This window comes from Salvia splendens, chromosome 16, assembly GCF_004379255.2.
Source record: "Salvia splendens isolate huo1 chromosome 16, SspV2, whole genome shotgun sequence".
NCBI classification, from domain to species: domain Eukaryota; kingdom Viridiplantae; phylum Streptophyta; class Magnoliopsida; order Lamiales; family Lamiaceae; genus Salvia; species Salvia splendens.
Window position 1 is genome coordinate 8,554,448 of NC_056047.1, and position 72,089 is coordinate 8,626,536.

At 39.0% G+C, this 72,089-nt stretch overlaps 5 protein-coding genes across 9 annotated transcripts; 3 read left to right on the forward strand and 2 right to left on the reverse strand.

The window, feature by feature from the left end:
- Positions 1-10,963: 10,963 nt before the first annotated feature.
- Positions 10,964-11,449, reverse strand: LOC121770139 (B3 domain-containing protein Os03g0212300-like). Its single transcript, XM_042166931.1, has one exon. The coding sequence runs from the start codon at positions 11,447-11,449 to the stop codon at positions 10,964-10,966; it is 486 nt and encodes a 161-aa protein (XP_042022865.1).
- A 10,970-nt stretch (positions 11,450-22,419) lies between these two features.
- Positions 22,420-26,494, forward strand: LOC121772103 (potassium transporter 6-like). Of its 3 annotated transcripts, XM_042169079.1 has the most exons (9): positions 22,421-22,617; positions 22,711-22,786; positions 22,908-23,394; positions 23,471-23,524; positions 24,295-24,555; positions 24,629-24,681; positions 24,783-24,900; positions 24,991-25,245; positions 25,331-26,494. In XM_042169079.1, the coding sequence occupies exons 2-9, from the start codon at positions 22,748-22,750 to the stop codon at positions 26,383-26,385; spliced, it is 2,322 nt and encodes a 773-aa protein (XP_042025013.1). In that variant the 5' UTR covers positions 22,421-22,617; positions 22,711-22,747; the 3' UTR covers positions 26,386-26,494. The 3 variants fall into 3 exon arrangements, with proteins under 3 accessions (XP_042025014.1, XP_042025013.1, XP_042025012.1); XM_042169080.1 differs by having other exon boundaries at positions 22,420-22,786; positions 22,908-23,352; XM_042169078.1 differs by having other exon boundaries at positions 22,421-22,786.
- Positions 26,495-28,244: 1,750 nt separating this feature from the next.
- LOC121771814 (AP-1 complex subunit gamma-2-like) lies at positions 28,245-37,181 on the forward strand. Of its 3 annotated transcripts, XM_042168705.1 has the most exons (19): positions 28,245-28,406; positions 28,487-28,656; positions 29,467-29,769; positions 29,945-30,086; positions 30,524-30,697; positions 30,815-30,994; positions 31,438-31,592; positions 31,906-31,996; positions 32,305-32,468; positions 32,854-32,908; positions 34,308-34,430; positions 34,520-34,615; positions 34,917-35,044; positions 35,326-35,430; positions 35,518-35,771; positions 35,966-36,211; positions 36,287-36,468; positions 36,556-36,660; positions 36,758-37,181. In XM_042168705.1, the coding sequence occupies exons 2-19, from the start codon at positions 28,625-28,627 to the stop codon at positions 36,851-36,853; spliced, it is 2,631 nt and encodes an 876-aa protein (XP_042024639.1). In that variant the 5' UTR covers positions 28,245-28,406; positions 28,487-28,624; the 3' UTR covers positions 36,854-37,181. The 3 variants fall into 3 exon arrangements, with proteins under 3 accessions (XP_042024639.1, XP_042024637.1, XP_042024640.1); XM_042168703.1 differs by having other exon boundaries at positions 28,245-28,656; XM_042168706.1 differs by having other exon boundaries at positions 28,245-28,656; positions 36,293-36,468.
- Positions 37,182-39,034: 1,853 nt separating this feature from the next.
- On the reverse strand, positions 39,035-41,016 carry LOC121769880 (RING-H2 finger protein ATL47-like). Its single transcript, XM_042166643.1, has one exon. The coding sequence runs from the start codon at positions 40,802-40,804 to the stop codon at positions 39,836-39,838; it is 969 nt and encodes a 322-aa protein (XP_042022577.1). The 5' UTR covers positions 40,805-41,016; the 3' UTR covers positions 39,035-39,835.
- Positions 41,017-62,829: 21,813 nt separating this feature from the next.
- Positions 62,830-64,252, forward strand: LOC121770140. Its single transcript, XM_042166932.1, has 4 exons — positions 62,830-63,181; positions 63,301-63,385; positions 63,479-63,653; positions 63,713-64,252. The coding sequence occupies exons 1-4, from the start codon at positions 62,830-62,832 to the stop codon at positions 64,250-64,252; spliced, it is 1,152 nt and encodes a 383-aa protein (XP_042022866.1).
- The last annotated feature ends 7,837 nt before the right edge of the window (positions 64,253-72,089 follow it).

Consider the following 72,089-nt stretch of genomic DNA (forward strand, 5'->3'; position numbering starts at 1 on the left):
CAGGTAGTAAACCACAACAGGAGTAAAAGAGAGTACGAAAGGCTATACGAAGACACAAGAGCAGAAAGAAGAATTTTTTCATTCATAAGAAAAAATTTTTTCTACACAAGGGCTTCAAGGCCGTTTTACAAGAAGGAAGAAACTAAACTAAGAGAAGGGAGACGAAATCATACTCCGCCAGCTTCGTCTCCGCCTTCTCGGTGAGGTTCAGCTTCCTTCTCCTTGTCTGCTTCAGCTTCAGCCTCGGCCTCCCTGCTCTCCCCAGCCTGCTCGGCGCCACCGTAGCCGATCTGCTGCGCCTCCTGCTCGGCCTGCTCATCGCTGGTCTGCCGCTCATGCTGCTCGGTCTCACCCTCTCCATGGAAAATGGGAGCGGGTGAAACTGACCCTATGGAGGCAAAGATAGCCTCCATGTTCTCATCGCGGTCAGCTCGGCAACTACGAACTTGGTCTGCAGAAAGCAGGACCGAGGACGAAGCAAGCTCCTCAAGCACCGGCAGACTCTGAAGCTGAGCTGCTATCTCTCGGCCGTACAGCGGCAGGATGACTTCGGGACCCTGCTCGGCTTTATCGGTCATCAGTTTCAGCAGATCACCGACAAAGGCCGAAAATTGGTTGCTCAGAAAGAGTTTCTCCGCGAAAGCACGGAGAGCCTCTCCTTGGGCAACCACGGCGGCAGCATCCCTCCGTTTCGTCTGCTCTCGCTGGATGACGAGCTGGTTTTTGGCAAACTGAGCTTCATCCTGGGCCGAAATCCTAGCAGCTCTGGCTTTCTCAAAGTTTGCCTCAGCCTGCTCGGCCCGGTGACAAGCAGCCGCCAACTTCCTCTGCATCTCAGCATAGTCGTTGGACGCTTTGGAGAGTTCGACGGCGACGAGCTTGGAGAGCATATCGTTCCTCTGAAAATGGAAAAAGCAAAAAGTCAACAGAGGGGCTACAAAAAATACAGAGAAAAAAAGCAAGGCCAGAAAATCAAGAAGAAAGTTCACCTCGGCGAAGTCCGTGGGCCATAAAAATGGCTCACAGATATGTTCCGAAGGAGGCGCCAAGACCATGTCTTTCTCTGGCGCTCTCGGGGGCTTCTGGGTCTTCCCCTTCCTACTTGCCGAAGTCGACTCCGGCTTCTTTGGATCCGAAGAGGTCTTTTGCCTCTTCGGATTCTTCTCGGCATCAGGCGCCGAGCTGGTAGCCTTCTCTTTCTCCGGCTCCTTAAGCTCGGAGGATTTCCGGCTAATCTTATTCAGCATGTACACTGCCAAAAAGCAAGAAAGCAAAGTTAGTTTTCGCCACAAAAGCAGTAAGGCACAAAAAAGAATTCCTCACCCTCGGTCTCTTCATCCGAAGACGAGGAGTCGAACACGAAGTCGCCCTTGACGAGCTCAGACTCCAGGTACTGCTTCCTAATCATAGGAATTTTATTGAGCTCGCCCTCGAGCTCGTCCAACGGTTCTAACCGAGGATGAGGAATCACGGACTTCGGCCCTCTCCAAGGAAAGCCCGGAGCCGCTGTCCTATTATAAAAAAAAAGAAGCGATGTTGCCACTTTGGCCACTTGGTTTTGCAGAAGGCCCTAAAAGGCTGTAAAGGGATCAAGTAAAACCAAGATCCTTTTCTCTTAAACTGGAAAAAATTAAGGATTGCCCTCAGAGACAGATCCTTGTCTAGCCTACGCAGTTCGGCAGCAAAGGCCGATAAGTGCCTCCAAGAGTTCGGAGTCACCTGACCTAAAGGGAGTTGAAAAAAATCTAGCAGCTCTACAAAGGCAGGGGGAAGAGGGAAACGAAGCCCGCATTCCAAGCCGGCTTCATAAACGGTGGCGTAACCCTCCGGCGGCGAGTCAGCCCTATGAAGGTCGTCGGGAATCGCAACCTTCCCCCCAGGAAAAAAATATTTTTCGTGTAAGGATATCACAGTATCCTTACTCAAGATGCTGTGAAAATACTCTACGGTCTTCTCCCCGGATTCCTTCCGGCTAGAAGACCCCTTATCCCCTTTCCTACCGCTACCTGACTCAGAAGAAGAAGAAGAAGACATGGTTCTTACTCTTTCAAAGTCTGAAGAAATTCTGAAGAAATTCTCGAAAGCGGAAGGAAATTTTTACGCAAAAGAGAGAGATTGCAGAAGAAGCAATAGCAAAAGTGTTCAACTGATGAAGAAAGGACGTATTTATCAGATTCGGAGAAGATTTCAAAATCATCGCACCGTTTCGAATCCCACCTTTTCAGGATTCAACGGCCGGATTTTACTGTCGCATTTAATGCAGTCACGCGCAAGGCACGTCCCCTGACGTCAGCCTCCCCCGTACCTTTATCCAGAATGCCGAAGTGACTCGCTTCGCCGAAGTGATTCACTTCGCTTTTCGGGGGGGGTAGTGATGGGGTACGTACTAAACAAGCCCAATAGCAGTGACGGCCCATCAGCCCAAAGCCCAAGGAAGAGTATCAGTTCGGCATTACCAAAGAGTTCGGCCCCAGCCTACAGCTCGGTAAAAGCCGACCAATCAAACTCCACTCTCAGATCGGCAAAAGCTACTCGGCAATAGTTCAGCAGTTCGGTCTCAGTATTCGACCGAACTGGAAGATAGTCAACTCATGCAGGATCACATGCAGGATAGTGGACCAAGCACAGAGATAGTGGACTCATGCAGGATCTCATGCAGGATAGTGGACCCATGCAGGATCTCCATGACCTCCACGACATTTACAACCATCATTAGTGGTGATGCAAGCCACGATCTTAGTTCAATGTATAAATAGAACTCAGATCAGATAAAGAAAGGTTAAGTTCTCTAGAGATCAAATATCAAATAGCAAGTCTGTATTGTAAGCTGTAGAAAACAGATCAAGCAATACAACTCTGCCCTCTTTTCTTCCCGTGGACGTAGATTTACCTCAGTAAATCGAACCACGTAAATCTCTGTATCGTGATCTGTATTTTCCTGCATTTATCACCATCAAAAATTCGCCAAACCATCACAATGCAAGAATTCATTTTCATTGTACCATCTATTGTGATCATGTAATTTCCCCTGTGAAACTGCTGCATCTAAGTGCTCTCTCTCTCTCTCTCAAGAAAAAATGTTGAAGAAGTTGTTAGCCTCTTCGTAGGCCCTAGACATAAATATTTTTTTTTTAAAAGGATAAAATATAAACATCAAGATACAGCCCACTCTGAAATTGATAGATGGGCTCACTTCATCAGAAACTACTACATCAATATCAAAAGATTGTTCCTTCGTTGGGTCTTAATAAAAGTCTCATCCAATTATTATTTGTGAAAGATCGCTGTTAACATCGAAGAAAATTTCTCTTTAGTTCTCAGAAGTAATCCGAATTGTATAATCTTATAAGAGTACAAAAAAATGAATCATACTTTGGTTCTGGGGTTTTCATGCTTGAAAACTTTTAAGATTCAAGTAAACTAGATTGCAAAGAAGCAAAGTTTATTGGAGTACTATAAGATAGGGATATTTGTATGTAAATTTCAAAGTTTTTGTCAAATTTTGGTGTTGTATATCAACTTTAAAATTCACCTATAAATTACCAAATCGTTAATTTGTATTGATTTTGCTACCTAAAATGTGACTTCGTTTTGATTAACGTTTGATAGTGTCACCTAATTAAATCAAGCAATGTTAATGGTAAAATCTGGATTGCTTGCAAAATCAAAACAAATCAATAGTTTCATAAATTATATATGTATATTAATGTTGGTATATAAACTAGAATTTGACAAAAGTCTATGAATAATTACCTCTATAAATACCAACATATAGTGAATAATTTATAATTACTTCCATAAATACCAGTATAGTGTATTTCATAACTAAAACTCCTGTTTTTTTATGGGAAATAGTATACAAAAATCTACATAAAATAATTGAAAAAACATTGTCTCCATATTTTAATTCTGATAAGTAGGGCTGCTATTTTTTGAAAAATAATAGGGACAAAAATGAACAGTCCAAATCATGGAATTCGAACCACATTTTTGGGGTGGGTCAATAGCCTTCCATCTGTGTACTGATTGCAGCAAATTGTCTGCATATAGAGCCATCAAAATTTCTAGCAATATCCATATATACGTGTGACGTTCTAGTCAAAGAAAGAAGTAGTTCAATTTTACAGTATAATACTCCCGTTGTCCCAGTTTAAATGATTGATTTCTTTTTTGCCATTGTTTTACGAATATGATAATAAATAGTTAAAGTGGAGAGAAAATAAAGTAGGAGAGAATAATATAGAAGAGAGTCGTATCTACATTATTCAATAATTTACTTTACTTCCTCAACAGTCTAACTATTTATTACTCCCTCTATCCCCAAAGAATATGTAATTTGGGTTCGGTATGAGTTTTAATGCAAAATTGAGAAAGTAAGATAGAGATAGAGAGAAAAAGTAATTAAAGTATTGTTAGTAGAGAATGAGTCACACCTAATTAGAGTGAAAAGAGTTTTCAAAATTGGAAAGTGTATATTCTCGTATGACAGACTAAAAAGGAAATAGTGCATATTTTTGTGTGTCGGATGGAGTATCATTTTCCCAAACACGTGCCGAAAAGTAGGCAATCACTTTAGATGAGACGGATGGAGTATTATTTATATCCTATCATATACATATTTTAATATTATTAAACCAATTAAATAAAATACAAGATATACTGTACAATATTTACACGATAGTATTTAATCAAAATTTTCAACCTTATAACATTTTATTTAATCAAAATTTTCAACGAGTCGAATATCCACTTTTTGTGTCATTGGACAACGACAGTCAAGCTTAATTTCAATGGGGAGAAGAGTCAGGTAGCACTCAAAAATTAGGTCTTGAAAATAAATGAGGGCACATTAAAATTATAGGCCCCCACCCAAATATTTGGAACTATGATGTTCTCGAACTAACTCAATATTCAAAACACCATTTTAATCTATTAATCTAATTCTACTTTTCTAACTAGTTTACAGTATATAATACTCTATTTTTTTTCTTTCTAAGTAGCCTAGGTAGAAACCATTAACCATCTTTTTAGTCGTAAAATTTGATTAAATGGCCAGATATAACTTGATTTTCTTGCTAGAAATTCTTACAACAATAATGTATAATATGATAGTCGGTAATAGGTTTTAAAGATATAATTAAACACATACAAAATTAAGACTTGGCTGCAATATCTAAAGAAGCAAGTCCAATCATAACGTTGCACAATAATTTTTGTAAATAGAATAGATTTGTGGGGATATCATAAGCTAATGTATTTATTATGGTCAATTTCCACCAACCTTTTGCTGCACTGGGCCACTTAATTAATTATTAATGGATAAATAATGTTTCCACGCTTTTTTATGTATTTCATCCCAATAATAGATCATATGAGTCCAAAACTTAGGGGGTGGCAAATCGTGCAGATTGGGTCGTTATCGGGTCAACCTGATAACGACCCAACCCAATAAGGCCTAACCTGAATCCGACATGTTAAGAAAACTCTAAACCCAAACACGAACCCAACTTGCTACCTTTAAACCCGAACACAACCCGCATCCGACACGAACCTGTTAACGACACGATATAATTCGGGTTGACACGACACGATAACGACCCGAAGATGATATTACACGATTATAACCTAATATTACACGATTAAATCTAATATTACACGATCAAACCTTATTTTTAACCTAATTTGCACGATTAAAATTTGTTTTATATGATTTACACCTGATTTACAATAAATTTAAAAATTAAAGTAAAATATATTTTTTAATAATAATAAAAATAATAATATTATTTCTTAATGTGTTATATGTATCCAACCCGCATCCAACCCAAACCCAACCCGGAATTATCGGGTTCTTAACGGGTCAACCTGATAAGGACACGAACCCAATAAGACTTGATCCAAATCCAATAATTTCGTGCGGATTCGTGTCGGATTATCGTGTCGTGTCAAAAATTGTCAGTCCTACCAAAACTGAAACGGCTGCCGTATTGTTCTCTATTTTAGGATTTTATTGTGGACCAATAAATTATTTGATTTTTTTAGCAGAAATGGATGTTTCACCTAATTATTGATATGTGTTTTTAAGGGTTCTTTGCAATCAAACCGTTTTCTTTTTCAACCTAGCTTGTTATTCTTTAGTTTCAATAGATTAGGAATGAGTTGTTTTCTTATAATTGTACGTAAGCAATTAGGAAGTTGTTTTCAATTATATTAATGAGGAATAAGTTGTTTTCTCTTGTACGTAAAAAGTTAAGTCTGATGTTTATTTTTGGCATTTAATTGACTAATGGAGTACTTGAAATTTTAGTGTCAATAGTAAATTATGTTAATTTGAAATTTTACCAGTAGCATTTGGAAAAATATTAAATGTATATATAGTTTTACTGAAACGAAAAATTATGAATGTACGTGCGCAAGTAGAAATTAGAGATCATTTGAAGTACTTTTTACTATTTCAAAGTTTTTTTAGACGAAAATACCCTCAATACCTTAAAGTGTATATATTTTTAATAAATTTATTATATACTCATATTTTTTTATAAATATCTTTACAATATATTTTTGACAAATTTTCTAAATATAATTTGACCTTAAATATTATCACTTAATTTTGTGACATGCAAGTAAAATTGCTTCTTCAATTTTTTATATGAATTTTTTTTTAAAATTGAATAAAGAACTTTTCTTTAATAATAAAAAAATTAAATAAAGATCTTTTCTTGCATGTCACAAAATTAAATGATAATATTGAAGGTCAAATTATATTTAGAAAATTTGTCAAAAATATATTTTAAAGATATTTATAAAAAAAATATGAGTATATGATAAATTTATTAAAGATATACACTCTTTAAGGTATTGAGGGTATTTTTGTCCAAAAAACTTGAAAATAGTAAAAAGTACTTCAAATGATATTAACTCATAGTTGGTGGACCTTAAATAATATTTTCAAAGTTAACGGACCTAAAATGATACTTTGGTAAAGTTCGTGGAAAAAAAAAATGTTCCCTCTATATTTTATTAGTTTCTAATCGTCAGAAGACTTCTACCAACTGCCCTAAAAATTAATTTACTAATATCTCATGCAATAAACTAGTATATCTCGTAGAACTGAACTACTACATGAAAACAACTTAAAAAGAATATTATATGTAAGATACTTTCTTTTCGAATTTCATCTTATTATTATATTGCTTAGTTTGTCTTTTGCTACAATTTTATCTGCAAGTCACGTTGAAATTAATCAGATTTATAATTAGCATGGGAAAAAATCGTATCAATTCATATGGCTTCCCACGCAAATGATATAGAATCAGTGGACCATGAGTCATCCAAAATCCACGTCACTTCTTTATATTATTCCAACATTACTGTTTACCACATTTCTTATTTAAGATACTTAGTTCATAGGTGTAATGTTTTTATTTTATTTATTTCATTTTCTTTTACTATTTTATTATTTCAATTAAGTTACATCCTCAATAACTAATATGTGGATTGTATTATTTAATAGTATAGCGTCTTAATCTCTCCCATGATTTTCTAAACCAGTTTCGCATCCTGTGTTATTGCTGGAGTTCAATGAGAACAATATTTTTCATTTATAACTTTTTGATTGTCGTGGTAGTTCAAAATAAAACCTCACAATAAAAGTTAAAGCTCGTGTTAAGCTTAATTTATTTACGGCCTCTTATATTTATAATTCATTTTCACGATTATTACCTTAGATAATTTAAATATATGTAGAATATTTGATTAAAAAATTATTAATAAAAACAAAAAATATTAATTTCCTGGTATTGTCTTGAACTCATGTTACTCTACCCTTTCTCTATTCCTATCTCTATTATCTCCACCCAATCTTGACTCAATCCGTATCAGAAAAGCTAAAAGTAAGATTTATACTACTTCATGTTATATCCTACTCCCTATAAAATCTTTTGTAGGCGTATTAATTATTCTATTATTACATATATGTTTTATAAATTCTTGTATAAAATATAACATAATATGCACAGATCTAAAAGATTATAATGATTTGTTTTTCCAAAAAAAAATATGTACTTGAAGGATAAACCCTGAAATATGATATATATCTCGCAAACATAAGTTTGTGAATATGAAAAGTGAATTAGCTTCTTCCATTGTTATAGACGATAAATTTTTTTTGAAAGGAAATTCAAAGGGACCACGATTTTTTCCAGAATTTTAAAAAGGACAACTCCATGTATTGGACTATTGGACCATGGTAAACGACATTATGCATTAAAAAAACAAATTCAGCAGAAAAATACACACATATGTTAAAAAAACCAGGACTATTAGGCCTCGCTTGATTGGCCAGATAGGATGAGATAAGCACTCCTATCTCTGACTTGTCTATGGTTTGATTGCCCTGATAGTGTTGCACAACGACCCGGGATACAACCACCAACCCGGGCCGCATTAAGATACCAACACAGTTTTTAGGGGTATGCGTATCAGGCTTATCGGCTCCGATACGCCTTATGCCGTCTTTCCCGATTGTAAGATTGCCTAAAAGACCCCGCAAATTGCCGATTGTATGTGGTGTTGTGGCAATATAGGCTATACAAAGTGTTGTTCGAATTGAAGTTCAGCGGCGGCGATTTGTGGTGAGGCTCGAATTCCGGCGGCTATTTGGTATCAATTTCGATTCAATTGTTCATTAATTGCATAATTGTCTCTTTAATCCAAACATTGAAGTTGTGTGTATGTTATTAGCGATTGCGCAGCGTACTTTTTCGATATCATAGCCGGCGGTCAATGGATAATGGAGGGGATTTCCGTGAGGTATGTGAATTCATAGCACACCATTGTTTACGCATTTGATTAGATCTGAATGTAAATTTTTCCATCTTTTCTGTGATATGGATTGAACTCTATACAAATTGGTAATATTTTGGTGTCTGAATGTCTATGTTTTCAAAGTTTACGTTGTTGTTGTGATTGAAGTTAGTGCAAGGCATAAGGTTTCAATTTTATAATAGGCAAAAACGATTGCCTTCGCTGTGTAAGTTTACTAGGAATCTTAAATCTCGAATTGAAGTTTGCATTGTCTGTTATGGACGGCTTGATCAGGTTTCAAGTACACAAAATGACATGACGACCGTGTTGATTTTGCTTGAAGAGGTTATACGCAACTATCAAATTAACCTGCTGCTCATCTCTTTGATGATATCATTGATTTGCCCTAAAAACCGCAAGCGTAAACGTTGGGATCGTCTAAATCAGTCAGTGGTTCTAGATTCTATTCCGGCTCATGTCCGTCAGCTGGATAGACTAGTTCGTGTAACAGATAGGGCATGCGTAGATAATTTACGGATGGATAGGAACACCTTTGGGCGTCTATGTCGCATTCTCCGGGACCGGGTAGGCTTAATTGATCAAAGACTAGTCAGTGTGGAAGAACAAGTAGCCATGTTCCTTTGTGTGTTAGCACACCACAAGAAATCTCGCATCGTTGGGCATAATTTCATGCGTTCGTCTCAGACTGTGTCAAAGTATATACACATTGTACTCCGTTGTATTCTCACACTACATAGTATTTTTTTGGTGAAGCCCACCCCCATAGATGAAACTTGCTCTGACCGTAGGTGGAAATGGTTCAAGGTACATATATATTGTAATACTTCCTTAAGTCTTCGATATAATGCTTGATTGTTGCTGTTGTCTATATACAGGGTTGTCTGGGTGCTTTAGATGGTACTTATATCAATGTGCGTGTTCCCATTGCTGATGCTCCCCGATACCGTAATCGAAAAGGCCACATCACCACCAACACATTGGCCGTGTGTGACCCCAAGCTCAGATTCATTTATCTACTACCCGGATGGGAGGGCTCTGCGGGTGACTCTCGGATTTTAAGAGATGCCGTCAGCAGACCATTAGGCCTCAAAGTTCCTAAAGTTAAGTTTCATATAGTTGGTTCAGTTAATATCACTTGAATTCGTAGCAAGTTTTCTGATAAAACATGGTATCCAATTACAGGTTGCTACTACCTATGTGACAATGGATACCCCAACGCTGAAGGTTTCTTGACTCCTTATAAAGCAGTTCGTTACCATCTTAAGGAATGGGGCGTCGGTCGGCAAGCTCCCCAGAATCCGGCAGAGCTTTTTAACCTCAGACATTCTAAGGCGAGGAACGCCATCGAACGATCGTTTGCCGTGTTGAAAATGAGATGGGGTATCCTCCGATCTGCAAGCTTTTATCCGATAGACGTTCAAACCGGCCTAATAATCGCATGTTTTCTTCTTCACAATTACATAAGAAGTCAGATGGTGGTTGATCCTGTGGAGGCTGAGTTGGTAAACGAGGAAGAGTGTGATGACGAAAGTGATAATGAGCCTCCGTTGGTCTCTGATAATATCAGCAGTGTGGAACCCTCAGCAATATGGAATACAAAAAGGGATGATCTTGCAAGGGCAATGTGGGCCGAAAGAAATAATGGATAGGTAGTGGTTCTGAAATTGATTCTTGAGTTCTGCCTTCCTTAAACCAGAGCGTAATTTGGATACATTGTTCTGTGTATTGCTCGTTTTCTTGTACGCATTCTTAACAATTTTCGATTGTGTTGTAACCTGACATTTTTCCACAGAAGGGAGACATCAAATTTTTATTACGCCTTCGTGCAATATTGTTGTTCGTTTGGAGACATCATTTTGTATTAGTATTTGTTGCATCAATTTTCATACAAGCGAGAACAATTGTTAATAGAATTCGATGCATCAAATTTCACAGATGGGAGACATCAACTACATTTCATATTCGAAATAACCACATCAAATACATAGGAGCCAACATATCAACTTAACAACGGCTGTAATAACAACACTAACTGAAAATTTGGTGAACTTTAATCACCTGGACACAGCCGAAACACACATTGCACCCGCAAGAGTTCTACTACATACATAATACATTTTCACATCATTCCTAATACTTACGGTCGATCAAACCACACATAAAACTGGACGTCAATCCGATCAATGAGCTTGAAGTGGCAGCGCGTACCAACAACGATGTTGTTGGCAATTTTGAAACGCCGCCATCCACGTTTAACCCAAATCTTGGTGTCACTGTGGTCCAGAACAATGAACCACGAGTCTCCGTTCACGTTGAAGTAAACCGGATCTTGAAGTGATATCATCCGAATGTGGCGACGCCAAAACGCCATCGGAATCTCTAGAGAACGGGAAATGTTTGTGCTGTCCAAAGTTACAGTGAAAGTCGGGCAACCATCATCAGCTAAAACCCCGGGGTCCGGCACATACTCTTCCTCATCCGAGGAGTCGCCCCCATCCGTGTCCGAGGGCACATAGTCGTCGGACGTTTCCACGTCCGGAGCATCACTGTGTTCTGAGTCGCCGTATACACCTTCCTCTGCCACGTTAATGCATAGCAATGAATTAAATACAGACGCATCCATATATTAAACAAGATTAAAGTTTGTCTACAGGAATTAACCGTGTAAATCACTAAGTCGAGGACATCCCGTCCTCGGGTTATAGCGCTTCACATGGAATATGCCCGCATCTACCATAGTGAATGTAAGCACGTCATCGTGAATAATGTTGTTCGCGAGGCGAAATTCGGCCCAACCATTGTGGAAATGGCAACCACTCGCAATGTTCAGGAGTCTCACCGGCCAACTCCTTCCACCCGGCATGACTAGACGACAGTCAAACATGAGCCTTGATCCATGAAGAGATACAAATTCTGGTGGTATGCGCTGCAAATAAACGACCCCCTATTTCAGTACAACCAACTACGCTATAAAACAACCAAAAACATACGAAAAAAAGATGAAGTACTAACCAACTCATTTAGGCAGTGCTCTATCGAGATTTTCTTCATGAAGGAAGGGTGCCGAGAGTAATCCATAGTCGCAGGGAATGTTTGGTGAAATGTGGATGGGTGCTGTTGATATTGTAGTGGCCTATTTAATCACCCTCAACCACAATTGTAACTGTTGCACTACAGGGATTTAATAAGCCATCTCACTGCCGTGATTGCTACAACGCATGCTGTCAGTTGCCTATACAAAAAAGGTGGGTAGTATTTGGAATTATATGCACAGAGATTACTTATAGAATTGGAGAAGTGATTCATCACGGGTGGAAGTTTTAAAAGTTGTCATGTATTGTTCAAAGTGTATGTTTGTGGACTTATTAATATATCTACTACCTGCCAACATCAATTCTAAAGTTTAGCTATGTAAGAAAGACTATATTTATTGCTCAACCATAAATTGCTTCGGATGAAAAGGGTGCTCCCTTTGACAAATATTGTGTCATCGTCACTCATACACCAATTAACACAATGAGCTTCAAAATACCTCCACAAGCAATGTTCTTCTACAGGGGTAAGTGGACCCAAGAGATGGATGCCATGCTCCTTTCGACGCTAATCACTCTGAGGACCGGACGTGAGTGGGAAGATGGCAAGGTGCCGGACGCGGTGCTCCGCAATGTCCGTGATGTGATCAATCATCCTTTTGGATTGGATCTTACAACCGACGACATAGCAGTGCGTGTTAAATTATTGAAGGCTAGGTACGTGCGTTTCAAAAAATTGGTCAAGACTAACGGTGTCCAGTGGAATACTCAAGATCGAATTGTGTCCGCCTCGGATGCGACGTGGAAGTTTATATTCAAGGTTCGTAGTAGCTCATGTTTTTTTACTAAGTCCAGAAAATATATGCTTCTTAAAAGGAAATCATGAATGCGCATCATTTCTTTAAATGTAATGCACTCTGTTTGCGTAACTTTGCTTGCTAGAGGGATGCTTCGGCGGCGGCGTATTACTATCGTGATGAGCCAGATTTCAGCCTGCTTGCGAGTTTCTTTGGCGCGTACGACGTCAAAGTTGAAATCCCTGACGAGGTTATTACAATTTCAGACAACAGTGCGGAGGTCATAGTGCTATCTGACTCCGACATCCCGGCTGAGCCAACGCAAAACCGGCTAATTCATTCACCCGCGATCTCTGATGAAGTGACATCACCGATGCCGGTCTCTTCAACGTTTGTTCGGCGTAATCTCTTTGAAGTAGACATACCAAGCTTCCACGCGCGTCCCAGTTCTTCATTGCCTACTGTGTATAACAATGAGAAAAGGGTCAACTTCTCCTCATCAGATGGAGAGTCGTGCGCTTCTTGGAGTCCTTCCCCGAGGTAAGGTTATGGTGCCCTGGGGCGCCAACCATGCGTTACAACCTTTTGTTTTGAAGTTCAATGGAAATGACTAGTTTTGTGGTGGGAATGGTTCAACTGATGTAATATGAGGTCTTTTAGCTTATCTAATGTTTGGCTGTATATTGGGAAGCATCATGTGTGTCGACTGGAACCACTTAAACAGAACGCTAATAAGCAGACACTAACAAATAAGCTAACATTATCAAATAAGCTAACAGTATCAAATAAGCTTCCATCAAAAACTATGCATAACAAAGTGTCATGTTCAGGTAAAGACCTTAAATAACAACAATGCATACAAAAGCAGGGCCATAAACAAGAGTTCCCAAATGAGCCCCTACTGTTACCCCAAAAAAAACTACCAACTGCTGCACCATAAAAGCAAAAAAACATCACCAACCATTTCTTCACCGAGATCAGCCTTGCAACATGTTGTCAGTTTCCAATAGGTCGAACACAAACGCTGCACGAGCAGTTTCCGGCAACCCCCAAAACAGGTCAAGTAGCTCGGGTTCTTTGACCAGCTTCTTACTCACATAGAATTGTAGCTTAAGAGATAAGCCTGGTAGACCCTTCAGTTGGTCAAAGACCTCAGCCCGCTTGTTGCTTAGATCGAACTCGTATCCTATTCTCTTCGAAATCTCGGACAAACGATCATTAGTATCGCTGTGAATCTATCCCATGAGCGTTAGCACGCCGTCCATCTTGTCTTCGACCTTTCGCTTCTTCATCACCTTCTTAGTAAGTTTTTGTCCTGGACCGGACCTCGACCCAGATGCAGCACCCACGGCATGTGCTTCACGCACCCCGTCCCCCGAAACAGTCCCGACATCAACACCAGCACCAGATCCAGGCACTCCACCCTCTGTTACAGATTGGCTGTCGTCTAACATGTCTGGAAGGATCCCGTCCGGGATTGGCTCGTCAGGAAATAGCTCTGCAAACGTCATGTGGGGGGAAATGGCCTCATCGACTGGAACTTCATTTTGTTGGCCGTATATTGAACCCGCAGCAGCAGCCACGTCTATACCACGTTCACCATCGGCACGGTCCTGACCAAACACCTCCTTCCAGTCTTCGTATTGAGGCCACGATTTGTTCCTCATGTACTTCGCATGTCTGTCTTTCTGGGTACAAACATCCAGAGCAAACATATCAAGATTTATACACCCACTGATCACTCCAGCAGTAGGCTCGCATTGAAAAATAAAACATTTTTCAAACCCCAAACCAAATAGCACATTACAGACCTTGCTATATATATCAAGATTTATATACACAATGATCAATTCAATGTAATGAATCCTAAGCAGTAGGCACGCAGGGAAAAAAACCATTTTGCAAACCACAAATCAAATAGAACAATACAAACCTTGCAAAAAAGTGCCCACTGCTCATCATCGGCTTCGATTCGGTATGTACCATCCGAATTGAAGCCAATGCCGCTGTGGTTTAACATCATCTTTAGTGATCCATAATTCCTCTTCCAAGTAGTTATTTTGGAGTAGATGTGCGGGTGTGGGAGGATATCGGTATTTGGAAATTCACGCTTTATCGCCTCCCTCGCGCGTACCAGGTAACTAGAGCGAAACCCGTTGTCGGATTTCCATCCATTAGCTGCCAACTCCTTTAGAGTTGCCATTAGGATCTCTTCTTCACGGACCGACCATATGCGTCTAGACCTGTCAGCTTTTGAGTTCCTAGTCGGATAGAAATCGTTGCTACCTATTGAAAGAAACAACTGAATATCGATTTTTTGTGTATGCATACCATAGTAAACGATTACATGAATCAAAAACAATATTACCCTCTGGACTTCCTTCGTTCTCGCTAACGTCATGGTGTTGCGAGGCCATATCACTCAAAAACTACCAAGAGTCAGAAGTAACAATGCACTTTAAATCCTATACAATCGGACACCAAAACATCAAACACCAACATTGGAAAAAGTATAAACGACGATCAATTCATAAACGTAGATTATCACGATACGAGCGAATCAACCAACTCAAGGTGTACCAAGATTAAGAAGTAACAATGGGCGATAAATTCCAACTCAATTTAGTCCAAATGAACCCAGATAGTATACATTCAAAGCAATCACCTTGGTTAATCATTGGATTTGAAGAGGTTTTTGAAGGATTGCATACCTGTCGATACGAAAATTAGGGCGAATGACGATGGGAATTAAGTAGTTCGACAGATGTTGCTTGGAATCTGCAAAATCGTTCTTCACGACCGCGGTATTCGGCGAGGCGCGGGAACCATTTGGGCGAAATATTGAATACCCGCTATTTAGGGCAGCAAGGACAAAATGGGATATTCAGTAAATTTATGAGGACAAAACAGACTATATATCATCTTATCATACATTTTCGATTATCTAATCAAAGACAATAAAAGATTTCTTCAAAGCAACATCAGGGCTATCAAACATCGGTTTGTGATAAGCCCCATCTGACATATCATGCAAAACCATATAAAAAAACCATATCTCACCCCACCCTATGTGGCCAATCAAACGAGGCCTTATGATGATAGTGACCAAGAAGCAAAAAAGTGTCACATATTATTTCTTTTGTCCAATATTTCATTTCCATTACAGATAACACAAAATCGTCCCTTTAAATTCCATGATTACTACTAGGGGTGCTTAATCGGTTCTCCAATTCTCGGTTAACCGTAACCGAAACCGGAACCGACTTGTTAATTGAGGAACCGGGAACCGGTTCCGGTACCGATTCCTATTTTTTGAAAAATATCGGTTCCGGTTCTAACCGGAACCAACCGGTTCTTAACCGGGAACCGGATTGCATTTTAATTTCAATTTTATTTTATATTTTAAAATAATATTTTATACAGTGTGTGTATATGTATATATGTGGCTGTGTGTGTATATATGTTTTTGTGTGTGTTTATGCTGCTAACTGTTGTGTGAGTGTGTAAGTTGTGTGTGTGTTATAAGAGAGCATCCACAACGCGTGGCGTAACCGGGCCGCGTTCCGTGACGGAGGAACGAAACCGTGGAGAAACGCGTTACAGCCGGCCGTTCCGTCCCCAGCCCGTTCCCAACCCGTCCTGAGACCAGCCATGTAACACCCCGACTTTTTCTACCTTTTTATTGTGTTCTTGAAATGACCGTCGTTTGTGCACTTGAAAATTTTTCGACCTTGTTTCTTTTATCGAGATAAGTATTTCACTTTTAGGGCCAAACAATTATTCTTTCCTAGCCCAATTTGAAACCCAATTGTTACGAGCCCAAAATGATACCTACACGAAAGAATAGACCACGTATCAAATATACTTTCGACAACAAATCAAGACGAAAAGTTGGATAAGAACCGCGTCACATCAAGACGAAAAGTTGGATAAGAACCACATCGCATCAGGCACGTTTTCCAACGACGGCCGCATAAATTACTCGTCGCATCAAAACGAAAATACGTGAATTTTTGTCTTTTATGAAATTTTTTTCTATAAATACAACCTCCCTCCACTTCAAATCCTTTACTTCACTACCAAAGAATTGAGAAATCCGAGAGAGAGAAGAGAGAGGGGATGGAGGAACGATTTTCCGACCACCTACCTGTCGGGAATGGCGTCGGCGGCTGGGGGAGATCCTCGGCGACGGTGGCTGGGGCGGACCGCGACGGCGAGCCACCGCGCGTACAGCAGCAGTGGCGGTAGCGTGGTGGCGGCGTGAGCATAGCCGAGAAAGAGAAGAGAGAAAGAGAGGAAAAATGGAGAGGAGAAAGAGAGGGAGGGAGGAGCGCCGCCGGAGCGGCTGCGCTGGAGGGCGGCTGGTCGACGGGAATTTCGATTTGGGGGCGTTGACCACAGCGGCTAAGGCGGATCCGCGACGACGGCGGACCCGCAGCGGTGGCGGCGTTGCGTTTTGATCGAGGGAAGTGCAGCCTTACCTTCGACCGAGAGGAGAAAGAGAGGAGCACGGCGTGAAGGCTTTAAACGAACGTGGTAGGGCTTTCTAACTAAGTTTTTCGTGGGCTTTCTGTTAAAGTTACAGTTTTTACGAAAAGTATTTTACGTGGGCTTTCGAACTAAAGTGTTTTCAAGAGCTTTAGTTTTAATATTTTGATTCGAGCATCATTTTATGTGACGAAATTTCTTTTAACTGAGATTGCGAGTATTATTAATTTTATTCGATGTTGATGTGATTATGTGCTTAAAGTGAAATAATTAAGGTGAAAGTGATGTTATGTGATATATGTGTTGATTTATCGAGTGATTTGTGATTTGCTCGACTTGTTGATGTGATATGAGATGATGCTCGATCTTGACGGAACAAAAAAATGATTTATGTTTCAAAAACGTTTTGAGGAAAATAAAGTTGAAAAGATTATGTCAAGCCATATTTTTTTTGGAACTATGCCTATCTGACTGCAACGATGAATGGAATGGATTGATGGGAGACCGTGGGAGGTAACCACTTCCCCGGCACTTGAATGTTAAGATATGATGAATGATGAAAGGAATGATGAATGGACTGATGAATGAACAAGAGATAGTGAAATCGGGTTTGTCAGATACGCCATATGTTCCAGGAAAATAGATCGAGGAAAAGAAAAATGTTTAGTGTTCTCGGACTTTTCTCTCTGTGCAGGTTGAGCGGTGACGAGCGCGGTGGGTGTTGAGCATAAAAGTGAAGAAGATTGTAAATAAAATTTTCTGAATATATTATGTCTTCATACATAATAGTATTCTACTCTCGAATGCTTCCGCCAAGTGTTGTTGAGATAATTTTATCTCGAGTTGCTGATTGTTGAAAAGACACTCTGATTTTATTCGAGCTTTTCCCATTTGTTTGGAGCTAAAGTCGAGTTTGCACTCTGTGTGTCATACACTCTGATATATATATTTCTTTTAAGCTAATTGAGCCTTTCTTATGAACTGTTATCCTTAAATGCTATTCTTAATGTTTGTCCCTTGGTCACGATCGCATCGTTTGTAATACCCCTGGTGTGGGCGGGCGGGCGTGACAAGCCACCACGAGACGCGGCACGCGACGTCTCGCCACGCGCCGAGGCGACGTGGCGAGCTCCCAGGCCATGCGTGACGCCCACTCGCTGGCCCGCGAGTGGGTTTCGTCACTATGACGCAATAATTTATTTTTTTAAAAAAATCGAATTTAAATAATTTTTTTAAAACGGTAATGTTACCGTTTTTTTATAGCCATTTTTCAATTTTTTTTATTTCTTTACTCTATAAAATACTCATATTTCCTACTCATTTCACTCACAAATACACATCTATTCCTCTAAAATCCTCTCTATTTCCACCCCAATTTTCATCTCAAATCAACTATGTTTTTCTTCTCCCAACTTTAATCAAACTAATGGATCATTTTGAACAAATACGTCAAATAATGGAATAATCACTTGAAGAAGATCGACGACGGGAGACGGAGGAAGCTGCGACGCCCCAACGACGCTCCCGTACATACATCCATCGTAACCGGGAGGAAGCCGCCGCAAGGTTAGTACGCGACTACTTCTGCGATAACCCGGTTTGGGGAGATACGTACTTCCGTCGCCGTTTCCGCATGGGGAAACCGCTATTTCTCCACATCGCGAATACTTTGGAAGCCCGGGAAGAGTTCTTCCAGGAAGGGTTTGACGCGGTCGGCCGTCCCAGCCACACGACGCTACAGAAATGTACTGCAGCAATCCGTCAGCTTGCGACTGGACAAACGGCCGACATGTTCGACGAATACCTCCACATCGGAGACACCACTGGGCGAATGTGCTTGCTCAAATTCTGCAAAGGCGTCCGGGCAGCCTTCACCGACGAATTTCTCCGGAGGCCAAGCACGACCGATTGTCAGTTCCTGCTCGACCTTCACGAAACCGTGCACGGATTCCCCGTGATGCTCGACAGCGTCGATTGCATGCACTGGCAATGGAAGAATTGTCCGGTGGCATGGAGGGGGTCCTACACGAGCAGCCACAAAGGCACCCACCCAACCGTTATACTCGAGGCCATTGTCGACTACCGGCTTTGGATCTGGCACGCGTACTTCGGGGTCCCCGGGTCGAACAACGACGTAAACGTGCTCCACCAATCCGATCTCTTAACCGAAGTTTTTGGATGGTAAAGCGCCGGCCATCAACTTCGTCGCCAACAACCGGCTTTATAAAATAGGGTACTATCTCGCCGACGGCATCTACCCGAAGTGGCCTACCTTCTTGAAGACGTGCAGCAGGCCTGCGAACCCAAAGCAGGCTCTTTTTGCGCAGAAGCAGGAGGCTGCTCGCAAGGATGTGGAGAGGGCGTTCGGGGTTCTCCAAGCACGCTTCAACATCATCAAAGCCCCGGCTCGTACGTGGTTCATGGGGAGCATGGTCTACATCATGTATAAGTGCATTTACTTGCACAACATGATTGTCCAAGACGAAGGACCCGAGGCGGGAAATTGGTTCGACCCCGAATCCCCCAGAAGCTCAACCGCAAGTAGTCCGCCTCGAAGTGGAGTGCATCCGTCTATACAAGAACGGTTATCTATTCGTGCAAGGACACGCGACTCTAGCGCCCACACCCAACTCCAAGAGGATCTAATTGGGCACATTTGGGCAAACTTTAGCGGATGAAATTATTAAATTGTGTACTTTTATTTTTTAGGAAATTATTAAATGCATTGTAAGTTTATTTTATTTAATGCAGTGTGTTTTTTTAATTGAATTTGGTTGGAAATAAAAATAAAAATGAAATTGAATGAATAGTAATTTAAGGGACGGATAAGGAACGGAGGGTTGCAGGTTCTGTTCCTTAGTTAAGAAATGAAGTTAAAAAGTACAGTGGGGCCCACAAATAATAGTTTAAGGAACGGTATAGCAACAGCGTTGTGGATGGCCTAATTGGTTGGGTGCATGTTTTATGTTGCTTTTTTTGTTAAATGTTGTTGTGTGTGTGCATGTGTCGTGTGCATGTGTGATGTGCTGGGGGGGTGTTAATGTGTTGTTAAATAATGTTGCGTGTGGATGTGTTGCTTTTATATTTTGCAGATTTAAGTTGTTTCTTTTATATTCTTTCTGTTTGTTTTTTTTAGTATTAGATAGTTTATAATATTTTAGGAATTGTTTTTTGGTATTGAATGATATATATTTTCGTCTTGTCGATTTGTATTGTTGTGAGTTTTTTTGAATTTTAAGGTATTAAATGTATTAAAAATTTAGTTATTGGATGATAAATATTGAATCATTTAAATATTTATTCAAATAAATTCGGATTAAATATTACAAATCGGTTCCGGTTCCGGTTCCAAACCGGATCCGACCGGTTCTTAACCGGCCGGTTCTGGTTCCGGTTTTGATATTCATGAAATTTTAAAATCGGTTAATCGGTCAATCGGTCCGATTAGAACCGGAACCGGCCGAATCTACGTGAAGGGAAAAAATAGAAATTCAAGAAATGAAATTGTAGAGATATATTCAAATTTAAAGAAAACCACTAAGAAGGAAAATACAGCCGAAGTATACATAAAAATTATGAAATCTCACTATGATACATTGATAGTAATATTTAATTTCGGATAGGAGCAACATTAATATTCTTATATTTACATTTATTACACTTTTAAAAAGTGAGTGGATAAGCAGATAATAGTCGGTGTAGTAAAAAAATGTTACTCCGTAAAGTACATAAATATCTTCACATGTCTCTCTAAAATAAATAAGTACTAGTACTAATTAAATTTAAAAAATTGGCAATATAATTAATGACAGATAATTTATCGCTAATTGATGTTTTTATGGTGCATATAGAGTAAGAGACTTGGACGACAATATATCCAGCAGACGATTCTGTGACAATTAGTTTTGTGGTAACAACTAACAATTCAAAATCAGATCTAATTATGATTATAATTAGTTTCTTAATTGTTTGTTGGCTATTTATTCAATTTTATTTTTTAAACAATAGTTGGTCGGCTATTCAAAGGCATCCATCATATTTTATTGGCTTATACTAGCGGACAATTGCTGTTTATAACGATAGTAGTATTCGTTTATTGTTTCCTTTTCCATATGGAATATTTATTCAGAAATAATAATTGTAACAATAAACAAAATTAATCAGCAAAAAAGTTAAGAATAAAATACCTAATTTGTACGCGTTGTTAGTTAGGGCGGTGAAATCTTAAAAGCGTATTAATAATTTCGTGAGATTAGGATAATTTTTGCTACAAATTTACAATTTCGATCAATTAAGTTATTCAAATACAACAATAAATCCATCCTGATTCGTGTAGATATGTTCAATACGAGAATATATGCTAAACAAATCCAATCGTTTTCATATTGAGACAAGTTAATGTTAGTACATAAATAACACCAACAAATACTCGTCAACTACACATCTATTTACAAAACAATGGATTTGGAAACAATTTAGAAGAAAAAAATAATTCAAAATTACATGTATATATATTAAAAAAAAGCTCATTCCTATACCATGGTACCAACGCCAATGAATAAGGTGATATAACTAATTTTGAGAGTTTCAATAATAATAAAAAAATAAATTAGAGTACTTAGCAAACACCAAGATAAGGAACGATTTGGAATTTCATTTTCATCTCTCATGAGTCAAACACGTAGTGGAATATTAAAATCGAGTTTAATATTTTGATGTAATCTCACTTATCTGCGTATAATTGCACACGTTTACACGTCTCTCTCTCACTCTCTAAAAGTTATATATAAAAGTTAAATAGCATCTGTCTTAGCCACAATAAGATAGATAAAACTTTAGGAGCTTCCCATTAATTACATAATACTACTAATCATATACTCATTTTCAAACATAAATTTTACTAATCAAACTATCTTTTTTTTAATTAATAAGGTTTTAAATGCATCGAAAGAGCTCCTATGAGTTTTATTTATAACAAATTTTAGTTGTTAAAATATATTTTCCTCACTAGAATATTTATAAGTAATTTCAAACTCGATTTAAACGAAAGTTACTATATACTAGGATTAGATAATTTCAAGCTTAATCTCTATTTATGAGTTTATGTGTTATTGAAAATTGGGCTTATTAAACTTATAGAGTTGTAGGATAATTAAATTAAATTAAATTAAATTAAATTAAATTAAATTAAATTAAATTAAATTAAATTAAATTAAATTAAATTAAATTAAATTAAATTATCAACTAACTCCTTTTCGATGGAATAAATATAGCCAAAAACTCGATTACATCTCAGTCACAAACAAAATATTCCGAATAACCTCATCTTTGATTCCGATTGTCAATCTTTCTTTATCATTTTAAATTCTGCTGTCACACACTGCTTTGAGTTCTTAAAACAATCTTGCTTTTTCTTTTTTAATTTGTTGTTTCTTCTTTGGAGGTTGTTCAACAACCGCTTGTGGCACGTTTAGGTATATTCTGATAAATTACCAATCAATATGCATATGCCTACAAATATGTGTCATCTATTGCAATTTCTTTTGTTGAAATTCTTGAATTTTCAGTGGAAATGGTTTTCTTGAACCACTGAGAGCATTTCCGATGGATCTTGAAAGTGGGGTTTATCAGAATCAAGTAAAGGTGAGATTTTTTTCATCCTGGCCTTTTTTTTTCGAAGAATTTCATTACATATGCAATAAAGATACGATTATGAAAAAATTCAATATATATATGCATTAAAGCTATGAATTATTTGCTGCAGAAAGAATCTTGGAGGACGATTCTCATTCTTGCTTACCAGAGTTTGGGAGTTGTGTATGGGGATTTGAGCACTTCTCCTTTGTATGTTTACCAGAGCACTTTTGCTGAAGATATTAAGCATTCAAATACAAATGAGGAAATCTATGGGGTTTTGTCTCTTGTGTTTTGGACATTGACTCTTGTGCCTCTGCTGAAATATGTGTTTATTGTGTTGAGAGCCGATGACAATGGTGAAGGAGGCACATTCGCCTTGTATTCACTGCTTTGCAGGCATGCTAAGGTGAATTCACTGCCTAGCTTCCAGCAGGCTGATGAGGATTTGTCAGCTTACAAGAGGGATGTTGTGGGGCCCGCACCGACAAGCTTTGGGGCCGGACTAAAGGCCACTTTGGAGAGATACAGAGTGTTGCAGAGGTTCTTGCTTGTGTTGGCTCTGCTTGGAGCTTGTATGGTGATTGGGGATGGGATATTGAGTCCAGCAATTTCTGGTGTGTGTGTGTTGTTGCTGTTTTGTTGGAATTTGAGTTATTGATTGGTTAACTTTTTATGCCTTTTTCTCTGCAGTGTTTTCTGCTGTTTCTGGCCTTGAAATTGCCATGGCAAAAGAGCATCACAAATGTAAGAATTCTCAGTTTTATGGAATTGATTGGTTGTGCTAATAGATAACTTTGTTTCAATCCACTGTTTTGTGTCATAATTAGGAATTTTTAAAAAGTTGAAAGTGATTAGGACGAGATGCTGTCTGTATAGTGTCGCAACAGTTGAAATATTTAAAATTTGAAATGTTTAAAACCTCCAACTTTTCTCAAGCATATATTATAGTTTGAAAAGTTCATTTTGTACCGTCTGAATAGTATAAGTGTATAACATGTGCTTTTAGTTTAGAAATGATCGTTCGGGAGATTCTTGATCGTGCTTTCACTATCTTTGTTCCCCAACCCTACCTTGGGAGAAGTGTTTTACTGATATTTATGAATATGAATGTTACAAAGCTTTCTTTATTTGAGAGCAGAACCAAAGTGCTGCACGATGAGCTTTGCTCATGAAAGTGGGATGTCTTTTCATTGTTTGTTTCTCTTACAGTAATTTGTGTTGTAGGCGAACTGAGATATTTAGATGAATTTGCATCATGAAACTTGAAAGGTTGTTTATTTTTAATTTTTTATATCCTGCAATGACCTCACAGCTGCTTAGAAGGCTCCTTTCAGTGTCTAGTTTTAATTGTAGCCTAATTTGCCTCATTCCTGTACTTGTAGACAGCTTGATGATTATGGACCAAAATATTTCTGTTTTGTCTTTTGTTCTTTTTTTAATTGTGTTGTGGAGATGAGTTGTATTTATGCTTTTCGATGCATTCATGCTCTGCCTGAAATGCAATAATCTTGCAGATGTAGAAGTACCCGTTGCTTGTATCATACTGATAGCCTTGTTTGCCCTTCAACATTATGGCACCCACAGGGTTGGATTCTTATTTGCACCTGTGGTCGTGACATGGCTTCTGTGCATAAGTGTTATCGGGCTGTACAATATTTTCTATTGGAACCCTCATGTTTATCAAGCTCTGTCGCCGTATTATATTTATATATTTCTAAAGAAAACTCAGAGAGAAGGTTGGATGTCGTTGGGAGGAATTCTGCTTTGCATAACGGGTAAGCAGGAGCACCCGAGATAGTCTTTTCTCTTCTTTGCAGAATATGGTTGATATTGGGTCGAATTTTCCAGGTTCGGAAGCCATGTTTGCTGATCTCGGGCACTTCTCTCAGGTGTCGATTAAGGTATTGTTGAAGCGATTCTTGAAAGTATCTTCCCTAAATTTGTAGATAAAGCTGTCAAAGCTCGTTTTGACTAACACGTTTTTTCCCCTGTGTATTTACAGATAGCATTCACATCTTTTGTATATCCGTCACTAGTCCTCGCGTACATGGGGCAAGCTGCGTATCTTTCTCAACACCATGATATGCAGAATCATGTCGGGTTTTACGTCTCTGTACCTGGTAAGAATCTCTGACCGAATCTCATCTGACATGTATGAATGTTCATGACGCTGTTTCCACTCACACGGTGTACTTGTGTTATTGTTTTAGAGAAACTAAGATGGCCGGTTTTAGTGATAGCAATCCTCGCTGCAGTGGTCGGAAGCCAAGCAATTATCACCGGAACCTTTTCTATCATAAAGCAGTGCTCGGCCCTCGGCTGCTTTCCGAGGGTCAAGATAGTCCACACCTCATCAAAGTTCCACGGACAGATTTACATCCCCGAGATCAATTGGAGTTTGATGATCCTATGCCTGGCCGTCACTATTGGTTTTAGAGACACGAGACGTCTTGGTAATGCTTCAGGTAAGCTGTAACTCAATGTTAGTCTCATGTGAAACAGTCTTACTGCTCATGTTATCAAAATGTATTTATGTTTTTCTTTATCTAGGTCTAGCCGTTATCACGGTGATGCTGGTTACGACTTGCTTGATGTCTCTCGTTATCGTGTTATGTTGGCGTCGGAGCGTCCTGTTGGCAATTCTCTTCGTTGTATTTTTTGGGACAATCGAAGCCCTCTACTTCACAGCTTCTCTGGTGAAGTTTCTCGAAGGTGCCTGGGTGCCGATTGCTCTCTCGTTCTTCTTCATGCTAACGATGAGTATCTGGCACTATGGGACACTCAAGACGTACGAGTTCGACGTCCAGAATAAGGTTTCCGTCGACTGGCTTCTCAAGCTCGGCCCGAGCCTTGGCATTGTTCGTGTCCGTGGCATCGGCCTCATACACACAGAGCTGGTCTCCGGAATCCCAGCGATATTCTCACATTTCGTCACAAATCTCCCGGCCTTCCACCAAGTTCTCGTATTCCTTTGCGTCAAGTCTGTCCCCGTTCCCCACGTCAGACACGAGGAGCGGTTTCTTGTCGGGCATATTGGCCCTAGGGACCACCGGATTTACCGATGTGTAGTTCGTTATGGATACCGCGATGCCCATAAAGACGACCTAGAGTTCGAGAACGATCTCGTGTGCAGCATAGCCGAGTTTATAAGGACCGGGAAGGCCGCCCTAACGGACGAAGACACAGATTCTGCAAAGCATAGTGGCGAAATGGTCGTCGTCGGGTCACCCTCGACCCACCAAGGGATCCAGTTTTGCGAGGACGAAGGTGGCGGAGGGGATGGTGAAACGGCGGGCACATCAGAACTCAGAGAAATACAATCCCCTTCGGTGAGGAAACGAGTTCGGTTTGTCATCCCCGAGAGCCCAGCGATCGAGAGACAGGCCCGGGACGAGCTACGGGCCCTCGCGGAGGCTCGGGAAGGCGGGGTGGCCTACATTCTAGGGCACTCGTATGTAAGAGCAAAGCATGGATCAAGTTTGATGAAGAAGATGGTGATAAATCTAGGGTATGATTTTTTGAGAAGGAATTGTAGGGCTCCAACTTATGCATTGAGTGTGCCTCATGCTTCGACATTAGAAGTTGGGATGGTGTATCATATCTAATCTTGGTTGTAAATATTTTTTGTTGTTTCTATAAATGTGTTTTTGTAAATGGAATAAGGAATATATGCAAAGTTTACAGTATAATTATAATTGAGGGTAGATAAGATGACTTAAGGTTTTCATGTAAAGAAAAAGATGGCTTAAGGTTGGTTTTAAATTTTTAATACTAACAATCTACGGTTGTAAATTATTTATTCCTAATTTAAATTTATTTATCATTCGTTAATTACTGATACTTAATTTGGATTTAGTAATCTATAATCACATTATACAAAGATACTGTAATTACTAAATTCAAATAACAACAAATAACTAATTATATGATTTAATCTTATATAGGAGTAATATACACTGAATTATATTGGAATCAATTCATGAGTGTTTTTTTTTATAGTCTCTATATAAGACCATCCATAATAGCGCCCAGCCGAGCGCCGGCGCTGGACGGTCTATTGCAGCCGCCCAGCGGACGAATGGAGAGAGAAACCGCGCAGCGCTGGGCGGTTTCGTGGCGCTGGGCGATCCGCTCGGCGCTATTGCAGCGCCCGGATCGCCCAGCGCACCGCCTAGCGCGAAATTTAAATTTTTTTTTCCGAAACACTATATATACGGGCTTTGCTCGTCATTTTCATTCGCACCACTTGTTTTAACGAGTACTCTCTTTATCTTAATTTCTGTACAAGATCAACAACGGGAAATGGATCTCAACAACGAGCCTGAAGGGGGTATACAAGGACTTCACCTACTGGAACTGCTATCTTGTGCTGAACGAGTCCGAGAAGTTCCGAGTAGGTGTCGACTCTGACTGGCCGAAGAAGCAACAACTGAACTACACCGGCGATTTCAGCGGCAGCAGCGATGGTTCCCACGACCTCCCCGAGACGACGCAGGAGTTCCCCACGCCGCGTTCGGTCGGTGGCCGACCTCGCCCGATTGGGCGCAAGCGCGCTCAGCGGGAGGCGAGGGGGAACGCCGGGGCTTCCCAGGAGGTCCAGTCGGCATCCCCCCTTGGCCAATCCACCGAGGATCTCAAATTCTTCGCTCGCGCCCAAACGCGCGCTCAGTTGATCAAGACGATGGCCGAATGACGGGTGGCGACGGATCCCGTGGAGAAGAGCGTGCTTCAAACCTTGCTCATGAGCCTGCAGGACGAGTTGGAGGCGGCACGCAGGGAGACCGGTGGCGGCGGCGGCGGTGGTGGCGGCGGCGATGGTGGCGACAGCGACGGAGGCGGCGACGACGGAGACGAGAAGTGAATTGGCACTCCTTTTTATTATTGTATTTTTTTTAAATTAATGTATTTTTTTAGATTATTGTACTTTTTAAAATTTTAATAGTATTATTAAATTTTTCCCATATATGTCTCGTAAATTAAATTTCGTATATTGTGTGATTGTTAATTATTTCATTTTGTATATATTTGTTAATAGTGATGTGAATATTATGTGGCTAGACTATGGCTGGGCTATTGCTGGTCTATTTGCTTATTTTGATGATGTGGCAGGAGGATTTTTAGTGCTGATGATATGGTAGTGGCTAGACTATGGCTGAGCTATTGCTAGGCTATTCCTATTGTGGATGACCTAAGAAAAGCACTTAAAATGAATCGTTTTATAGCATACTTATATACAACAAAAACTTTTGCATACCATGATTTCATTGAAAATATTTGTTATTATTTGATATAATCTTAAATACTAATTATAATTTTGACGAAAAATGTAATTTCACTAGTAATTGAGGAGTAGTATTTTTCTTTTCTTTTAAAATAATACACTGAGATTGCCCACAGAGAAAAAATGAGGAATCATTTAAGAGGCCCAATCACATAGTCCATAGATGTGTTAACACTGTGGCACCCTACACCACACCGTATAGGAACATTCCTCCCGCGAAAGGAGAAACTTTTTTGCAGTGCGCAATTTCTAAATTTTGCTTCAATTCCATCTTCATAGGCTCAGATGAGTTTTCTCCATTGAATTCGATCGTTAATCGTTCGATTTCTCCGTTTCTTCCAATCGGTCAACCCCTAATTTTCGCCATTTCTCAGCTCGTTTGTCCAAAACTGAGTATCTCACCTTTTGTTCTTCACCTTCTACAGATCTCTCGGTCGGTTTTAATTTTGCTTTTTAGGATTTGTGATCTCATTCATTTGAGGATTCTGCTGGATCAGTTGAGTTTGGATATTGAGGAAAGTTTCTGTGATCATAGCTGGATCTGGTAGTGCTATCTTACAATCATGAATCCGTTTTCCTCCGGCACGCGAATGAGGTCAGCACTCTGTCGTCGTAGTGTTAGTTGGATTGTGTGTGGCGGTATTTGTTGATTTTTTGGAATCGAGATGAGTTTGGTTTGAATTATTTGATTTAGCTGCAGCCAGTTTGAGATTTGATGAGCACGAATGCTGACATTGTTAGTATGTTAGGTGATATGAATCATATGATGATCGTTTAATAAGATTGCATTTTTCTGTAAATGATGAGATAACCGATAGCAATAGGATATGGATTTAGCATTTAAGTTTCTTCGAACTGTGAGGCAGTCTGTTTAGTTATAGATTTGATTGATATTGAAGTTAAATTGGTGAGTTTAGGATTTCTTATTTGCTAAAAGAGAAACATTATGTTAAGAGAAAGCCAGTAGAGAAGGTAGCTCTGTTTGGAGTAAGTAGGGTCAGAGACGAGACAGACTTATGTGAACTTATCTTAGTCAAGCTATGATGTTTTTGATCTTGTGGAATTCGCAACACCTTGGTGTATGAAGCAGTGGTAAATGAAGCTGAAAAGGATTTTATTTTTTATATCTGTCTAGAAAGTTCACTGCCCCATTCTTCTTCTCGTATATGCAATCATGATTAGAGCCGAATGTGGAAACCCTTTAGACTGCGATAAGAAAAGTTCATCTTGGTGTTTATGAATCGACTTTACTCCTCCATCTCATCACTACATTCTGCAACATACATCATATCCTATTGTTAACTTTAGCTATCATGTTCTGCCCTTGCATTGATGCATATGAGTTGTTTCTTTATCATGATAATTGGTTAAGTCAGGATTATCAGTTAAGACTATTTTCTTGCAGGGACATGATTAGGGCCATACGTGCATGCAAGACTGCAGCTGAGGAACGAGCGGTTGTAAGAAAAGAATGTGCTGCAATTCGAGCTGCAATAAGTGAAAATGACCAAGATTATAGCCATCGCAATTTGGCAAAGCTCATGTTTATTCACATGCTTGGATACCCAACACATTTTGGTCAAATGGAGTGCCTGAAGTTAATTGCGACAGCAGGATTCCCGGAGAAGAGAATAGGATATCTTGGCCTTATGTTGCTTCTTGATGAAAGACAGGAAGTTCTGATGCTTGTCACCAACTCAATAAAACAGTAACAATCTAAACTTGATTTTGTTTATACATATGTCCGAGCACACAGGGTCATGCAGAACACAGGAAACACAAAGTTATTGATCCTGTCAAGTGTCATGTTATATTTGATGAATCTAAAGTTATTATTTATTTGCTTGCTATTGAAAATTAATTGCATATGAACCTGCATACAGAGATCTAAACCACACAAACCAGTATATTGTTGGACTAGCTCTTTGTGCCTTGGGAAACCTCGGCTCTGCAGAGATGGCCCGTGATCTTGCCCCAGATGTTGAAAGATTACTTCAATTTAGAGACCCTAATATAAGGAAAAAAGTAAGTTCTTTCTCTCAATGAAGTTGACTAGATAGCAAGTAAAACCATAACCTCTGTCGCGTACTCCATGTTTTGTATCCGGCATCAAAATGTCATGTCATTCGGATATGTTTTCACTTATTTTGTGCTATATTTTTGAAATATTGTTCATACTCCTCAAACTAATTATATCTCTTGGAACTGGCTGAGTTGTGACAACGAAGCCTTAGACATAAGATGTAAAATGTTTTCCTATCTATTGACGATTCTAGTATTTTTATCTTGTTTCTCCAGAAACTAAGACTAATGCACTATTCACTAGAAAAGTAGAAACCTATCAGAAAATTTTGTGGTTTTATCAGTTACGTGTTTACAAAACTTTGTTCCTCCAGAGTTGCTTTAAAACACAGACCTCGAGAATCAGATCTCATCATGACCCAAAAATCTATATAATGTAGGCAGCCTTATGCACAATAAGGATAATTAAGAAAGTACCAGACCTGGCAGAGAACTTCATAAAACCTGCAGCTGTCTTACTGAAGGAAAAGCATCATGGAGTCTTAATAACAGGAGTCCAGCTTTGCACAGATCTCTGCAGAGTCAGTGAAGAGGCTCTTGAATATTTTAAAAAGGTAACTTTCCAAAATTATCTCTGTGTTTCTTGAACACAGTTGCTAATAAGAACATATGAAGAAGTTTGCGCTTTCAAGAATTTGATCTTTTTCCTGTATTATTTCCTCTGGTTCTAGAAATCCATTGATGGCTTAGTCAAACTTCTAAGGGATCTTACGAACAGCCCATATGCACCTGAGTATGATATTTCTGGGATTACAGATCCTTTTCTTCACGTTCGATTGCTTAAGCTCTTGCGTGTTTTGGGAGAAGGAGATGCTGATGCTAGTGATAGCATGAATGATCTTCTTGCCCAGGTAATTAGGCATTTCTCATGCATCAACTTGCTTTCTTCTTAAGGTGGCATAATTCCTTCCTTTATTGGTAAGGATGTTCTGGCAACCATTTACTTTCTACTACATGTTGTTTGAAGCAACCACGCGACTCTAATAATTTTTCATGTTGGGCATACGTCTCCGTTTTTTGCGGCACATCCATATTGTTCAATATTTGATAACCAGTCTTGATAATTACAATTTTGATATATCCTTGTTCTCACACATGTCTCCCCTCTGGAAAATGAAATAGAGAAAATAAGGTAAAATAAGATATTAGTTTGTGTATAAACTTTGGGCTATTCATGTTGATCATAAAATGAAAATAACACTGTCTCTTGAATTCATTAATCACCGATAGACCAATATTACTATCAGGGTAACTGTATGTAACAGAGTTCATTTATTTTGCTTCCTTATTGCAGGTGGCAACCAAAACTGAGTCAAACAAAAATGCTGGGAATGCCATCCTCTATGAATGTGTTGCTGCTATCATGAGCATTGAAGATAATGGAGGGTTGAGAGTACTTGCTGTCAATATACTGGGAAGATTTTTGTCCAGCCGGGACAACAATATCAGGTTTGTTTATTAATTTTTTATCTTTACTTGCTGGGGATTCTTGAGCTTCAGTTAATAAAACAAATTTTGATTTTTTGATTCTTTAGTTCATTGAGATAGTAATGATTTCCCTGTGTTCCTTGCCGAAAGGAACTGGTCCACTTCAGTGTGATAATCAATAATTTTATTCCTTATGAATGAGACCCCATTCTTGTAGTATGCTTGACAATACAAGGCCAAAGATTCTCTAAGAAATCTGCCTTGTTCTATATTCAAGGTTTTGTCTTTTAAATTTTTATTTTTGTATATCTGATGAATTTAAGCCTTAATTCAGATATGTCGCATTGAATATGCTGATGAAAGCTATGGCATTAGATAGTCAAGCAGTGCAGAGGCATCGAGCCACAATTCTTGAATGTGTAAAGGTGTGTGATGGAATGCAGCTCTTTTGCTTGTATGGAGTATGCTAAAACTTGATAATTTTTTCCTTTGCTTTTGAAAATATTTCTTGACCATACTGGTTTCATTGATGGAAAATCTCTTTAGTTTTTTGTTAGTTCTCTATAATAATTAGTATCGTGGTTGGTTGCAGACAACTTTCTAGTTTCAGCCCAATGCACACTTGTTTTTGTTCTGTTTGTTTTCATTTTATCCAAGGATCTGCTGATACTTATTTTTGTAAGCACATAATGGATGTGCAATCTTAGGGACTCATGGACTTATTTGATGTCAGGATCCAGATGCTTCAATTCGTAAAAGAGCCCTTGAGCTTGTTTATCTTCTGGTAAATGAAAACAATGTGAAGCAGATGACGAAGGATCTTGTTGACTATCTTGAAGTTAGTGACCCTGAATTTAAGGGAGACCTCAGTGCAAAAATTTGCTCTATTGTGGAGAAGTAAGTTTAATAAGTTAAAGGGTTCCTAATCTCCATCCCTGTTCCAAGAATTTGAGTGATATGCATTGATGTTTGCTATGCTAGAATGTATGGTATAAGTGTGTGGAATTTCTTTAGCTTCTTGCAGTTCTTATTTTGTGAATTCATGGTTATGATTTCAAGTAGATTCATTTCTAATTGATAGATTTCATGTATCTAGAGAGAAATAATAACCTTTTGTCTTGGGCTTTGGGAATTTTTTGTGGGCTCATAGCACTGCAGCAGTGATTGGATTTATTGGACCACATTAGTATAATTCATTTAACATGGTTGTACTTGAATAGTAAAATATTATCTAGTTCAACGCAGTTATTCCTAGCTTTATATCATCTGTGTGGTGCTCCAGGTTTTCCCCTGAGAAAATATGGTACATTGATCAGATGATGAAGGTCCTATCAGAGGTATGCCTACTAATACTTTCTGGGGTTTCTCTTAATACTGGACTTGGCTATCAATTTGTTTTGGTAGTTAACAAAGATTCTTGTACTATTGTCAGTGTACTTACTGATAGTGCCTATCTTATGGATTCATGCAATGCTAGTATACATAAAGAAGAAATGTCATGTAGATCATCTTTTTTGTTATTCTTTGATATGGACTGGAGTAGCATCACCTTTTGCAAGATCTAGATAGCGAAAATTTGTAGTTAGGATGTGTGGTGCATCCTGCATTTAAGAACATAACTTCCTGTGTCTTGATGCAAACAGGATTGTGAAAAGTTATATAATTACAAATAGATCTAGTTGTAGTGAACTTACATTACTTTAAGAGTTAATACCTTGTGCTTATTGCTCCAAAATGTATACAACTGAACATTCATAGCTTCAGCACATGATAGAACTTTAGCTGGTATTGTAGGAGCTAAATTTCTACCACTCTTGGGATAAGACTATAAGATAAAACTGATCGATCATGAAGATTTGCTAACTCCACCAATCATGATATTACTTCTATCACTCAAAAACTTTCTACAATCTTATGGTTGTACTCTTTTAGTAGATCAGGTTTGGAATTCCCATGGGTTACTTTACCCAATTATATTTCCCAAAGTACAACCAATCACATTTGCATTTGGTGTTGCATTTTTCTTATTACTGCATCATATATGAGCTTTTCTCCAAACAACTTTTGCCCACAAACTCCCAAAACATAACCAATGGCGTTTAACAAAATACTGTTTGCAATTAATACTGTTGTATTTAGAATATCATCACTTAATCCCACATGCCACCATGTAGTGTTTTTTAAATATAAGTTACACCATAAGAGAATTGAATGGTCATGAAGATTTGCTAACTCCGCCAATTATGATATTACTTCCTATCACTCAAAAAATGTCTACAATCTCTTATGATTGCACTCTTATGGTTGATCAGTTTGGAACTCCCATGGGTTTCCTTACCCTATTATATTTCCCAAAGTACAACCAATCACATTTCCATTTGCTGTTGCTTTTTTCTTATTTCTGCATCATATTTGAGCTTTACTCCAAACAACTTTTCCCCACAAACTCCCAAATCATAACCAATGGCGTTTAACAAAATACTGTTTGCAATTAATACTATTGTATTTAGAATATCGTCACTTAATCCCACATGCCACCATGTCGTGTTTTTTAAAATATAAGCTACATCGTACAATTTCTACTAAAAATGCATGAGAGTAATGTCTGTCCTACGCCTATCCCATGAAGAGCTGTGGAAGTGTGCTTTGGTGTATAATATGTATTGTCACTTGTCATTAAAAAGGTTGCTGCGGACCTTTTCACTAATGATTGCACTGTTATGATATGGCGTGCAGGCTGGAAATTATGTGAAGGATGATGTGTGGCATGCCCTTATTGTTGTAATTACTAATGCTCCCAATCTCCATGGTTACACAGTAAGATCGCTGTACAAGGCTGTACAGACGACAACTGGACAGGTATGCCCTAGCTGAGGAAGGATATTGACTATAATAGGTTTCTACTGTACTTGTCCACTTGATTCTTAAAATTGTGCTATCACTCCCAGGAAACTCTTCTTCGTGTAGCTGTTTGGTGTGTTGGAGAATATGCAGACCTGCTGATTAGTAATGCTGGAATGCTTGATATAGAGGACCCAATAACTGTGAGTTCATGCCTTTCAATGCTTTCTTAAATTTGAATGGCAAATTTTACTGCTGGACCTATTAGATTCTAAGGGGCGCCTAGGTTTCTTTTGATGATAGTTTGCATTGAGCCTTACTCTTTAGATTAGGTACAAAGAGTCTGGGGTTTTTTATTCCTTCTTTCGTAATTCATTCACCCCCCACCCTCTCCCAAAGTTCTTTCCCTTTTTTGACACTAATGAAAATTTTTATTTCTCTAAACTTCATAGGGAATTAGGGATAAGTAAAAGGCTGCAATAATTTAACTCTTGTCTGGAACAGGTAACAGAGGCAGATGCTGTTAATGTTGTAGAAACTGCAATTGGACGTGATTCTTCCGATCTCACAACTCGAGCTATGTGTTTGGTTGCTTTGTTAAAACTATCAAGTCGTTTTCCTTCCTTATCAAAGTATGTTGCCATTATTCCACTGTAAAATATTGATATCTATCATGTTCAGGACCGCATGTTCCCACCTGTTGAGAACTTTTGCAATAATCATTGACTGCTAACACTAATGTCTCCCATAATGTGCTTGTTCTACTTCCCCTGTTTTTCCGGCTTGAATGCAAACAATGTTTATATTTGTCTGGACATATTGCTGTTAACACTCATATGTGATAGTATGTTTAGATACAATTATATCTACAATTTCCTTACTCGAGCAACGAACCATTCCTAATCTGTCACAGGAGGATAAGTGATATTATTCATTGTCATAAACGGAGCCTTGTGCTTGAACTGCAACAGAGAGCAATTGAGTTCAATTCTATTATTGGGAAGCATGAGAAAATCAGGTAAAGTTAGACTAATTTTGAGTATCTACATCCTCCACCTAGGTTCTTCAGTTACGTGGTTCTATGATGCTGCATGCATTTCTTCAGGTCTGCCTTGGTAGAAAGGATGCCAGTACTTGATGAGGCAACTTTCAGTGGGAGGAGAGCTGGCTCTGTGCCAAATGCAGTTTCAACTTCACAAGGAGCTCCACCGAAAATTCCTAATGGGGTTGCCAAACCTGCACCTCCTCTAGTCGATTTACTTGATCTTAGTTCTGATGATGTTCCAACCACTGTCTCTGCTGGTGGAGATTTTCTTCATGATCTACTTGGAGTTGATATGTCCCCAGCGCCTTCACAAGGTTGATTTGACTTAAGTTGCTGTTTGCTTGTATTAATGATTCAATTGAAATGCCGATGGTTCATATAAGTTGATTTGTATCTGCACTAGTTTGCTTTGTTAGAGTTTGTAGTGTAGGTGAGCAATTTTAATGTCACAACATTCCTTCACTAGTTCAGGGTAAACCTTATTTGTTCTTTGGTGTTGACATTTCAGAAACCAACCAGACAAAGAAAAGTGGTACAGATATGTTGCTGGACCTTCTGTCAATTGGAGATCCTCCAGCCCTAAGTAACTCATCTGCACTCGATATTTTGTCCACAAGTCAAGATAACCAAAGTGCAGGGGATCTTTTGGGGAAATCGCCCACACCCCAACCTTCAGTGAAAGCTTCCACCCCTGCTGGAAGCTCTTCAATGATGGATTTGTTGGATGGTTTTGGAGCCACCCCATCTGTACCTGGTAATATATCATCGTTTTATATCTGCATTGACTACTTACTACCTTCTTGATAGATTTCTCACACTGGTACTTTAGTTGCAGTAACCGACGCCCCAACCTATCCATCAATTGTTGCATTCGAGAGCAGCTCCCTGAAAGTAACCTTCAACTTCTCAAAGGATCCTAGCAGCCAACATACCACACTAATCGAGGCTCAGTTTACGAACAAGTCACCCAATATCTACTCAAATTTTGTATTCCAGGCGGCAGTTCCCAAGGTAATTTAAGGGCACCATCATCCTGACTCCTTTCTCGTGTCCTAACACCTGGGAGAACCTAAATAATGTTCTTGCATGTCCTTGCAGTTTCTTCAGTTGCACCTGGATCCTGCTAGCAGCAATACTCTTCCTGCGAGTGGTGATGGATCTATCACACAGACATTGCGTGTTTCAAACAGCCAACACGGCAAGGTATGTGTGCTCATATTGTTCCCTTTAAAATCATCAGATGCATAATTTTGACATGTATGTTTTCCCCCATTCTGAGCATGAATGCTTTGGCTTTCAGAAATCTCTCATCATGCGTATGAGAATAAATTACAAGGCGAACAACAAAGACGTTCTCGAGGAGGGTCAGATCAACAACTTCCCCCGTGGCTTGTGAGGCAACTGCCCGACACTTGATCTTATTACGCGTGTTAATTTTCACTGAAAAGAAGCATCCTTGTAATCGGCACAGCACCATTTGAACCGGGTGCCCTTCGAATGCATCTATTTACAATTACGCGTCACCTCTTCCCTGAGTGGGTTAGTTTTGTGTACATTGTTACAAGAAAAATGTGGTTAAAAAAGTTTTGTGCCAAAACTTATTTCTCCGCAACAGGTCTTGAAATCTGATTGTGTTGGCCGAATTTCCTATAGAACTGTCTGTATTCAATCCAAGAAACATTTTTGTAACTTAGACTTTTTAAAAAAGTTCTGATTTTGGAGCATTGTGTCTTTACCTATTTATTCAAAACTTCCGATTTGGGCTTCATTTGGTAAAATGATACTTTCTCTATTCCATTTCAAGTTATTGATACTTTTTTTAGATGTCCTATTGCAAGTGATTAATTTTTTTCTAGCTTAAAGCAATCGTTACTCTATTTTACTTTATTCTATCTTTTATTTTTATCGTCATATTTTATTGCATCACTGCCTGCATTATTAGTTTCTCTAATTTGAGTCGCTGACAACATATACGGAAAGTATGTATTGATAAAATAAAATACGAATAGGGCGCAACGAATGACACAAAATTGCTCAAAGCTAACGTATTGTACTCTCAAAAAATCACATGAACAATTTTATCGTTTTTCATGGCTTGAGCTGTGTTGCACATTGCCAGAGCATGTAATAGGACAACGCAAATATTTTATTTTATATATATGCGAACTTTTCTTTGTTTTTTCCAATGTCCATGTATTGGCTACTCGATTTTCAAGACAAAATATTCTCAAAATAACCTTTTGTATTAGTATTAATATTGGTAGCGCAGCACATGCACCTAGTGTCACACAGCATATAATCTAGGAGAAAAAAATGGAAATGGAACCAATAAATTTGATTAATTTAGATTGTAGTTGTTGAAAAAAATGGGGTACTCTTCATACAATTGACCTCTATAAAGACTATATTATTACATCCGTAGGATATCCCTTGTTTTCTGGCAATGCATTATTTAAGTAAGTTCTAGAATAACTTTTTCACGTAATTTCATCATTCAGATCTAGGATTACTAATTTGTTCTATGTGTAACTTCAGCAATATTTGTCACATCACATACATATAGACTATAGTGTAATATAATCAAAAGACAGAGAATTTGATATATAATGAATAGATGCGCACGTGGTGCTTAGAAATTTGTGGAGTGTGACAATTCATCACAACCTTAGAAATGCTACGATTGCAAAAGCTGCAACATAATTATGATTTACTTCTCTTAGTGAAATGTATACTTGTTCAATTTCACTTCATTCCCACCTTCATTCACGCATGTAAACCTCTCTCATTCTTCAGTTTCTCAAAATTATTCTTTTTAGGGTAAGATAGTCGATTTTGTCTAATTATCTGATTGTTTATTTAAAATTTTCTCGCCTTTAGCCAATTATTCATTTAGAACTCATTATTTCATTTTTTAGAATGCAATATCTCAAAAAAAAAACATCAATCGGAATATCGATGCAATAGCTAAGGTTACACATCGATTACCCAATTAGGATTTAATTTCGAATGTTGCATTGACATTCTGATCGCCTAAAATATTTTAGGGAAAATCTTATTCCTAAAAATGAAACAATGAGTATTACTATTTGTTACTGAAATGCTAAGATATTTTTAGTCAACTCTCAAACAATGAGATAAAATCAATTAATTACTCTTCTTTTTATTCAAGAAACCAATACAATTAATTTAGTCAAAACGCGATTCTAATAGCATGAAACACATCATATAATTTTTTCACTTAGTTTGAGAACAAGATTATTCAGCAAAACCAGCGATAAAAATGCCGCCATATTTTATTAAAATCTCTTTCGCTTTTTTTCTTAATTTTTTTGTTTGGGTAAAGGAAGCAGTGTAATACTTCTCGGCTTACAAAAAAACCTTCACCGTTAGATGTTATTTAAGGAACCTTTAATAAATCATGAATTTTGGTATATCCCATTTTCACCTTACTCGTACCAATTACAATCATTTGACGCGGCAAATCGAATCATATTTCGATTCCAACAAATTTCAACTTAATGATGATGTTTGGGACTTTATTAGTAAGCTCCAAATTTAATATTCAAATTTTGAGTACCAAAGCAATAAACTTTGAATAAAGACTCAATTTTTAATTAGCCAAAACAGAAGAATGAAGATCTTGGAAGGACTCCCAATTATGTTGGACCTACAACCGCAACTAACATCAAGATTTCTCTCTAAAATATCTATTTACATCAATAAAAAAACTTAATCCCACCAGTCGGTTTCAGTGCTAGACAAGAGCCAAGAACATGGGCTGCAAAATTAAATCTGATAAGGAGAGAGAGACCCCATCATGTTTGAGTCCCATTAAGTCAACTTTTCCAATCAAGGTTTCTAATCATCACTAGAGTGCCTTCCTACACCTTTTACTGATCCCACCACTATCAATCCAATCCCATATCAAAATTTGGCAAAACACTAATGTGCCAAAGTTTCATTTCTAACAAGAAATTTCCAAGTAGCTAATGTCTATGTACCACAATCACTTCACTAATTTAGACATCTATCTTGGAACTAATCTTCACTTTATGTCGATTTGTAGCCGAGGATAAACTAGTAATTTCATCTTATGGTCACACTCACACACAATCAACTTAGAAATGGATAGTCATCCAAAGAAAGGAGAAGTGAGCTACAAAAGACATTGTATGCTGTGGAAAACAAGCATTATTCAACCTTAAATTGCATTAAAAAGAAAACAAAAATAAAAACAAAAGGAAAACACCTAAACAAGAATGCTCTGAATCTGACATACTACTAATCACAAATTACAGAAAGCCACAACACACTTCTCATACCCTACATTAGTATTAACTAATTACCTCCCGCAAAATCAAATAAAAAATCCTTTCTTTCATGGTAAAATTGCATTAACATCATTGGAATAATGTGAATTAGGGAATTTACCTTTCTTGGACCACAGCCAAATCTTGGAAACGGAAAAGCTCTCACCTTTAACCCTACTGTTAATCTTCTTCCCATCCTCACCATCTCCCTCCCCTGCAAAATTCCAATTCTGTCCCTCTCTCCCTCTCCCCCTCCCTGCCCTCACCACATCACCAACGTTCCCATCAAGCTCTCTCCCTCTCTCTCCCCCACTAGGGCAGAAAGCAACCTGCAGCTCTGAATCAGCCACCACATACTGAAACGATCCCATTGAATAACACCTCCTCCCATCAAGATTGCTGCAGCTGGTTTCCCCCAATTCATGATTTTGATTCTCTTGCACCACAGCTCCATTACCATTACTACACCTCAATTTCCCAAGCCTCACTGAAAAAACCCTCCTCCCACTCAAAACAGAGCTACTCTCATCCCCACCCCCCTTCACATCCTCCACCTCCTTCGAATCATCAAACACGAACACCGGGTTCTCAAACGAGAATCCGGGGCTCAAGATCACACCCCTGCAGAGGGGGCATGAGGAATTAGACAGCAGCCATGTGTCAATGCAGTCAATGTGGAAGGCATGGCTGCAGAGAGGAAGCAATCTCAGCTTATCCAATTCGGAAAATTCGCATAAGCAGACGGCGCAGTCGAAGGGCTCCTTCAATCCCATTATATCCTTATACAAGAAGACTGGGAGGGCATCGATTTGGAACTGATCCAAGCCGGAGTCGTGGAGGTGGAAGAGCTGCTGCAGCTGCCTCTGGAAGGCGCCGGAGCCCGGAATCTCGGGGGCCTGCGGGGATCTCTGCTTGACGAGGAAGCGGATGAGGAGGTGGAGGATGGCGGCGATGAAGAAAATCACGGCGAGGAGTACGATTATGAAGAGGATTACTGGGCTGATTTTGGTCCCAAACGCTGATTGGATCCAGGACATTGTGGATTTTGCTTCACCGCATCTGAACTGAAGCGGAGATTGGACTGAATTTGTGTTGAAATTTGAAGTAAAAATCGAGTCTTTAAGCGGAATTGGAGATCATATTGTCGAACAGTTGGTGGGAGCCCTTTTTGAGATGCTGCGCAAATGTGATCACGAGGATGAGAGTTTGTCTGAGTTAATGATAGAGAGATAGAGAGATAATTGCTGAGTTGGTACTTGGGAATTGGGATTTTGTTTTGAAAGTGGTGGGGAAAAGCAGTGGGAACGAGAGCACCCACAACCATGCTCTTGCCAGTGAGTACGATTGTGGGCCCAGCCCCACTTTTTCTGCCGGCTCTTTGGCAAGAGCACAACACTCACAGTTCTGCTCTTCCGCAAGGATGAGCACAATTCAATTTAAAATTCAATTTAAAATTCAATTACATAATATTAAAATTCATTAAAAAAACCTAAATAATATTACAAATGACAAATAAAATAAAAACGACATAATTAAAATCCTAAAAATTAAAAATTACATAATTAAAATACTAAAAATAAAAAAAATCACTACTCGTTGCCGAATTTCGCCCACATGTGTTTGATTGGGTCTTCTTGTAGCTCAATGTGGGTTCGGGTATCGCGCATTGTGTGCCTTGTCTCGATCCTCTGGCCCACCGTCGTATGCACACCTTGGCGTGGGGGAGACCTCGCGGTTGAGCTTCCGGCTTCATCCTCGTCGTAGAAGCTAGCCGCCCTCGGTCCTTCGTCAGCTATGATCATGTTGTGTAAGATAATACATGTATGCATGATGTCGGCGATATTATTCAGTACCAGAGCCGAGCTGGGGCCTTCACAATGTTGAATCGGGCTTGAAGGACCCCAAAGGCTCTTTCGACGTCTTTCCGCGCGGACTCTTGACGCTGCGCAAAAAGAACCCGTCTCGGGTCGTGCGGGTTGCTGAGCGTCTTCACGAAAGTCGACCACCTTGGGTAGATACCATCGGCGAGATAGTAACCCATGTGGTATGTATTTCCGTTGATGGTGAAGTCGATCGCCGGTGCTACACCATTCATCACATCATTGAAGAGTGGTGAAGAATAAAGCACGTTCAAGTCGTTGTTGGATCCGGCAACGCCGAAATATGCATGCCAAATCCATAGGCGGTAGTCGGCGACTGCCTCAAGGATAAGTGTTGGGCCGCCACCTTTGTGACCGCTTAGGTGTTGCCCCATCCAAGCAGTCGGGCAATTCTTCCACCTCCAATGCATGCAGTCAATGCTGCCAAGCATTCCGGGAAAGCCATGGACTGATTCGTGAAGACGATGAAACCGTTGGCAATCATCGGTGGTGGGTACCCGAAGGAATTCATCACCGAAAGCTGAACGAACGTCCTCTCAAAAAAATTTTAGACAAAGGATTCCAGTGGACTCACCGATATGCAAATACTCGTCGAAGAGGTCGGCCATTTGCCCAGTAGCGAGTTGTCGGATGGCACACGTACACTTCTGCAACGACGTGGTACTTTGCCGGCCGGCTGCATCTGGACCTGTTTGGAAGAATTCAACACGTGCGGACAATGTGTTGACAATTCGCATAAACAAGCGCTTTGACATGCGAAAACGGCGCCTGAAGTAATCTGCCGGAAACCGCGGCTGGTCGGCAAAGTAGTCGGCAACGAGCCTTTCGTGGGCTCCCTCCCGGTCACGATGAATGTAGCGGCGAGTTGATCTAGTTAGTTGAGGAGGAGGAGCGGGGGTATTTGCCGCGACATATGCTTCGTAAGCGGCACGATGTTGTTCGTAGTATTCTTGTTCTTCGCGCTCCGCTTCCGCCATAAGATGAGTGAAATACATTTGAGGTTTTGAGTGAGAGATGAAGGTGTAGATAGTATGTATGAGAATTATGAATAAGAGATGAATGAGAGATAATTTGATGTGATAAATGGATGATGAATGTGTGTATTTATATATGATTTTGGGGGGGAAATTAAAAAAATCAAAAAATTTCAGAAAATGGGCAAAAAAACGGTCATATTTTTTGGGATTTGGAAAATATTTCTTTTTTATTTTTTATCGATTTTTAAAATTAAATACCGAATTTTTAAAAATAAAAAATAAAAATATTCAAAGGCAACGGCTATGTCGTTGCCCAATCGCGTGCCGCCACGTCACCTGCTCGCTGGCACGGACGTGCTCGATGCATCGAGCAACGCCGTGCAGCGGCGCGAGCGCAGCAGCGGACGACCTCCTCCGTGCCGCTGGCACGGACGGACGGACGGCGTCCGTCCACCGTTGCAGATGCTCTGAAGTATTTGACACTCAAAACCATGAGGCTGCCATCTTTTTTTGAGCACTCTAGCTTTGTCGACGCTACTTCATACGCACGCTGAAATTTTAGCATACCTAAAAAGTAAAAAATAAATTTGTGAATTTCAATCGAATGTATATATTATTACTCTGTCGTCCGTTGTAACACCTAAAAGCGCTCTGTTTAACTCGCCTCGGATTTTCAAAAACGGTAATGCTTTGCAGCCATAATGTGGCCAGCCACACGGTGGCATTTTTGTAAATAATTATAAAGTTAATGTAATAAATTATTAGTAATAGTTAATGCTAAGTGTGATTTTATGTAATTGCCCTTTTCCCACTATTTCGAAAACTATTACTAATTTTTCACTTCAAATTTATTATACAACATTCTCTCTCCATAATAATGACAAATATTATTTCCACGAAAAATTACTAATAAATCTTTATTATGCACAATCTTCTATACTTTAAAACAAATTATATATATATATATATATATATATATATGAATATTATTAGAAATAAATCCTACCATATCTTAGTAAAAGATATCAATATATGATAAATAAATTATGCTAATAAGTATGTACGGTTGCATATAGTTAATATATTTTACGATCAAGTCAAATAAGATTAACTAATCTTATACCAATGTTACTCCTAGCTATTCTAATTTTGCTAGCAATTTTTCATGAATGTGTGTTATATAATTGTATTGCATATCATAAAATTACTTATAAATTATAATTGTATCATATAATCAAAAGTTTAATTTCATTTATATATGTCACATATTAATGTTATAAATAATTGTATATTTAAGATACTACTAATATATCCCCACAATGTATTATGTAAAATATACGGAGTACTAATGTAATGTTATTACATTACAAAAATAACTATAACTAATTATTGCCAAAATAACTGTCATAGGACACAATACAATTATATACCAATAACTAAACTTGATAATAAAAATAATAATAATAACATAAACATAGTAGTAATAATATTAACTTATATGAATAACATGGATAAACTTTATATGCAAAACACATCTAAAGGTCATGCCGTCATGGTACTAATAGGGTGAGTTTGGCCATAAATTTGTAATGATATATTAGTAGCATTGTACTATCATTATTATATAGTAGTTTCATTGTATGACAAACATTTAAATTTTTGTTACGAATACATACTATAGGCTATATTAATAAGACCAATAACAATAGTATTAAAAATACAAAATCATATTATTATATAATTGCTAATATATAGTATATTACAACATGGTGCCATGTAATATTATGAGGTAGTATATTATGAGCTAGTATATTACGGTCGCAATTATCCTATTATTATTTTAGGTTTGACATAAGTTTTAATGCAAAATTGATAAAGTAAGAGAGGTAGAGAGAAAAAAGAAATTAAAGTATTGTTATTAGGAATGAGTCCCACACTCATTAGTTTTCAAAATTGGAAAGAGAATATTTTTGGGGGCGGACTAAAAAGGAAATAATGTATATTCTTATAGGACGGAGAAAGTACTAGTTACTACTACATCCGTCTAATGCTATTAACATTTTTTTTGGCTCATCCTAAACTACTTGCACTATTTATATTTTAATAAGAGTTAATTAAATATTTTCTTATTAAGTGTCCCCTTACTACACTTAAGTTACTAATCTAATTACACAAATTTATTTTAAAGATTTCAATTAATCTTCGACCATCAATTTTATACTAGTATATTATTTAACAATAATATATTTTCAATATATACTTTTAATATTGAAACAATCTTTCCTCAAAATATTTTAATTAATTTTATATAAAATAATTTTATAGTATAATATTTACATTTATTTATTTAGAATTAATGTTAAATATAATATAGTTTAAATTATTTCATTTGTAAGTGAATCTAAATACGCATTATAGAATTCTAATATCATGAATATATTTATATTCTAATTTAAAAGTAGTTATATAAAAAATATTAAATAATAATATATAAAATATAAATAAAAGTAAAATAAAATAGAAAAACCTGAAAGAAATATGACACAAAAGAAATGTACACTTACACTATTCAATATTTACAAGATAAATACTCCCTATTTAATTTTACTCAACTCCCTATTTATGCACAAGGGTAAATTAGTCTTAAAAAATTGATACTTTTAAGATGAACAAGTTTCAAGTAAAATTAAGATTAAATGTACAGATTTTTATTAATATTTTATTTTTATGGCGGGCAACATTAGGGCCATTTAGCATTTTGAAATATGGGTGGATAGAAGGTGTTCATGAAAGGTGAACTTCACTAATTTTAGACTCTCCCTATGTGATTCCGTCGCACTCTAAGTGACACATTTTCCCACCATTAATGACACATTTCTTAAATTTTGAAATATCACTCTCTCTATTTTTTTTCTATGTCCTATTTTATTTATAAAACAATACTACATAAAATTACACGCCGAAATACAAATGCTCCACTTAGAGAGAGAGGTAGGTACAATTCTTTTTATACTCCATGTCTAGTTTTTTTTATAAAATGCTCCCCTAAGTGGGACATTTATATTTTAGTAAGAAAAGGAGAATGACCGGATAGAAATTAGAGAATTCTACTAGTGGTAAGTAATGTATTGATGTAACACCAGAATATGTGATAAAGACAAAATAAACAAAAAGGAGTTGTTCTTTGATGGAGTATTATCTATAGAAACCTATTTGTATCTTCAAGTAAAGAATCATGAAACTGGTTGATGGATTAGTAAAATAGAATAGAAATGGTTGTTCATAGCAATAAAGTCTTGATAAGTAAAGAATTGGACAACTGGATAAAAATATGCCCTCTTTAATTTTTGAGTGTGCCATTAATAAATACATAGCTCTTTCTAGTGAGTACGTACTATGATAAAGTGATAAATTCAAAATTCTAACATAATGCAAAATATTCAATTTGATTGATAAAGCTAGCTTATTATTACACGTGAATTTGCTTATATGAAAACTCAAAGTATTATTGTTAAATTACTGTAAATATTCCATCTAAAAGTTTACCAAATATCAGTCACTAAAACGTGCTTAATCTGAATTGGGCCTCTATCCCAGACTCAATGGCCCATTATTCTCGGCAGCCCATCTCCCTTCATCGATTTCGAAGTTTTACTTTTGATAAGTGAATTAGTTGATTTTATACTTACTATTTCAAATAGTATCGAGTATTTATTTTTTTATTTATTAGACAATTGGATTTGTATTTTAACAAATGGGGCTGAAACTTGATTTTATGTTCATATTTCTATTTCACTATCTGCTATGCGCATATAAGATTCAACCACAGCAGCATTCAATAGCTTAATGTTCTACTGTATCAAATTTTCATCAATGAACAAATAAAATCCTTCAGTCGTTAGCCCAATTTTATATCTATGGATGTTACTATTATAAGTAATAGACATTATAGACATGTTTATATATTATTAGTAAAGCAGTGGGTAACATCACAAGTTTATAATGTCAATTAATAGATTATAAATCAAATTTTTTTAGAGTAGATATACAAATATGTCATCTATCTAGGAATGTCGCAGTATACTTAGCACACGTAGAATATAAGTATTTCCAAATTTTATAACCAAATATTTTAACCATTTTTGAATATTACGTTAATATACAATAGTTAATTTTTTTATTTAATCGAGAACTTACATATAAATTAATTTGTTTTTGGTATTCGATCCCATTTTAGATTGATTTCGTGTAAATGTTATGCTATGTAATGCTTTATTTGAGAAATATATGCAAGCTCCGTACTCGTTTAGTTCCCGTCAACATTAGTTTTTTCGTTTTATCCGTTTAATTTGATTCTAACACTTTAAACCATTATCAGTGTCACTAGTTACATAAAAACCAAAGCTCAATCTGTCATTTTTTTATAATTTCAGAAAAATGAATAAAAGAACAGGTTGACCTTTAATTTCATGTCATTTATAAATTAATGACACCAATATTTAATTTAAGGTATTAAAATCAAATCAAATTTATAAGACAAAAAAATAATATCAACATGGATTAAAAGAGAACTGTGTTCACATATAATAATACTCCTTATTAATTACAAAATATCCTTATGCATTGCGTGGGTGATATGCTAGTTAAAAGAACGAATAAAACCAGCACCACCTATAATCTCAAATACAAACAAAAAAAGAGATAATACCCCAATTATCATACCATTTTTCCTTTTAAAAGTACAAAAAGGAAAGAAGAGAGAAAACCCTAAAAAAATCTCATAACTCATCGTTGCAACACCAACATACATACATCTTAGTAATTCCAATTAACAATAAAATAAAACAACACATACTAATAACCAAAGTAATAATAGCAGCACCATTCATATCGCAAATACAAAGAAAGAAAGAGATAAATTAAACCCCAATTATCATAGTACCATATTTTCCTTGTAAAAGATGATGAAGAAGAAGAGATGAAAGCCTAAAAACCTCATAATTCATCTTTTCAACATACATACTACGTACATCTTAGTAAATTCGAATTAACAATGAAATAAAAACAACATAGTAATATCCAAAGTAATTATAGTAACAATGAAATAAAAACAACAGATTTTGCACATTTGGGGTCTTTTTTTTAACTTCAACCTCGTAGAGTACTTTTATTCTTTTTTTTAAAAAAAATTAAAAATAACCTTTTGATATTATGGAAAATTAGGGTACTAAAAATGTAGTTCACTGAAACTATATTTGTATACATTATTTTTTACGAATATTTGAGTGTTAAAATAGATTTCGCATTGCATATTTTAAAATTATTCTAAAGAATATTTGTGTACAGTCATTTCTTATATTAAATCAACAAAATCAATTTAAAAATTATGTTAGTAATTTGGATTGTGATAAAATGTAAACTCTATGCATTGTACAAACTCCAAACTATGATCTGGATCGTTATAAAATGTCAATAAATGATAAAATAACAACAACAAAAATGTCAACACATTGTCAATAGAGCATAACCGTTGACACTGTGTTGACATTTTTTATTGTTGTAATTTTGTTATCTATTGATAATTTTAACGGTCTATATCATACTAGTTTGGAGTTTGTACAATGTTCAGAGTTTGCATCTGATTACATCCCTTAGTAATTACTCCCTCCGTCCCCCAAAATTCGTCCCAGTTTGACCGGGCACGGGTTTTAAGGAGTTATTTGACTTTGTATTAAATGAAGGAGTGTAGTGGAGTTTGGGTCCCTGATAAGGCTAATTTCATGCATGGGTCTAGGGATTTAATTCGTGATTTTACTGGGGCTAACGCACGTTTTAAGCCAGGTGTGTAAAGGAATTCGCCAGGTCCAAGAAAGAAGACCAAAAAATCACAAGGTCGAGGAACTGGCGATTTAGTGAACGATTATGAAGAGAATTGCTCGACGGAGGAAGCTCTAGAGTTGAAGGGTAGAATAGGGATTTCTACGAAGACTCAAGGGCTATGTCCGCATCTATAAAAGGCAGAAGCATGCAAGCTGGAGGGATCTTCTCGGTGGAGACCTCACCACAGCTTGTTGCCTAGTTCACTTTCCCACACACACACTTGATACTAGTTTGAGGAGATCTCAGTTCACACGTTCGGGTTTCATCTTAGCTTCCGATATGGTGTAACACCGCTCTTGTTGGGAGCGAAGAAACAATTTATTTTCCGCTTTCCGTATTTTACTTACTCTGCCGAGCTTCGTTGTTCGAAGCTCGGTTCTCTGTTTTCACCAAATAGTTTCTGGTTTAAATGCAAGTTTGATTTTCCGTTATGGTGATTGTGTTGATTTCTAGTTTGATTGCTTCGTTTATTGAGATTTTGGTGTTTTAAATTGTCTGAGTTGGATGCGTTTCGCAGCTGTTTTCTGAGTTATTATAGGTTAATGGTCAGATCTGGGAGATTGGAGTTGGATTGTAGAGGAATCTGTGTTTGATCTGCTGAATTTGTTTGTTGTTGAGTTCGGATGTCTTGGATCCGGAGTGGATCAAGTATTCTGACGTGAATCTGAGTAGTTTCGATCTGATTTTCATGCTTAGTTTACGAGTTTTTCTTTCATTCCGTCTAGTGTACGCAGATCTGATGTGTTTCCGTTTTGTGGCAAGTTTCCGACGACCAAATTTCTATATTCTGTTCGAATCTCGCTTTGTGCTCTGTTTTGTTCATCTGCAAGTTTAATTCGGTTGAGAGGATACATTTCGCTGCGAGCTAGCGTCAGAGTTTGTTATCTGCAGTTTTTTTCCGTACTTGCCACTTTTGGAATTATGGTCCCCACTTTCAGTTATCTTCTGTTTAGCTAGATTAGGTAGTTGTTTACACTGTCTAGGAAGTGGTTATGTTTCTTGCTGTTGAAGTCTGAATTTACAAGTTTAATATGTCCTAGGTCTAGCATTTACATTTCCTGCCTAGGTCTAGAGTTAGTTTAAAATTCTCAACCCTTTTGCGTGGCAGAAGCCATTTGTTTGTCCAAAGCCTCTGAGCACTACTTTGCGAGTCCATCTCTGTGGGATCGACCCCACTTCCCTATACTAATTCATAGTATTCGGGTTGAGGGATTTATATTATTTTTTGAAAGGGGAGTTGAGAGTGCCCAACGACTGAAGCACTGTATGTTCTCTTGAGTTCCTGGACCCTGTGCTCCAGTGGACTTAAGAAGCATGGTGTCTTGACCGAGCGCTTGCATTGATCAATTTCTGTGCATACGTACGAAAGAGCCTCTCTGTTACTTCATACGCTTTCAAATGGCGCCGTTGCCGGGGATGGATGGCGTACTTTGTGTTAGTGCTTAGAGTAGTTGGTACGAATAATTTTAATTTACTGTTTTTTTTTTTCGTTTTCTTTGTAGTGCATGAGCAGGAGCTTCTACCGGAGTAACTCGTCTGGTTGGAAACACGGTCAGTCCGTTTGGAAGATCAAGGATACAGCCTCCACCGTAACTACCAGATCAGGGTTCACGACGGGAGATCCGTTCCCGACTGAGTTTTTGAGTGACGAATCCTGGGAATCTTCAGGACGAAAGGATCCGGAGTCCCCACCAGAATCAGAAACAGAGTCGGAAACATGGGAGGAAGAGGAAGTTGAGATGGCGCACGTAGCAGACCCAGATCCAGAAATATGGTCACTAACGGCTCATCTCGATGGAGAGCCAGCGCATGCAATAGTGATGAACCCATGTCAGAAATCTATTGAGATCAAAACGAATGTGTTAGGCGTCTTGCCAACATTTTCTGGGCGAAGGAGTGAATGCCCGTACGAGTTTTTGAACGAGTTTAGCAAGTTGTGTGGCATTCAAAAGAGGCCTAATGATGCGACAGAGGAGGACTATCGCTTGCGCGCGATTCCTTTCACTCTAAAGGGGGAGGCAAATACATGGTTGTTGAGATTACCCCCTGATTCTATCCGCACCTGGAGGGACTTTAAATTGGAATTCCTAGATTACTTCTTTCCATCCAACAAGACGAACGCTCTGAAGAAGGAGATAGTGGAATGCAAGCAGGATTACGATGAGTCATTGAGCCAATACTGGTCAAGGTTCAAGGGATTGCTGGACGCGTGCCCGAATCATCGGATGATAGAGGCGGAGACATACTCTCTGTTTTATGAAGGGGCAACTCCCGAGTCTAAGGATTTGATGAACTCCTCGAGCGGGGGGAATTTTACAAGGAAGAGAGGAAGCGAGGCAAGAGAGATTTTGGGAAGATTAATCGACGCCAAGAAGGCGTATGACAGCACGAGGAATGCTGTGAGAAGAGGCTCTGCGAATGCATTGAGGGAGCTGGAGGATGACAAAGTTGAAGCAAGGATTGATAGGCTGGATAAAGCCTTGCTGAATGCTATCGAAAGGACTAATACAGCCGCACTAAAGGAAACGGCTAAGATGTTAGGTCCAGGAGATAATCAACTCCAACAATATTACGGACCTCAGGAAGGTGATTACCAGGCCCAGGCGAACGCGATGGGAAGTTGGAATCCTGATGGAAGTTGGAACCAAGGAAGACAAAGAGATGCACCCTGGAGAAATCACCCGAACTTTAGATGGTCTGAAAATGAGCAAAGCCAGCCAGCACCCCAATTGAGTATACAGTCCGTACCGCAGCCCGAGAGGCAGGGTAACTGGAGAAATCATGAGGGGCAAGGAAATTGGAATAACCGTAACCAAGGAGATCACTCGACCTGGGGAGACAAGAATCAGAATTATCAAGGGAACTCTTATGTACCACCACATCAAAGGAATGCCAAAGCACCTTACCCAGGTCAAGGAAGTAATTTCAACAACAATCCAGGAGGTCAAGGGCACATTCGCCCAGGCCAAGGAAGTGGAACAATCCAGAATATAGGGCCAGGTCCCAGTCAGCCAAGCTCTAGACCAAGGAACCTTGATGAGATGGTTCACGACCTCGTCAGTTCCCAGCAGCACATTCAGAACAATTTACAGTCGAACAATGATGTGGTCCACAAGCTTCAGGATGCGCAGCAAGAACAGAAGGCAGCAATGGATATGTTGGCCAAACAGTTGTCTCAAATAGCTACTTCCTTGAGTGATATGCGGGGAAACGAGGGCAAGATTCCTGCATCAGTAAGACCACCTGACAGAGCCAATATTAGCCAGATCACACTAAGATCTGGGAAGGAGTACGAAGGGCCGGTCATGAGGTACAGAGAGGTCACGACCCCCATTAAGGATAAGGGAATAGATGATACAACCACTGAATCAAGGGACTCGGTTGAGAGCAACCCTGCGGTTAGAGATGAACTTCGGGCAGGAGATTTAGAGAAACAGTTGCCCAGGACAATCGAACCCTTTTTCCTAGATCCAGAGCCGGAATTGGTAGAGAACAGAGGAGTTGATAAATCTTCAGCAGGTGAATGTTCCGGAACCGGGAAACGACCAAAACCTTTCCCGAACCGAGGAGAGGCAAAGAAAAAGAGGGATGAGCCAGTGGATCTTATGGATATTTTCGGGAAACTGGAGATAAATCTACCCTTCTTACAGGCTTTGAAAATGCCAGTTTTCAGCAAATTCATCAAGGAGTTTATAGCTGGGAAGGCTCGACCTAGTGGAAAAATCTTGATAGGCGAGAATGTGTCCGCGGTGATTCAGAAGCGGAGGATGCCCTCGAAATGCAATGACCCGGGTATGTTCACTTTGCCCATTTCTATCGGCGATGTAAAAATTGAGCATGCTATGTGTGACTTGGGAGCATCCATAAATGTGTTACCCCTGTCCATAAACAAGAGGTTAGTGGGAGTAGGTATGGTGGATACGAAGGTTGTGATCCAATTGGCGGACAGGTCATGCATCTGCCCTGAAGGAGTGCTCGAGAACGTAATAGTCAAGGTACACGACTTCCTGTACCCGGCTGACTTCCATGTGATTAAGATGAGCGATGATGAGTCTGAAGAGTCTGGCGGAGTATTATTGGGGAGACCATTCTTGCGAACCGCTAAGACTATCATTGATGTCTTTGATGGTACTATCTGTCTCGATTACAATGGGGATAAATATACATTCAGCATAGATGAGGCAATGAAGAAGCCACTTGATGTTGAAAATTTGCATTCCGTAGATGTCATTAACCCCTTGGTCCAGGAATACCTCGAGACTGAATTAATGCAGGGACAGATTGAGAACTCAGAGATGAGTCATGCTGTTGATAGGGAAGTGGCCAGTTGGTGCCAAGCAATGAATACGAGCAAGTTGTCAGATGAAGAGCTAGCAGAAGCAATTCTGGAGTTTTGCACCAAGCCTGAGCTAACCAGATCGAGGGAGACACTTTATGGGGCAAGCAAGGAAGATCTTCCTGGGTCGACTAAGGGGACGACGACTGGAGCAGCAGAAAAGAACCCCTTGCCTCAGGAAAAAGATGTTCCCAAGAAGGAGTTGAAAACACTTCCGCCAGGCCTAAAGTATGCTTACCTTGAGGCGAATGAGACTTTTCCGGTGATTATCAACAGCAACTTGATCAATGAACAGGAAGAGGAGCTGCTGAAAGTCATCCGAAGGAACAAGAACGCTATTGGTTGGACACTTTCTGACTTGGTGGGGATTAGCCCTGATCTGTGCATGCATCACATTCGACTAAATGAAGGAGCGAAACCCTGCAGAGACCCTCAACGCAAATTGAATCCCAATATGAGGGAAGAGGTATTGAAGGAAGTATTGAAGCTGCTATCCCTAGGAATCATTTATTCCATACCAGACAGTGAATGGGTTGGCCCAGTACATATGGTACCCAAAAAGTCGGGAATCCAGGTTGTCAAGAATGACAAGAATGAGTTGGTACCGACCAGGCTAGTCACCGGTTGGAGGATGTGCATTGACTACAGAAAATTGAACGAGGCAACCAAGAAAGACCATTTTCCCCTTCCGTTCATTGACCAGATGCTGGAGAGATTAGCAGGCAAACAATATTTCTGTTTCTTGGACGGATACAGTGGGTATTTCCAAATTTACGTGGACCCCGAGGACCAGGAGAAGACAACTTTCACGTGTCCGTTCGGAACGTATGCATATCGGAGAATGCCGTTTGGCCTTTGCAATGCACCAGGCACTTTTCAACGGTGTATGATGAGTATTTTCTCAGACCTGTTGGAAGATTGCATTGAAATCTTTATGGATGACTTCACTGTATACGGGGATTCATTTGATTCATGTCTGGCGAGCTTGGATGTAGTACTGAAAAGATGTCAAGAGAAGCACTTGGTCTTGAATTTCGAGAAATGCCACTTCATGGTCCCTGAAGGAATTGTCCTAGGGCATGTAGTATCGGAAAAGAGCATACAGGTGGACCAAGCAAAAGTGGACGTGATATCAAAACTGCCCCACCCGACAAATCAAAAGGAGGTAAGGGGATTCCTAGGTCACGCAGGATTCTACAGGAGATTCATAAAGGATTTTGCCAAAATTGCTCAGCCACTCACTCATCTGTTGCACAACGATGTTGAGTTTGTTTTTAATGAGGAGTGCATTAAGGCTTTTCAGCTGCTGAAGGACAGATTAGTATCTGCCCCCATCATCAGAGCACCTGATTGGGGTTTGCCGTTTGAAATCATGTGCGATGCGAGTGACTATGCAGTAGGGGCGGTGCTAGGTCAAAGAGTTGACGGAAAAAGTTACGTGATTTTCTATGCGTCAAAAACACTAAATCAAGCCCAGAAAAATTACGACACCACGGAGAAGGAAATGTTGGCAGTCGTGTACTCTTTTGAAAAATTCCGACCATATCTGCTCGGGTCAAGGGTGATAGTCTTCACAGATCACGCTGCGATAAAGTACTTACTGGCAAAGAAGGAGTCTAAGCCAAGGTTGATCCGTTGGGTGTTACTGTTACAGGAGTTTAACTGGGAAGTCAGAGACAAGAAGGGAACGGAGAACAAGGTGGCTGATCATTTGAGTCGCATTCACCAAGGTAAGACGGATGAAGCAATACCTGATGCGTTCCCGGAAGAACATCTTTATTATCTTAACGATTCTCCTAGACCTATCGATTTTGAAGAAGTAATGGCAGCGACAGGTCCAGGAGGTGCTGAAAAAGGGAAATGCCAGACGAATGCAGAACCATGGTTCGCTGACCTAGCAAATTACTTGGTCACTAAAGAAGTGCCCAGCTCCGACGAAATTTCCCGGGCCCAGAAGATGAAATTAAAAAGTGAAGCCAAATACTACTTTTGGGACGATCCGTATTTGTGGAAAATGGGAGCTGACCAGGTAATTAGGAGATGCATTCCGGAGTGGGAGCAAAGGGATGTGCTGAATCATTGCCATGCTCTAGCTTGTGGGGGTCACTTTGGACCTAGGAAGACTGCAAGGAAGGTTTTAGACAGTGGTTTCTACTGGCCGACATTACACAAGGATGCATTCGAATTCTGCCAGAATTGCGAAAGGTGTTAGCAGACCGGAGGAATTTCTAGAAGGGACGAAATGCCACAAGTCCCGGTGATTGTTTGTGAGATTTTCGATGTTTGGGGTATGGACTTTATGGGTCCATTTCCATCTTCATATGGGAATACATACATACTTGTGGCGGTGGACTACGTTTCGAAATGGATAGAGGCAAAAGCTACGACCTCCTGCGAAGCTGTAGAAGTAGCCAAATTTCTGCGATCTAACATTTTCAACAGGTACGGAATCCCTAGGGCTGTCATCTCAGACCAAGGAACCCATTTTAAGAACCGTACAATAGAGGCTCTCATGAAGAAATACGGAGTCCACCATAGGTTGTCTACACCTTATCATCCTCAGTCCAACGGCCAGGCAGAAATATCAAATAGGGAGATAAAGGCCATTCTCGAAAAAACGGTGAACCCGTCTAGGAAGGATTGGAGTAAGAGACTGGATGATGCATTATGGGCTTATAGGACAGCTTATAAGACACCTATTGGTATGTCACCATATAGGTTGGTATTCGGAAAAATGTGCCACTTGCCCGTGGGAATCGAACACAGAGCATACTGGGCGGTCAAAGAGATCAACATGAACCCGCAGGCTTGTGAAGAAGAGAGGAAGATGCAGCTCCAGGAACTGGAAGAGTTACGGCTTGAGTCTTATGAATCTGCCATGTGGTATAAGGAAAAAACTAAGCTTTGGCATGATAAAAATCTCCGGGGCAAGGAACTCAGGGTAGGACAGAAAGTCCTTTTGTTTCAATCCAAGCTCAAGTTGATGCCTGGAAAGTTAAAGTCTAAATGGATTGGGCCTTACATCATCGTGGGACTTCGAGCAAACGGAGCAGTTGAAATCCAGGGAAGTGCACCAAATTCCATACCCTTTCTTGTCAACGGACATAGGATAAAGGTCTTTAGGGATAGCTCGGAGTTGTGTGTAGTGGACGAAGTGCCACTACGCGCACTCTTTGATATCACCTAACCAGTCTAGGAAGGAAGTGTTCTTAGAATATCTCCTGGGTCTAGCACTTAAAAGTTTGACCATACCCTGATCCAGGAAATTTTGAGAACACTTAAAAACAAATTTTGTAAATATTTAATTGCTTTCTTTTAAAAAAAAAATTTTCAAAAATATTTTCGAAACACCAGACCCATCGGGAATGATTTTGATGCTGTCATATCCTAGGCCCGGGGAGTTTGGCGTTTCATTCTTTTTAGTTTGATGTTTTCTTTTAGTGTGTTTTGGCAGTAGGGATTTACTTGAGCAAGGAATTGTGGGGTAAAGGAGTTTTGGAGGGAATTGGCACCGGTTCGGATTTCACATGGCACTTTATGGGGAGGCGTACGGTCGCTAGCGTCACCACCTGCCACCGCCTGCAAAAGAAAGATGTCCTCTCCCATGCCTACACTATAATCGGTTTTGGCATTCTTATCTTCTCTTTACTCATTCTCTCTCCAAATATTCTCTCTCTCAAATCAAAAAACCCCAAATTTCGCTCTCTCTCTTTCTAACCCTAATCTGCAAAATTTCGCACAAATTTCTTTTCAAAAATTTCTGCAGAATACCATGGATAACAAACAAGAAGCTAGCAGCACCTCTGGATCCGCCGAGAAGAGTGCGGCGGAGTTTATGAATGAACTATTTCAGAAGTTCGGAGGGGCCGATAAAGCGATGCAGGCGTTCGCGATGTTCGCAATGGGACAAACCATGCCAGCCGGTCCAACAACCACCGTGACACAACCGGAAGCTGTCGAGACACCGCCCACTGCTGTACAAGAAACCGCACCGGAGGCTGCTACCATTATTCCAGAAGAAACCACCTCTGCACAGGACACAGTCCCAGAAACCACCACCAGGCCGGAGGACATTACAGTACCCGCCGTTCCAGAACCTTCCATTGCGGAAATTCGCGAAGTAGAGACAGATCTGGCCGCGGGACTGAATTTATTGGCCGTAAGTGAACCTAGGTTAGTTTCTGCTTCTCAGAGGGAAATCCCCGTTTTAAAGGATGGAGGTGATGATATTTCTGTTGTGGGCTTAGTGGAGAGTGTTGTTGAGGGGGTAAATGTTCTTGTGGCGGTAGTTGAGGACACCGCTATCACTGTTAGTAAGGATGTTGAGGGGGGAACCCCTGTTCTGGAGGCGTCTGTTGAGAAGGATGCCGTTGTTGATGGTGATGATGTTCAAGTGGGCCAAGCCGCCCTAATTTCTGAGAAGGATGTGGAAGGGGAAACCCTAGAAGTAGTTGAGGGCGATGAAGCCCAAATTGCTGAGGAAGATGTTGTTGCGGGAAGGACTCCCGACAAGTCTGTGGGCACTGATGCCCAACCTGAAGGAAATCTTAAGGGGTTGGAAACCCCTGTTTATATCGCGGGGGCAACCCCATTATTAGCAGAGGAAGGTGGAGCACTCGATTCTGAGGTTGCTCAAGAAACTGTTGATGCAGGACTCAACATGATAGTGGATCTAACTGAGGTCCCTGAGGAGGCCGATTCGCAGCTAAATCTAAGGGGAACAAGGAGACGGACACGTCGAAGTATACTTGATGACATTGACGAATCCGCACAACAAAAGGATAAGGAAACGCTGGACCTAGCGACAGCCGTGTCTGAGCAGGAAGACTCTCCCAGACCGAGTGGTAGGGAGAGTGAAGAGGAAGGGCGCCGCGCGACGGCTAAGAAGAGGAAAGGGAAACAAATTGCTTCCTCCTCGACCAAGAAGGCGAGGGGGAAATCTACTGAATCTCCACTTCCTCCACCCGCCAAGGTACCATACGCCACAGAGCCCGAGAGTCCTGCCAGGTCCAGTGATTCAGAGGAGGAGCAAGAAGAAGATGTTCTGAACTTTGAGCCGACGGAAATTTGGGTTACAAGGGAGCTGCTAGACGATATGAGAAAATTTGACGATCCAAAACGTGTGGCCGTATACAAGGAAAAGAGTGCTGAGGGAAAGGTTGCGAAGTCCGGTAAGATGTACCACCCGGCGGAGCTCAAACATATTAGCTCTAACGATGAGTTCAGGGGGTTTATAGATGCAATCGGTTTTGATTGGTTACTAAAGCACAGCACTTTCGAAGTTCCGGTTGACGCGGCCCGTGAATTCTTCTCCACATTCCGGTTCAAATCCACTGCCGACTTGGATACGGAATCCATAACTTTCAGGCTTTTTAATGAAAAACATAGGATGAGTATCCGGGAGTGGACCTTGCGGATGGGCTTGCTAACGAGAACAGAAGATGATGAGGGCCTGTGGAACGACAGAATGGTTGGTCCGCCGAAGTTGACGCCAGGATTTCAGGCACAAGGCGCGTGGGAGTTCTTGACTCACTCAAGAGTGGGTCAATTTAAAACAAGTTTTTCGAAGGCACACCATATAGAGAATCGGGTCCTGCGATTCGCCCAAACTTTTGTCAGCTACAACTTGATGGGCACTGCCAACAACGCCCTGACGACCGCCGACCTATATTTTACGTGGTGCATGGCTACAGGAGTACGAGTTCATCTGGGTTATTGGTTAGCCCAGGCCTGCCATCAAGTCACCTCCAACCCGTCCAGGCATCTGTACACGTGCCATCTTCTCGGGGCCTATTTGTAGCGCAACGTTGTAATCAAAATCAGCAAGGCCTGCCGTGAAGTAAAAATGTGCTCAGCTCCGGAAGTCTTCAATTTCGACTTCTTTTTCAACAAGGGGTTGCTGATCGCCCGAGGGAAGGAGGTGTGTTTTTATGAGGTCGGTAAGTCAGAGGCACAAATTAAGCAGGAACCCGATGGTGTGGAGGTAAAGGATCAAGCCGCTGAGGACGAAGTCAGGCTAATGGTTCAGGGAGTGCAGAAAGAAGTTGAGGAGGTAAGGAAAGGAATCGACGGGGTACGCAAGGAAATGACCGAGATCCGAAGGGAATTCGGAAGAAGCAGGGAAGAGGCCGCAGTCCTGAGGGGACGTATCACCGATTGGGTGGCTTCGTCAACTAAGCAAACCAACAAGATGGCGGAGGGTGTTGCTTTAATGACGACAATGCTGAAATGGCTGCAAAAAAAGTTCCCGGATACATCAGAAATTATTCCTGGGTCTAGCGGCAACATTACAACGCCGAGTCCAGGAAGTGTATCCGCGCAGAAGCCATCGCAAGGCCGGAGGCCTCACACCACCCCCTCTTCTGCTAGACCCGTGATCCTGAGAACAGCCATACCCCGACCCACTGATGACAGACCAGAGAAGCCGGAGATGCCGGCCAGTAAGAAAGCAAAGGTGACCCAGCCGACGGTGCCACCAAAGTTTGGCTCCCGCGGGGGCCAGACACCGAATTGAATTTCCCCTCAAACCCAAGTAACTTTTTCTTTTCTTTTCTTTCAAAGTGCTTTCGTTTTTATTTCTGTTTATACCTGCCAGCATGCTAGGTTCTGTATATACGTGTTGAACCCTTCCACACTTAGCCCAATCTTTGGTCTAAGTGTGAGAAGGGGTTGTATGTCATAACATGTTTCGTGTTGTATGTTGTCCCTTCTCCCACTCAGCCCAATGCTTGGTCTGAGTGTGAGAAGTTTGTGTTTTGTTGTGTTCGTTTCATGTCGCCACTAACTGTCCTGTTTTCCACTTCATTGGGATTGCTTGGGGTCAAGCATGGATGAAGTGGGAGGGGGGGAAACAGTTAGTGTAGTTAGTGTCTTGTACATATTCTGTTAGGCCTAGGAGTTTGCAGTTTTTTTTTAGGTTCTGTGTTTGCATAACTGGTATAATAAATAGCAAAAGCCCCTTAGGGAGAGTAATTGAAGAGAAAATACATGCTAATTTGTGAATCCTTTTCTCTTAATAAATCAAAGTCAGTTGGATGAAGTAAGAACGATAGAGGATGCCTTAGATAACCTAGTTGTGCAGCCCTACTATAAAAGTGAGTTATAAGCCAAAACACTTTGAGCTAACATGTATAAAAAGGGGGCCGCCACTGGATGTTTAGGGAGAAGAGTCTGAAGGAGAAAAAATTGGGAATAGGGTTCTGGAGGTATAAGCTGGACGAAGTCCAGGAAAAGGAGGTATAAGCTGGACGAAGTCCAGGAAAAGGAGGTATAAGCTGGACGAAGTCCAGAGAAAAAAAAAATTTAAGGGGCAGGAAGCAGTAGTAACCTGACCCAGGAAATAAAAGTACAAGGAGGATTGTAGGAAGGAGAAACTCTCATAACCCGACGCATCAGTGGTGTAACTTTAACTTAAGAGCGATTCGATCCTAACATCCCTGGTGAGGAATGAGTGATCGAGTGATTCTAACAATTGGGAAGTCAAAAGGCTATCTTGACGAACTGACAACTTGACTAGACAGAAGAAGGGAGGGGGAGGAATCTGAGGCTGTAAACGCTTGGATTGACCTTAAACTTGTGGGGATGGCTGCTAGGAAAATACCAGTTTATGCGCTTATGTGTTTTCTTTTCTTTTGTGATTTTTTTGTGTTTCGTGCTGTAGTTGTCTAGGTCTAGGAGCCTGTTTTGTCTGTGGAATAGTACTTGGGGGGACCGTGCATTGAAATTCGCCTTATTTCTTTTTCTTGTCTTTCATACTTGAGGACAAGCATGGTTTAAGTGTGAGCAGTTTGATAAGGCTAATTTCATGCATGGGTCTAGGGATTTAATTCGTGATTTTACTGGGGCTAACGCACGTTTTAAGCCAGGTGTGTAAAGGAATTCGCCAGGTCCAAGAAAGAAGACCAAAAAATCACAAGGTCGAGGAACTGGCGATTTAGTGAACGATTATGAAGAGAATTGCTCGACGGAGGAAGCTCCAGAGTTGAAGGGTAGAATAGGGATTTCTACGAAGACTCAAGGGCTATGTCCGCATCTATAAAAGGCAGAAGCATGCAAGCTGGAGGGATCTTCTCGGTGGAGACCTCACCACAGCTTGTTGCCTAGTTCACTTTCCCACACACACACTTGATACTAGTTTGAGGAGATCTCAGTTCACACGTTCGGGTTTCATCTTAGCTTCCGATATGGTGTAACACCGCTCTTGTTGGGAGCGAAGAAACAATTTATTTTCCGCTTTCCGTATTTTACTTACTCTGCCGAGCTTCGTTGTTCGAAGCTCGGTTCTCTGTTTTCACCAAATAGTTTCTGGTTTAAATGCAAGTTTGATTTTCCGTTATGGTGATTGTGTTGATTTCTAGTTTGATTGCTTCGTTTATTGAGATTTTGGTGTTTTAAATTGTCTGAGTTGGATGCGTTTCGCAGCTGTTTTCTGAGTTATTATAGGTTAATGGTCAGATCTGGGAGATTGGAGTTGGATTGTAGAGGAATCTGTGTTTGATCTGCTGAATTTGTTTGTTGTTGAGTTCGGATGTCTTGGATCCGGAGTGGATCAAGTATTCTGACGTGAATCTGAGTAGTTTCGATCTGATTTTCATGCTTAGTTTACGAGTTTTTCTTTCATTCCGTCTAGTGTACGCAGATCTGATGTGTTTCCGTTTTGTGGCAAGTTTCCGACGACCAAATTTCTATATTCTGTTCGAATCTCGCTTTGTGCTCTGTTTTGTTCATCTGCAAGTTTAATTCGGTTGAGAGGATACATTTCGCTGCGAGCTAGCGTCAGAGTTTGTTATCTGCAGTTTTTTTCCGTACTTGCCACTTTTGGAATTATGGTCCCCACTTTCAGTTATCTTCTGTTTAGCTAGATTAGGTAGTTGTTTACACTGTCTAGGAAGTGGTTATGTTTCTTGCTGTTGAAGTCTGAATTTACAAGTTTAATATGTCCTAGGTCTAGCATTTACATTTCCTGCCTAGGTCTAGAGTTAGTTTAAAATTCTCAACCCTTTTGCGTGGCAGCAGCCATTTGTTTGTCCAAAGCCTCTGAGCACTACTTTGCGAGTCCATCTCTGTGGGATCGACCCCACTTCCCTATACTAATTCATAGTATTCGGGTTGAGGGATTTATATTATTTTTTGAAAGGGGAGTTGAGAGTGCCCAACGACTGAAGCACTGTATGTTCTCTTGAGTTCCTGGACCCTGTGCTCCAGTGGACTTAAGAAGCATGGTGTCTTGACCGAGCGCTTGCATTGATCAATTTCTGTGCATACGTACGAAAGAGCCTCTCTGTTACTTCATACGCTTTCAGTCCCACATGGATGTATTTCTTTTATTGTTATTTACATGAGGGGTGATTAAATAATTATTGTGTTTAACTAATTATTGTTATGAAATGATTAATGCGAAATTAACTTGGTTAAATAATTAATGTGATTAATTAATTGTGTGCTTACAAAAGTAATGTGCTTAAAAAATCTGTGATTGCGTAGAAGTAATGCGAAATGAAATTGTGATTACTTAATGTTGTGATTAATTAATGTTGTGATTAAAACTGTAATTACATAAGTATTGTGATAAATTAATGTGGTGATTACAAAATTAATGTGATTAAAAGGCTGAATACGAAAATTACTGTGGTTAAATAAGTAATGTGATTAACAATGAAATTTTTGGGGATATCACCCTGCAAATGTGTAAGCATCCAGTGAAGTGAAAATTCTTCAAAAACACACAAATATGGCTCACATACATTCAACCATGTATCTGTATTTCCAAATTATAGGGCTAGCACCCTATTCCATACATGTTGAGAGGCCATACCTCAACTACCTACTCCAAAGAGGGAAAATCAATTGAAACTAATGGAGGGAACACAATTTACAACACACAATATTGGAGGGAATTTCAAGCTACACATAGCTATAATAGGAGTACATCTAACTACAATTTCACAATTTTTGAACTAGTGCCCTCAGAAAATTTTCATCACTGGGCTATGGAGGAGGAGCCTGCTGGAAGAGACTCTCGTATAATACCAACCAGCAAAAAAAATCTGCTAGCTCAGACACTGCTGCAATGGAGCAAGGCAGGAGTAGTACCACATGGAGCTATTCAAAAGGCAGCAACACAGTTTGGTGTTAGCAGGAAGACAGCCCAGAGAATTTGGGCAGAAGCAAAACTCCAAATTCAGAGTGGAGTACCTGTCAACATAAGAGGCAGAGTTAAGGGATATGAGCACAAAGACAAATTCCAGCTTGATGCTGCAAAGGTAAGAGAGCTGTCAGTTCTTGAGAGATCTAACATTCGTAAGCTTGCTTATAAACTTGATGTAAGCAAGAGCACAGTTGGTAGGTTTGTGAAAAACAACACCTAAGGCCACACACAAATGCCATTAAGCCTATACTTACCTCTTCAAACAAAGTGGCCAGAATTAGATGGAGTCTAAGCCATATTCAACCACTCATAGCCAATGGTATGCTAAAATATCACCCAATGCACAATGTGGTGCACATAGATGAAAAATGGTTTTACATGACTAAGACTTCAGAAAGGTACTACCTGCTGCCAGGTGAAACAGAGCCATACAGAGCATGTAAGTCAAAGAGGTTCATCACAAAGGTAATGTTTATGTGTGCTGTGTGTAGGCCACATTTTGCAGAAAATGGAGAAGTCATTTTTGATGGAAAAATAGGCATATTTCCATTCACAACTATGGAGCCAGCAAAGAGGAAGTCCAAGAACAGACCAAGAGGCACTATGGAGACAAAGCCAATTCAATCAGTTAACAAGGAAGTAATGAGAGCATGCCTAATTGAGAAGGTACACTTTCTGTTTTCCTTAAGTATACATTCACATAGTAACAGATTGTATATGTGTAGATCATACCAGCAATCAAGGCAAAATGGCCACATAATGTGAGCAAGGAGATTTTCATACAACAAGACAATGCCAAGCCTCATATACACCACAATGATGCTGACTTTCTAGCAGTAGCATCCACAGATGGGTTCAAGTTTCACATCAGGTGCCAACCTCCACAATCCCCAGATTGCAATGTGTTGGATTTGGGATATTTTAGAGCAATCCAATCTCTACAAGATGATAAGGTGGCTAAGGGAGTGGATGAGTTGTTGAGGAATGTGCATAGCTCCTTTGATGAACTTAGCCCATACACACTCAATAAAGTTTTCCTTACTCTACAAGGTTGTCTAACTGAGATTCTTAAGGTGCAAGGGTGCAATGGATACAAGACCCCACACATGAATAAAGAGAGGCTAACAAGGATGAGGACACTGCCACAAGCTTTAGAGGTTGAAGAAGGAGTTGTTAAGGCTGCTGTGGCATACCTCCAACTGCCAGAGCATGATGTGAGTACAAATTATGACATCTCAGGTGTCACAGCAGCTGTGGGCTTCTAGGTAATCATGTAGGAAGCATATTTTTTGTCAGTTGGTTGAGTAAGCCTCAGAATTAGGTGTGGCTTATGCTATTCAACTGTTTTTGTCATTTTGTAAAGCCTCCAAACCAATATAGGGGTGGCTTTTAAAATCCTAATCCCTCAGAAAAGTTTCATCATAGGGCAGCCTCCAAACCTGTATAGGGGTGGCTCCTAAGGCAAAATGTCACACATTACAACCTCCTAACCATATAACAGGGGTGACTTGTAATGTGCAAGTGTTTATATCATGAATGTGTATGGTTTTTAAGCTTTAGCCCTCAGATAGCATGTGTGAATCATGGACAGATAAGCCTCCTAACCATAGAACAGGGGTGGCTTATTAATAAGAACAACTCAGCAACAATCAACACAAACAAAATCATCATAGGGACCACACAAGCATCAGCAAACCATAAAGCATCATAACACAGAACACATCAGCCACAGCAAACATGCAAAAGCCTCAGTATGAGCAACACAAGCAGCATAACCATTAATCACAACCAACAACAGTAGCATCATGCATCAACCATGGCATCCAACCCCACAGCCTCCAGTGTACAGCACAACCAGAAACCATAATTCAATCCAAAACCCCAGCCTCCAAAACCATCAATACCCACAACAGCAAGCCTCCAAAGCCATTTTTAGAAACCCTAAATCAACTCAAACCCCCAGCCTCCGACCCCATCTGAACCCCCAGCCTCCAAACCCCAAATCCATCAGCCTCCAAACCCTAAAAAAGCCCCCTGCCTCCAACCCCATCTCAGCCTCCAAAACAAATCATTAGCCGAAATATATGAAATTGAGGGACAACATACTTAGATTAGATCCAAAAACTTAGGCAGCAAGATCGCAAATATTTCTCTCTCAACAGCCGAATACACGATGGGGGAAGCTTGAGGTAAGATGTCAGAGTTGGATGGTGGTGGTGGTGGACCGTAGTAGGGGGTGGCTGGGGGGTGGATCGTAATAGGGGGTGGCTGGGGCGGAGGTGGACCGTAGTATGGGCTTTCAGAGCCATAGGACACAAACATCTCAGGTGGGGGGAGGTTCTCCGGTTCCGTTTCGGGGACAACGGTGTCGGTAAAGGTACCGGTGTGATAGGGGGCGACAATGGGGGGGTATGAAGGCCACAGATGCTCTGGCGTGTCTGGGACGACGATGTCGTCCAGATCGTCGGCCGACAACCCATCCCAGGAGTCGGGATCTCCACCCTCCTCACCAAAATTAGGGTTTCCATGAGACATTAGGACGGAGGCGAAGTTGAGAGAAAATTAGGGTTTTCAATCGGGGCTATAACACAGAATGAATGTCGATGATTTAAATTAGGGAGGCAATGGAGGTGGTTGCGTAGCATTGATGAAGGAGGCGGTGGGGTGGTTGTGCATTGATTAAAGAGGCAGTGGGTGGTTGTGTAGAGTGAAGGAAGCGGTGGAGTAATGAGGGAGACGAAAGGGTTGAATGCAAAATGCATTCACCCGATTGAAGTGGGAAAGGGCCAAAAATGCAAATAACAATAATGTGGAGGAGTTAATAGATATGTCCATTTTTAGTAAGTTTGAAGTGGGACAAATTTTTAGGGACGGACCGAAATGGTAAGTTGGGACAAATTTTCAGGGACGGAGGGAGTATTTATTAATTTTATATTACTTTTTAAATTTTAAGTTGCAGAAAATAATGACATATCTCAAATGACCTATATTTTTTATTTTATTTATCAACAATTAGTTCTGCTTAAGAAAATAATGAGATCTCCCAAATTATTTAGGGATGCATTTTGAAATTATTTAGTATATGAAAAATGAAAATGATAAAAATAAACCACGTACCTAGGGATGTCAATTTAGCCCGCAACCCGTGGGCTGGCCCGAATAGCCCGCTAAATTTATAGGGTTAGGGCTGAAAATTTCTAGCCCGATAAAATTACAGCCCGATTAGCCCGCACCCGATTAATCCGCAACCCGTTAGGGCCAGACCCGAAAACCCGATGGGCTGGCCCGGAAACCCGATAAAATTTATATTGTTCTATTTATTTGACTCTAATTCGACACTTCATTGATTATTTTATAATATAGATTACTTAAAAAATAACTTTCCATTTTATATATTAAATATATAAATTATATATATTAAGTTTTTATTAATATAATAATAGATAAATTAATTAGAAACTTCAAATTCACTAAAAATATATTTAAATTTCTAAACATGCTTTAAAATTTCTTGTTTATGTTTTATTTTGCATAAATCTCAAATATTAGTATTTGATCATGTTTATGTTTGAGTTTAAGCATATATCTTAAATTTATAATAATTAAATATTTTACATTTTATAAATATAACTAATTTTCACTATTATTTATTGGATTGATCGCATGTTAATTTTATCGATAGCAACCCGATTAACCCGATGGGCTAGCCCGAAACCCGAGCTTTTAGGGTTAGGGTTGAACTTTTATAACCCGAAAAAATAACAGCCCGATTAGCCTGCACCCGATTAACCCGCAACCCGAATAGGGTTGGCCCGAAACCCGGTGGGCTGGCCCGATTGACATCCCTACACGTACCATTCTTATAATATTATTATTAAATTGTTGTATATTTAAAAAATGAGAATTATGTAGTTTCACCAAATTAAAACAGTGCATTTAGTGCTCAATCAGAATCGGGCCGTTAGCCCATCATTCTTGCCAGCTCGGCTCCTTCATTTTCAAGTCTTATTAATTAATTAAACTATTTTTTCCTTTACACTATATGGAGTATGGACGAATTGTTTCTGACCCAGAGCCGACTCGTATCCGACCAACTCAAGTTTATTAATAACCACAACTAATTATTGTTATATTTTTAAGAATATTGACGATTGAAACTAAAATAATATTTAATAATTATTCCACACCAGTGTTCAGATAGACTTGAAACTACTATATAATTCTAATGGGACACTCCTCCTATAACCAATTAGTTTTAGGACGAGACCCATGGATTTCCATCATGGTATCAGAGCGGGTCGCCAATTGTGGGTCAGTTAAAAATTGACCCAGCAGTATATCTGGACTGAAACCGAAAAAATGATTGACCCAGCAGTATATCTGGGCTTAAAATTTGGGCCAGTGGTCCAACCGATTAGAAAAAAATTGGACAAGTCGTCCAATCGATCAGAAGGTGTTGGCAATTGAAACTAAAATAATATATTACAACTATTCTACATCGGTGTTCACATAGACTTCAAACCACTATATAATTCTAATGGGTCACTCCTCTTATAATCAATTGATTTTAGGATGGAACCCATTAATTTCTATCACAAAATAATAATTTTTATTAGAACCGTGTCTTGGCACGCTTTGAATCTCAAATAAAAACTAAGTAGTGCGTTAATTATTTTCCTAAATAGAGTACTTAATTAACTCATACTGAACAATATCCAAATAAATCATGACTACAAATCAGAAGGATTACTCCTTCCCGTCCTGAGTAAATCAATATAATTGTTTTAAACCCGGTTTTAAGAAAATCGTGTTTTGCGATACTACTAAGTTTGTGAGAAAATAACGTGTGAGTAAAAAAAATACTACCTCCGTCCCACGTTAAGTGTCACATTTTGCCATTTCAATCCGTCTCACAATGAGAGTCACATTTCACTCTTACCATAAATGGTAAGTAGACCCCACATTCCACCAACCAATTCTACTCACATTTAATTATAAAACTAATATAGATAAGTGTGACTCATAATCCACTAACTTATTCAATCCACTTTTCTTTATATTTCTTAAAACACGTGCACACACTAAATGTGGCACTTAATATGAGACTGAGGGAGCAATTTAATTAAAAGAAGTTAACTCAACGTGCGTCATATAATTATTTTCTAAATGAGCATCCAATTAAATCAGAATTACAAGCCACACGGAATAAATATTTGGACAAAAATTAAACAATTGGTGTAATATCATCTCCATTAATTCAAAACCCTAAAATTTCTTTAAATCCAGTGTTCATAACATTCAACTTACAATGAGGCGAAACTACAATATCATAACCTACTATACTAGTAGAATATAATAAAAATCATAAAGAAAACTAATTAAAACTATTTAACAAAATGCATAATATAACTTATTAATTTGTATATAGTATATAACTAAATCTAACATAAATAGCAAAATATATATAAATAAAAAACACTGCATGAAATCAATGAAGAAAAATACTCAAGGAGTATGCAAATTGGAAAGAATCTGCAAAACTCTAATCTTGAGCTTGAGAAGCAATATATAATCCGCCGTTCTAAAAAAAAGTTCTTCCGAATCTAACCCTTCGCCACCAGGGATGATTTTCTGCAGCTTCTTCACCTTCATTTGCACCGCCACGCCTTCCATTTTCCGACCACCACTTCTTTTACTCGATGATGAACTCAAAATTCCTTGTCCACGTCTCATGATTCTGCAAAAAATGATGAAAATCAATATGAGAATGAAAATATTGGAGGAAAATTGAGGTATAAATGAGTGTGGAGTTGGGGGGTGGGAGGGGGAGGGGTCATGTGGGCTTATCCAAATTTGGTTATGTGACTTTTCGAACACTTGAACTGTTTCAGTTGATCAACCATTTTGTCGTTTAAATTAGGACTATTTTATTTATATTTGTTTTTGAATATTTGGTGTTATTATAAAACTCCATTTGTATATCTGACAGCTATATTTGTGGGATGCCAACGATGTCTTAAACTGCAACTAGTTTCGGCTGTTGTAAAGCTATGAACATGGCTGCAGCTGTTAAGATCAGCCGACGTTACAATCAGTTTAAATAGTGTCCCACACTTTAATTTCGTCGGCAATATAATATAGGCATAATATTATATAAATAATCAAATTTAGTGCCATTTAAAATAAAATATTAAAACATGAATTTCAATTTTCTTAGGTTATTTTACACTCCATACTAGTATTGTTAATTGAAATAAGAAAAGAAAAAAATTACTAGTATTTATTTTAGTGAAAATATCATCAATAAATATTGTTAGAAGAACAATATTTATACAAATAACCATAATCTAACCAGATCAAATTTAGTGATTTAAGTAGCTACTATTTTTTTAAAATTTGGATGGTTAGCTACTATTTACTACTCCCCCGTCCCATAATGAGAGTCACATTTAGTATGGACACGAGTTTTAAGAAATGTAAATAATAGTGAGTTGGAAAAGTTAATGGAATATGAGGTTCACTTTTTTATAATGGTTTTATAATAAAATGTGAGTGAAGTGGATTAGTGAAATGAGAGACCTACTTACCATTTATGGTAAAAGGTAAGTGCGACTCTTATTATGAGATGAACTAAAATGATAAAATGTGACTCTTATTGTGAGAGAGGAAATATTATTCTTATGATACGCACATACTTTATAGAGTATTAATTAAACTCTTTTGATACGCACATACTTTATGGAGTATAAATTCAAGATTGGTCATTATAAACCAATCCAAGAAATTATAATAATTTGAAAAGATTATCAATCTATATTGTTAACCTATATACATGAAATAATCGACAAACTTTCTTATGAAATATCAGAATAATATTGTAAAAAACGAGTAAAATAATTATCGGCAAGGCTGTTTATGGATTTGTCCCGCCCCATCGATGCAAAACAATATATAGCGTTTATATAATGAACTGGTCAGTTAGGATACTAAAATGAAAGCTAGACAACACCTTAATTTCAATAAAATTTAGTCGATTTTGACTAAAAATGCACAAAAATATCTTTAATTTACTCATACATTTTCAAATCACTTCTCTTTCTGAAGAGTGCATCGATTTGAATGAAAATGTACAAAATAGTCTATCAAAGGCGATTTTCAATGTCTTAAATTGTTCCAAGAGAGATAGGGCCAATAATTTAATGTAGGTGGCAAAACCACATGTCACAGCTAAGAGCTACGTGCGCAACAAATTTGTAACGTTATTTTTATTCTGTTTTTCAAAAGTTCACATTTCGAGCTCTGAAATCCAAAGTCTTGATATATAAATCAGTAGTGCTATTAAATTACACAAGATATTTCTTTTTTATCGAACATTAATTAATCAGTACGGTCACCTCACTTAAATAGAGGAATGATACCACGTTGTGTATTCTTAATTTTTTTTATATAATTCTCTATAATCTTTGTGCTACTGCCTACTAGTACAATTTAATTAGAATTTTATCGATTTTGTTTTAACTTTTTCATAAAAAAAACTTCTTATATATCTTAATGCGTAAAAACACCGACGACGATGAGAAGCATTAACGTAAATGAAAGGACAGAGGTAGTATGGTTCCTACTTCCTAGATTAGTTGCTAATTACTCCAAGGACAATTAGAATGTTTCAACGTGATGACTCATCCATGAATAAATATTGTAAGAATGGAGATTAGTTACTTTTATTTTTCAATCACGATGGTCTGCATATATTCTTATTGTTGGACTAATACAACTTATGATTTCAAATTCCTTAAGGGCTGAAACTAGTATTTCATCCGTCTCATAAGAATATGCATTATTTCATTTTTAGTCAATTCTCCAATAACAATACTTTAATTACTTTTTATTTCTATATCTTTCTTACTTTACCAATTATGCATTAAAACTCATGCCCAATCAAAAGTCCATATTCTTATGGGACGGAGATCAGAGTATTTTTTTAGTGCAATGAATTTCACTACGAATGCAATAACTTTATACGTATAGATTCAGTGCAGTATCCCTAACGTCGGATATACGAAAGAGATTAATTGCATGAATGGGAAGATGATGAGATTGTTATGAACAACGTGGAGTGATAATAAGGAAAGAGATTGGTGATAGAGTTATGTGAGCATGTGCATGCATTGCATTGTGTGGTGAAAATGAGAAGAGAAAAGAATCAAAGATCCCCACACCAAAGAGTTGCTAGACATTCCAACACAATCCCATGTGACTCTTCATTTCAGGTTTTCATAGTTGGTCCAGGATGTTAAGAATAATTAATTCCATCGGCTCCTATAAATTCTATATCCAATATCCTCAATTCACTAATGTGTACCTCATTAACACCTTAATTTTAGACTCATATATATGGAGATAATTAAAGGCCACATGATTTTCGAATCACATTATTCTATTTTGAGCCCTCAATTGTTTTTAATTTGTACGTGTCTCTTTCCAAAAATGAAATATCATAAAACAGATTGAAACCACAAAATAATTAGAATATTGATGAAAGTAGGACATTTATATGGAGTTAGGGCAAACATGCACATTAAATGGTAATAATAGGAAAGTATAGTGCGTCCATGCGTGCGTGTTTTCTATCGAAATGGAAATGGAGTAATTGATAAAAGCGCACCCCTCGTGAACCGTTTAATGCGTAGCGGTGACAATCAACACCACCACCTCATCCCAAAATAATTGATCTATGTTTCATCCAAAATAAGAAAAAAAAAGAATAGTTCGATCTATATTTTAAATCACATAAAATTTTATGTATTTATATTTTCTAAGCTGATCAAATACCGATATTTAATTGTTGATCATCATTCTTGATGTTCATAGCAATATACTATTAATTAACTCTTTAATTGCTATACAATTAGCTCGATAAAATAATTAAGTTCAATTTATTTAATTTCACATACCATGATTTAAAAAGGAATTATATTTATCATGGAGAATGATAAGTATTTGAGAAAAATACCTAGCTAGTGATAGGTAGTAAATATGTAGTTTATAATTATTTTCTTGCTTGAATCAATCACTATTATTTTTGGGATGGATTATTTGTGG

Coding starts and splice junctions, on each gene's coding strand:
- LOC121770139 (XM_042166931.1), bottom strand. CDS start 11,449: ATGGATGCGTCTGTATTTAATTCATTGCTATGCATTAACGTGGCAGAG.
- LOC121772103 (XM_042169078.1), top strand. CDS start 22,748: ATGGATCTTGAAAGTGGGGTTTATCAGAATCAAGTAAAG. Junction 22,787..22,907: donor TTTATCAGAATCAAGTAAAG/GTGAGATTTTTT, acceptor TATTTGCTGCAG/AAAGAATCTTGGAGGACGAT. Junction 24,682..24,782: donor TCTCTCAGGTGTCGATTAAG/GTATTGTTGAAG, acceptor GTGTATTTACAG/ATAGCATTCACATCTTTTGT.
- LOC121771814 (XM_042168703.1), top strand. CDS start 28,625: ATGAATCCGTTTTCCTCCGGCACGCGAATGAG. Junction 31,997..32,304: donor CAATTCTTGAATGTGTAAAG/GTGTGTGATGGA, acceptor ATTTGATGTCAG/GATCCAGATGCTTCAATTCG. Junction 35,431..35,517: donor GGGAAGCATGAGAAAATCAG/GTAAAGTTAGAC, acceptor GCATTTCTTCAG/GTCTGCCTTGGTAGAAAGGA.
- LOC121769880 (XM_042166643.1), bottom strand. CDS start 40,804: ATGTCCTGGATCCAATCAGCGTTTGGGACCAAAATCAGCCCAGTAATC.
- LOC121770140 (XM_042166932.1), top strand. CDS start 62,830: ATGGAGGAGGAGCCTGCTGGAAGAGACTCTCGTATAATACCAACCAGC. Junction 63,386..63,478: donor ATGACTAAGACTTCAGAAAG/GTACTACCTGCT, acceptor TGCTGTGTGTAG/GCCACATTTTGCAGAAAATG. Junction 63,654..63,712: donor GAGCATGCCTAATTGAGAAG/GTACACTTTCTG, acceptor GTATATGTGTAG/ATCATACCAGCAATCAAGGC.